This window comes from Hippopotamus amphibius, chromosome 3 (genome assembly GCF_030028045.1).
Source record: "Hippopotamus amphibius kiboko isolate mHipAmp2 chromosome 3, mHipAmp2.hap2, whole genome shotgun sequence".
In the NCBI taxonomy this organism is placed as follows: Eukaryota; Metazoa; Chordata; class Mammalia; order Artiodactyla; family Hippopotamidae; genus Hippopotamus; species Hippopotamus amphibius.
Genome location: NC_080188.1, coordinates 137,891,208 through 137,952,155, shown reverse-complemented (window position 1 = coordinate 137,952,155; position 60,948 = coordinate 137,891,208). Strand labels below are relative to the sequence as shown.

The window sequence follows — 60,948 nt, the reverse complement described above, 5'->3', positions numbered from 1 at the left end:
TTTACTTACTTATTCATTTATTTTTGATTGCGCTGTGAGGCTTTCAAGATCTCAGTTCCTGGACTGTGGATTGAACCTGGGCCACAGCAGTGAAAGCTGGGAATCCTAACCATTAGGCTGCCAAGGAAATCCCTCGTACTGCTTTTAAGATTCTTTAACTTCTGATATTTTTATTATAATGTGTCTTGGGGTGGGTCTCTTTGGGTTCAGCTTGTTTAGGATTCTGTGCTTCCTGGACCTGGATATCTGTTTCCTTCACCACGTTAGGGAAGTTTTCAGCCCTAACTTCTTCAACTAGGTTTTCTGTCTGTTTCCCTCTCTTCTTCTTCTGGGACCCCACAATGTGCATGTTAGTATGCTTGATGTTGTCCTAGAGGTCCCTCAAGCTATCATTTTTTAAAAATTCTTTTCTCTTTGTGTGGTTCTCACTGGGTGATTTCCACTGCCCAGTCTTCCAGATTACCTATCCATTCTTCTGCATCTTCTAATGTGCATGTTCTCTAGCATATTTTTCATTTCAGTTATTGTATTCTTCAGTTCTAACTGGTTCTTTTTACTATTTTCTATCTCCTTTTTGCAGTTCTCACTGAGTTCATCTGTTCTTCTCCCAAGTTCAGTGAGCATCTTTATGACTATGATTTTCAACTCCTTATCTGGTAAATTGCTTTTCTGTTTCATGTAGTTCTTTTTTTTTTTTTTCCTGAGGTTTTGTCTTGCTCTCTCTTTTGGAAAATATTCCTCTGTCTCCCCATTTTGCCTAACTCCCTGTGTTTGTTTCTGTTTATAACGTATGTTAGCTACATCTCCTGATCTTGAAAAAGTGGTCCTGTGTAGAAGGTGTCCTGTGGTGCTCAGTGGCACAACCTCCCAGTCATCAGAGTCAGGTGCTCCAGGGGTATCCCTGTGTGGGCTTCATGTGCCCTCTTGTTGTGGCTGGGCTGTGATTTCTGTGGGTGCACTGGTGGGCAGGTCTGGTCCCCTGGAGAAGGAGCCTCTTTGGAGGGGCACCTGTGCTGGCTGAGGCAGCGCAGCAGGTGGGGCAGGATGGGAGCTGCTTTGGTGGGTGTGAATTTTCTTAAAGCTCTAGGATAGCCAGAGGGAAATTTAAACCTGGTTATCAGATGAGTCTTGGCTTTTGGGGCCAAAGCCCAGGTTCAACCTCCTCCATGTGACAGAGGCCAGTTTGCCTCCCTTCTGGAATGCCCTCAGCATGTCCCTATTTCTTTTTATAAAGTGATCCTATAAAATCCATTTCTGACGTGAGCTTAACAAATATTTTGGAACTTGCCACCTTTACTTCTGTCAGGTCAACATTCAGGTTCACCAGGCATGTTTGGGGTTCCCAACTCACAGGCCTCTACCCTGGCTGGCGCTGTTGGTGCCCTGCACTGTGAATCAATTATTAAGATTCAGGGGAAAAACTACAAAGAATGGCTGCACACTGGAATCACCCACGGCTTTGAAAAATACTGGCACCTGGGTTCCATTCCCCAGACATTCTGATTTAATCAATCTGGAGTGTGCCTGGGCATGGAGTTGTTTTAAATTTTCCCAGGTGATTCTAACACCAAAGTTGAGAAACGGCTCTTATCAAAGTTATAATGGGGCGAATTAAACAGAAATCATTCTCTGTTAGAGCAAAGTGCAGTACTCTTTGTTTCTATCTGTTTCCAGAAATGGAGAGTAGACACCCCTCATGTCTTTCATAGGCTTCCCTGGAATCCCCATAGCTACCAGCTGGAACTGATTCCATTGTCCTGGTCTGACTGATCCCTAGGTATCCCCTAGGATACCACTGGAAACCAATGGAATAGACAAGACATTAGAATAATTGGTGTGCAATATTAAGTGCTTGGTCAATGCTTATTAACATTATCCTCTGATCCGGCGCTGGCTCTGCTGGGCATTCGAACAAACTCGGACAGTGTCCTCTTTCCACTGGCACACAGCAGAAAAGGCTGAGGCACTTGCTATTGGCGTTCGACAGAAACATGCCATCCCAGCCTCCCAGCAATACACTAGGTACTGTCAGATGTGAGGTGGCTTGGCAGTCCATCATAGGGAGTAAAAAACATGACCTCCAGTTACTGTCCATTTGGTATTAGACAGGCATTCCTCAGGCCATGGAAGCAGCCAAATTTCATGAATCTGGTTGACACAGGTCATAAAGGTCATAACCCTCTTCACACACAAATTTAAGGTCATAGGTTCCCAACAGAGCATAATGATAAAGAAGTAGCAAAAGGTACACTTCTGGTGTTTTTTTTTTAAATCTCTTTTTTCTTTTTTGTTCTTTTTTCCAAGTCCTAAGCCTTAAGAACCCTACTGGGAAACGGTAAGAGTAAAGCCAACTGGAACAGGCTCTATCATACAGATACAATCCCGCAAAATCCATTTCAAACAACACATCAAAATGGCAGTGGTCTTGCTTCCAAATGGAAGAAGCCTGGGTGGGACCTGCCTCACCTTCGTGAACTTGGGTCAACCATTCAGATATTATTTTCTAGGCTTGGATGCTTCAATACACTTGATAACTGGGGGAGGCAATAAACCCAGGCATCAGACATTTGTGCAAAAAAGAAAAGAAAAGAAAGAAAGAAAAAGATTATTCTGCCTAAATCTCTTAACCTAGCTGGTATGCACCTGATGAGGGGCCAGCATATTCTGTAGAGGGTCTCTCATAATGTGGATATAGGGCCTGCTTGAGCTCTACCCCGACAGTGCCTGGGAATCGTGAGGCTGTATTGGAGTCGTAGTATAACAGATAACACAGATGGTTGAAGGGATGGCATCAGCCACACTGGCTGGAGGGCATCAAGGAGTATTCACACTATTTCAAGTTATTTCTCAGCTTGTCTCAGATGAAATTCTTGAGAAAGGGTGGGATGGAGCACCTATAACAGTGTAAGCAGTAAAATACATGGCAGCTAGTGATGAGCTCTGGAGTGGGACTGCCTGGGCTCAAATCCAACTTTACCAGTTATTAGCTGTGTAACTGTGGGCAAGTTTCTTAGCCCTCTATGACTTAGTTTACCTCCCTGTAAAATGACAGTGATAATAACAGTACCTACTTCATGGGGTGGTGGTGAGGATTAACTACAGTACTACACTAATAATGAGGTACTATATAAACACAAGTTTCCCCCACTATCTGAAAGCAGAGCATTCCTTTGAAACTTCTTGTAAGCCAAAATGGTGTAAAGGGGAAAAGCAACTACCTTAGGACACATCTTGCTAACGGATGCATAAAACAAGTTGAGATAAAGCACAGATGCTCATAGACACAGTTCAAAGCTTGGAGGCTTGATGCTGAGATGCTGAGTGTAGTTCCCAGGGAAGGAGTTTGGTGGTGCTACTCTCCCTGATTGGGGAGTGCGCTGCCTCTACAAGGGCTCCTGCTGAACTTGATTGTTGCTTTTAGGGTAAAGGCGAAATTCCTCTTCTAATTTCTTTCAGTTAGTGAAAACAGGTACTAATGCAGGTCTTCCATAAAAGCCAGGTAGTATAAAGCAAAATTTCAAAAAGCAAGGGAGACCTGTAAAAGGTACTGTGATAATAATGGGGTTGCTGTAAGGATTAAGTAAGGCATTACAAAAACATTTCACACACTGTTTGGCAGATATTAAATGCTCAGTGGAGTTAACTTTGATTTGTATGGTTATTATGGCAAAGGGGAGAACACACGGATTTGGTGTCAGTCAGACCTGGGTTTCAATCTTAACACTGCCACTTATTGCGTAACCTAGGGCAACCTCTTTCCTGAGCCTCAGTTTCCTCATCCATGGCATGGGGACAGCAGCAGTTCAAGCCTCACTGGGTTATGGTTTGGACTAAAGGAGGTCATGTAGTAGCTTCAACTGGTGCCTAGTAGGCAGTCAATCAAGGACAGCTATCATTATTGACTAGGACCTGATGAGAAAGCCATCTCACAATGGACTTTCTTCTCTCTCTGTTCCTCTGGGCTCAAGCTCTCAGGGTTGGGTAACCTCTGCGGGCCTGGTATGCCCCTGCCTTCACCACTGCTGTAAGTCCCCTTTGGTCCTCATCTCTCAGATTGTTCCCAAATGTGGCAATTCAAACAATTTCTTCCTTGTCCGGAATCTGGCAGTGATTTTGAGCCCATCGCTGCCATGAACCTTATGGTGGCCTAATGCCACAGTCACTGTCCACCAGTTAAGCCTGAACACACCAGAGGGCATTGATCTCCAACATTCTTGGAGAGCCTGAGAACTCCCACCTTTGGACCACCAAGGTGTATGAGTCTGAAGGCCAGGACTTCCCAGGGCCTCTTCCTAATCTGTAGGAGGAAAGCGCATGGGTTAGGTGACCACCTGAGCCCCGCCGGTGGCCAACCGTAGCACCCCAAGCTGAGACTCTGGGTGGGATGCCTGAGACCCACTGTCCTTGCTGTCAGCTGCAGCATCCTGGAAGAAGGATGAGGGCGCATCACCCCCTGGTGGCGGCGAAGCAGACATCTGCCTGGCCAGGTGGTGTAGTGCACCCAGGGATGTTTCTTCTTCCTCTCGGGAAGCCGGGCTGCACTGATGCGGGGACAGCTGGGTCGCGGCAGGGACCAGCTCTGAAATCTTCTCTGTGTTTCTCAGAGACAGTTGCTGTGCTGCTGTGCCGACACCGACCTGCCCCGCGGAAAGGCTCCTCCACCCAAAGCCACCGAATCGCCCCACCCACATTTGTTTCCTGCCGGAGGCGGGATTTGAAATCCCAGGGCTGTGCGCTCGGCGCCGGAACCCCGACTCTCTCCAGCCGCCCTCAGGAGTGGGCGACAGCACGGAAGGTCCTTCCCGCTGTACAAGGGCCGCCTGCGCCGGTGGGTTCTTGAACTTGGGGGAGCCCAGGATGCATCTTGGTCAACACAGGCCAAGGCTGCCAGGACCGAAAGAGCAGGTGTGCTTGCCCGCGCGAGAGGCGGTACATCGCTCTGGGCTTCTGAAACCCGCTCGATGTCGCTTTCTGTCCTTGGGCCCGCGCCGCACTACTGCTAGGCCTCCTCGGGGAGAGGCAGGGCCGCGACCAGCCCCGGGATGGGGGATCCACTTTTCAGGCACCGAAATTATTTGGGGCTGCTCTAGAGCGGCCTTTGCAGGGTGCACTGTGGTGGGGCTGAACGTAGACTTCCCAGGTGGAAGCTAGCTCTGCCCAGAGGAGACCGGCACCCAAACTGGATTTGCAGATCCAAGAATCTATATTGCCTCTTTATCAAGAAGTGGTGGAAAAGCTGGGACACAATATTAGGAATCCAGCCTTTCCTTCATCAGGTGACCTTCCTGAGTCTTCTTTGGAATAAAGTCGCTGCAAATTAGGCCATTCTTTAACGTGTCAGGAAAATAGTAACAATGTACCTTGTGCCTACAGTTATGCAAAGAAGGGTGGTGGTGTTAATCATGGGGGTACCCATCCACTTACAGGAGCCCACCCTGACCCCAGCAAGAGAAGCAGGTTCAATGCTGAGTTGCTTTGGAAGAGTATACAGAAAAACACATCACTTAAAAATAGCTCAAGAAAAAATAACCATGGAAAAATCCCCAGTAACCATGGAATTAAATGTGAAATTTAAAACACCTGTCCCCTTCTCCACCAGAGTAGGCTCAGATAGTTTTAGGAGGAATTTTCTCAAACTTTCAAAGAACAGAGAAGCCTCCCTCACCTTTTTAAACATTGTTTCAGACAACAGAAAAAGTGAGAAGACTCCCAACTTATGTCCTGATGCAATGTTTATACACAAAGTCAGTACTCAGAAGTTTTAGATTAATGTTTCTTATGACCAAAGATGCAAAAATCCTAAACAAAGTATTATCAAATACAGCAGCATATTTTAAAAATGCATCACAATCAAGGAGGATTTATCCCAGAAATACAAGAGTGATTCAACATCAGATGAAAATCTATCAGTGTAATTTACCACACCATAAAAATAAAGGAGAAAAACCATAAAATCCTCTGAATAGATGCAGAAATGCATTTATGCATTCAATGATAACTCATGGTAAAAACTTCAGCAAAGCAGGAATAGAGGATGTCTTTCCAAGTGTACGGCAAATACCATACTTGCTGGTGAAATGTGAGAAGTGCCATGAAAACCAAGTGCAAGGCCAAGATGGCCACTATTAGCACCACTACTCTGCACTGTAACAGAGGATCTGGCCTTGAGCTGTTCCATGTGGTTGCCACTAGCTACAGGTGGTTTTTCAAATTTAACTAAAAATTCAGTTCCTGAGTCTCTCCAACCATATTTCAAGTGCTAAATAGCCATAAGTGGCTACTGCACTGGACAACCCAGCTATAGAACGTTTCCATTGTTTTGGAAATTTCTATTAGTTAGTGCTAGTCTAGCCAATATAACAAAACCAAGAAAATGAAATAAGGGGCCTAAGGACTGGAAAGAAAAAAATGTTTCTCCTATCTGCAGAAAATATGATTGTCCACACAGGACATCTAAGAAAACTATTAGAATCTGCAGATAAACTATTAGAATTAATAAGAGTTTAGCAATGTTGCTATACACAGGATCAACATAATACTAGCACATACTGACATTTACTATATGTCTGGCACTGTGCCAAGAGCTTCACATACTCTTACATGTTACAATTAATTATGTTTTTAAGAATTTTTATTGAGATATAACTGACATACAATAAACTGCCTATATTTAAAGTGTGCAATTTGATTTTTTTTCTTATTAGTAATGTGTATATGGCAATCCCAATCTCCTAATTCATCCCATCCCAATCGCCTCCACTTTCGCTGCTTGGTGTCCATATGTTTGTTCTCTACATCTGTGTCTCTATTTCTGCCTTGCAAACCGGTTGATCTGTATACAATTAATTCTTACAACAATCCTTAGGTAAGTACTACTACTGTTATCACCTTGCAGATGTGGAAACTGAGATAGAGTGACTAAGTAACTTGCTTAGAGTCATACACCTAAAATAGGAAAAGTCAAAATTTAAACCTCAGGTAGACTAGCTCTAGAGCTTGTAAACTTTAGCACTATGCTATTTTGCCTCCATGGCATTCCAATGCATGAAAAAAACAAAATACATAACGTAATAAAGTAAAAAAAAAATTACAGACATAAAAGATATCTTTACAAGAGCATCAAAAACTTTCAAAGAAATTAGGTATAAAACTAACAAAACATATGCAAGACAGAGCTCCTTACTGTGGAGGAAGCCCTAGCCCCCAGCCAGCTTGCTTCTCCTGACAGGGGTAAAGACTGGGCTCAAGACTCCAGCAAGTAGATAGGATGCTCTGTGTGATACAACTGCAGCTGTTACTTCAGTCAGTGAATCACCTCCTGGATTTCAAACAATGAACCCTGGTCAAATCTAAAATTCACGTAACAAGTTCCATCTCTGGGGTCTGGTTTTTCTGGGCAACAGCAGAGAGCAGTTCGTCTTTCTAATCAGCACTATGGCTTTCCCTCCTTCCAGAGGGTGATGTGTGGAGCTCAGTCTCCATCCAGCATAGTCTCCCTATGTTATTAGCAACTCTGGAGACATTGCGTCCGTTTGCAATCTCCACCTGCTCCCAGTGCCAAAGATGTCTCCAAAGCTTGACCTCCATCACTACACAAAAATATTTTTTAGCACCTTGGAGAAGCTCTTATCTACAAGAAACTTGGCCATAGGCTTCAGCCAAGTTTTCCAAATTACAGTTTGGCTAGCTGCTTACAGAGGTTTGAAGGAGTTCTTTTTTAATGTATGCAGCTTAATAATTCATGTTCTGAAAAATTTAAAGAATGATCCCATAAATACCTCTGATATTATGCCCGGGACTAACTTCATCCTTAATAGGAGCTCTATTTCATTACAGACTGTCTGCAGTGTTCTTACTACTAACACAGGACCAAGGGGATCTTTGCTGTCAGGCTCCCAGAATAAGAAGAGGCAACAAGATGAAGAGCACCTCTGAGATTCTCTTCAAGGCATAGAAATATCCTGGGGAGACCTATGGAACTGTGCTCAAGGTTGGCTGCCTCTTGTGTCCTCAGAAACTAATTAGTGGTCCAGCTTGGTTGCATATTCTGCCCTCTTAACTGAAAGGTAAACTCTATTGTATCTCTGTTCTCAGCTGATTGTCCTAATTCTAAACCTTCTTTTAATTGCAACAATACTTATACTCTTCTAACTGGAGAAAGAAAAATTGCTAGGATAATTTTTTAAATATATTTTAAAAACTAGATTTAAGATAATATTTGTAGAGTTATTTACATTTTTAAATGTACTGTACAGTTCACTGGCTTCTAATTATCTTCTATCTACATTAGAGATCATGCCTTTTCTATCTATTCCTTAAATGTTCCTCTATTGTAAGACTCACTAACTCCAGGGAAAATGCTTTAATCAAGTTAATTACAACCAATATAATGCCAAAACACATTATAATAACAGTGCTTACTTTTCAGTATTCTTGGAGATTGCTTATATGTCTTTTATCACTAGAATCCCGAGATGCCGTCCATCTCTGAGAGTCCTAGAACTTTAATCTCCAAGAGCTTCTGAAAAAAAAGAAAAGAGAAGCTATAATTAACTCCCTGTAGTACTGTTATGGACTGAATATTTGCCTCCCTGTATTTGGAGATGGGGTCTCTAAGGAAGCAATTAAGGTTAAATGAGGTCATAAGGGTGAAGCCCTGATCCAATAGATTAGTGTCCTTACAAGCAGAGACACCGGAGCACACACACACTCTCTCTCCCTCTCCCCTTTCTTTCTCAATCCCCCTCTCTTTCCACATATACACCAAGGACAAGCCACTGGGGGCATCAGAGAGATGGTGGCTGTCTGTGAGCCAGGTGAGAGCCCTCATCAGAAACCAAACTTGCAGGCACCTTAATCATGAACTTCCAGCCTCCAGAACTGTGAGAAAATAAATTTATGTTGTTTAAACCACCCAGTCTGTGATATTTTGTTATAGCAACCTGAGCAAACTAAGTACCTACAAAACTTCAGAGGATTTTTAAGCTGGGGCCCATGGATAGTACTGTGTTTCAATAAAACTGTTTTACATGTAATCCTATGTAGTTTATGCATTTAGAAATATTATTCTGAGAAGGGCTCACCAGACTCACCAGAGGTCCGTGGTGCAAAATAAAGATTCAGAACCTCTTTATCTTATTTGGGCAGACATAAAAAAAAATATGTGGTGTCAGCGTGACATGCCTCTCCAAGTGATTTCAACCATAAATTTTACTAGGACCTAGTACATCCTAGTCTATAACTTTTGACTGTATTAGAATCCGTAGATCAATGTAGATATAGATGAGAAAGAATATTATATAGAATTTTCTAAAATATTTAATTCTACTGGACAGATATGTTGAGTGTGAGCCACTACATTCTATAGTATAACAGTACATATAGGTACCATATGTGCATATCATATGTACCATAGTATATTACATAAGTATTACAAATTGCTGTGAACATTTTAAGGGTAATTTCAACAGGGCAACTAAAATATTATCAATAATATTTTAAAGCCAAACTGTAAGAGTCCTTCCAGCAAAGCAGAGCTGCTGATGTCTGAAATGGAAACAACTCATACATTTGCAGACAGTGCTTCGAGAAGAAATCTAAAATTTCTGAGTACTGTCTTTGTATATAAACATTGCATCAGGACATGAGTTCAGAGTCTTCCCATTTTTTCTGTTGTCTGAAACAATGTTTAAAAAGGTGAGGGAGGCTTCTCTGTTCTTTGAAAGTTTGAGAAAATTCCTCCTAAAACTATCTGAGCCTACTCTAGTGGAGAAGGGGACAGGTGTTTTAAATTTCACATTTAATTCCATGGTTACTGGGGATTTTTCCATGGTTATTTTTTCTTGAGCTATTTTTAAGTGATGTGTTTTTCTGTATACTTTTCCAAAGCAACTCAGCATTGAACCTGCTTCTCTTGCTGGGGTCAGGGTGGGCTCCTGTAAGTGGATGGGTACCTCCATGATTAACACCACCACCCTTCTTTGCATAACTGTAGGCACAAGGTACATTGTTACTATTTTCCTGACACGTTAAAGAATGGCCTAATTTGCAGCGACTTTATTCCAAAGAAGACTCAGGAAGGTCACCTGATGAAGGAAAGGCTGGATTCCTAATATTGTGTCCCAGCTTTTCCACCACTTCTTGATAAAGAGGCAATATAGATTCTTGGATCTGCAAATCCAGTTTGGGTGCCGGTCTCCTCTGGGCAGAGCTAGCTTCCACCTGGGAAGTCTACGTTCAGCCCCACCACAGTGCACCCGCTCTAGAGCAGCCCCAAGGTAGGCTGCATCCAGGTAGTAAGAAAATCTGAATGCCAGGTTAGGGAGTCTGGAATTTGTTCAGTAGTCAGTGGGGAGCCGTGGAAAGCATAAGTGGATAACTACTTTTTAAAAAGTCAAAATTTCTCTGAGGTTTTATAACACAGGTAGGAAGACTTTACCTGCCTTGTTCATCTGTTGTATCCCCAGCACCCAAAAGAGTGCCAGGCGCATAAAAGGAACTCCATATATTTGCTGAAGGAATGAAGAAGCTTGAAGGAGACTTTGTGGAAAAATTACGAAAGATTTAAAAGCCACTTAGGATTATTTCAAATTTGGGGGAGGCATTTTAACAATATGCACCAAGACTCTTAAAAACACTCCTATCATTTAACTCAGTAAGTCTATTTATGGGACTCTGTTCTAAAGTAATAATCCTAAATGAGGAAAAGTTTTATGCATAAAGTTTATTACAATATTGCTTTTAATAGAAAAAATTGAAATAATCAGTCTAAACGTGGAAACAAGTTACTGTGTACCTTCCTCCTGTGGGGTATTTAATATACTGTCACTAAAATTATAATAAAGACAATGTAATACAAGAGGGAAACAGGTTATTATATTAAACAAATATAACAAAAACCCTACCAAGATGCACAGTTGAAGATAGAGTATGATTATAAATTATGGGAAGGGAGAATCTCTCTCAGAGTTTGTCCGGGGGTGGTAATATTTCTTTCTTTCTTTTCCTTTTATCCTTCTGGGTATTTTCCCTATTTTTCATAATTACTTCATTCACTCAGCAAATATTTATTGAGAGACCACTATGTGCCAGGCACTGCTCTAGGAACTAGGGCAAACAGCAGTGAATAAAACACAAATCCTGTCTTCACGGAACTTACACATTTTAGTTGGAGAAGGCAGAAAGTGAACAAGATAAGTCAATTAAGTGGCATATTAGATGATGAGTGATCAGCAAAGAAAGAGAATAAAATCAAAACTGCATTTACTTTTCGACCTGGAGGGAGAAGATATTCACCCAGGTAAGAGGGCCGGATTCCAAACGTGCTCAGCAGCGAGACTGAGGGGCCGGGGCTGCGCCAGCCCTGCAGGTGACGCTGCAGCCCAGGCGGGGCGGGCGGGTTTAGGTGGGGCGCGGGAGGGCCAGGGGAGGCGGGTCACATGACGCGAGGGGGCGGGAGCAGGAGGACCGCGAAAACACCGAGTTTGGCTCAGCACTTTCTCTTCAAAAAGGCGGGCGGAGCCGAAAACCAAACAAACATCTTCTCGGCGCTCGCGGGCGGGGCAGACGAGAGCCGACCGAGCCTCCAGAGCCGAAGCCTTCGCGGAGTTGGCTTTTCGGTTGCTGGTCGTTGTGGCCGAGAGGTGTGAGGTCGGGCTGAGACGTGGGGAGCAATGGCGACCTTTGTGAGCGAGCTGGAGGCGGCCAAGAAGAACTTGAGCGAGGCCCTGGGGGACAACGTGAAACAGTAAGAACTCTCCGTACGCAGCCTCCGGGTCTCCGCGGGGGTGCTCCCCCGGCCTCGGGCTGCCGACCCACCGTGGAGTCGGCCCCCGCGGCCGCGAGGCCTCTGCAGCCCTCGCGTCGCGGGCGCCGGGGCCTCGGTTTCTCCGGCTCGGGCCGGGGCCGGGGGCAACCCCGACTCACCTGGCTGGAGGGGCCGGGCCTCCTCGGGACCCGGGCGGGCGTCTTCGCCCGCGGCTCTGCCCTGGGTCGGGCGGGAAATGTAATCCCACGCCTTCATGCCCAAGGGCCTGTTGGACGGGTGCGGCCCGGGCGCGAGGATGAGGGACGCGTGTGGCTGACCAGCGGCCTGGTCCAAGCCGGCACGGCGCAGCTCGGCCGGCTCCCGGAGGGCTTCCTGGAGGCGGAGGCTTATTCAGCTCGGGTGTCGTGCGAGCATTGTCGGTCAGAGCGTGGACAGCAATTTGGAAAGGCAGACAGCCCCTACGGTGAAATAGTCGCCGGACACTCCTGCAGTTCTAGTGATGATAGCCGTAGCGGACGTTTATTGAACACTTTTTAAGCGCTCTAAATGTGCTGTCACATCTAATCCTCACGATTGAGATGTGAGGTAAGAACAATTATCATTCCCATTTGATAGATGAGAGCTGGAGTCTTGAGAGTGAGAGGTTCAGTAGCTCTTCAAAAGTCATGTCAGGATTGAGGCCCTCGCGTCTGGGTTATGGCTCTGATACCTTACAGGGGGTTGCAAAGGACCCCAAAGGCTCTCAGACGGACTTTTACCCAGGTAATAGCAGGGAACCGAGTACCCAATCAGGTCAGATGCTGAAATGACCGAGTGTAAAATCAGTAACTCAAGATAAGGCCGAAGTCATAGAAGAAACTCTCTGAGGTACAAGGACGAGTTTGGAAATGTTCAAAACGTTGTTATTACAGTTTTATTTTTCTGAAATATAAGAAGCAAATTTGAAACGTTTAAAATTATAATGCCTGTGTCGTTGCTGCTAGCTGGTTTCTGTTATTTTCTGCACGGTTGCATTACTCATTAGACGCTCACGTTGAGGTGATGTTGCTAGAGGAGCAAGGTGTTTGGGGGATACTTTCTTTTTCTCCAACACTTTCTCCTTCTCATCTATTTTTTTTATTACGGCTGGATTGAAGTTACTTAACTTGGATGTCATACGTGATTTTTGGAGTTTCTTCTTGTGAAATTTTGGGGTGGCAGAGTCTACTTTTCATCCTAAAAATACACGGAATTCCCATGTTAGACTTCTTGGAACACTCATGGCCTAAATGGAATAACTAAAAACAAATAATTTTTAAAGATTTTTTTAAATATTAGGAATGTTAATAAATCAAACTACAAACACTAGAATTAAAATTTTATAATCTAATTTGTTATTTTGGCATAATTATTTAATTTTTTGTGAACATTAATTGACTCCCAAAGATAACGTTTTATCTAAAGTTATATTTTAATATTCATGTTGACATTCAGTCTCTTTCCTTGCTGAATTAAAAATTATTTTAATGAGTAAAATTGACAGCTTTTACCTTCATGAATTACTATAGCTTATTATTTTTGTAATACTGACAGCTAAAATTTACACCTTTTAAGCACAATAGACTTCTCACTCTGTTACATCTAGGATGCTTACAGATATTTGAAAGTGAGTGTTTCCAGGCTACAATAAACCTGGCTTGTGTGTATAATTGACTGATTAGATGCCATGGTGACCTCTGTGATCCCACACTCCTCACACAAGTTTGGGGTCACCAGAAATGTTGAAGTTAGTATTCCCTGTTTGGTCTTTACAGGTCAAAGCTGACTATCAGATGTTGGTCAAATAGAGATGCCAGACCTAAATTTGGTGCATCTGTAGCTGAATCTCCACTACAGTGCAATCAAAATATGCCTTTGTGCCAGGAACAGCTGTGTTGCAGTGTTGTTCTCTATTATTTTTTTCCAGTCTCTCATTGTCTTTTCCCCCTCCTGCTTCTTAAAAAGTGCTTCTTGGTTGAACAATTTGTGATAGTGTTATACAGTAATTTCTCACATTTCCTCCATGAGTAGTTTGCTTTGGTTTGTACAACCTGACTATTTAAATGTGGTCCTTGTTTATAGATAAAATATATAGTAAGGTATGTAAGGAACTCAGTTATGAGTTGTTTTCTGTTTATGCAATGGTCCTAATGTCGGGTTGTGTGCACATGTCAGCTTCTAGAAAGGACCTTTGCTAGCTAACTCACTTTGTATGGTACCCAGTAGAGTGTCGGGTTCAAATGGGTGCTTAGTTTTTCAGATGATTTAGCCATGTTACTTAATTTTCTCCAGGTATCTTGCAGTGCTTCCTAGTCTGATACACTTACATTCATCACCTAGCATCCTCCCCTACATAGAGGTTGACTAACTTTGGTTTTGGTATTTTTGAGGAAAACTGAGGAAAACAGGCATTTGTCTATAGCTATACAGCAAATTAATCCAGGGACCAGGACTGGGGAGCAAGTCTTCAACTTGATAGCCAGTGCTAGCCTTTTGGAATAGAAGTTTGCCACTGGAAAAGAGGGATCGCATCATGTTGGCAGAGGCTTGCCTTAGCTCTGGAACAAGTTCACACACTCCAAATATGAATATATTTGCATCTTTCTTGTAAAATAGGGCTTTTAAATAATGAAGTTTTTCTCATGTTACTATCCTCTTTTGTTATATAGAATGGGATGAGAAAAGACTTTTTTCTGTGGAGCTTTATTTATTTATTTATTGGCCATGCTGCATGGCTGTGGGATCTTAGTTCCCCTACCATGGATTGCACCGAAGCCCTTGGCAGTGAAAGCACATTCTGGACTGCCAGGAAGTTCCCTTTATTTCATTTTTTAATTGTTCTTGTCTTAAAAAAAAAATAGAGGGGGCATTTAAGTGTTTGCTGCTGGTGGGGAAGGGATAGTTAGGGAGTTTGGGATTGGCATGTACACACTGCTATATTTAAAATGGATAACCAACAAGGACCTACTGTACAGCACAGGGAACTCTGCTCTAAATTATGTGGTGGCCTGGGAGGGGACTTTGGGGAAGAATGAATACATGTATATGTATGGCTGAGTTGCTTTGCTATGCACCTGAAACTATCACAGCATTGTTAATTGGCTATACCCCAACATAAAATAAAAAGTTAAAAAAAAAAGTGTTCGCTGTTGGGAAGTTATTATTGACTGATGGTTGTGACTGTCAGGCAAAATGTGGTGCCAGGCTCTAGAAGTAAACATGTTTTGCCATTGAATGAAATGGGTCTTAGGAAGCTTTAAGACTCTGCCAAAGCTATGGGTTTTCTCCGGTCGGTGGGGCATTGTGGGGGGAAGCATATGAACCCCAGCAATTACATATATACTTAGCCAGACTTAAGCTAATTTACATGTAGAAGAACAGGAGAAACCCTGCCATGGGTATAATAGAGCAGTGAGAGCATTAAATCAGCTTGTTTAGGGATCTTTTGCTTTTTTTTCTGTTAGAAACTCAAATGAGCATTTGAAAGTAGCTCATCATGAATTGAAAGTTATTGTAAAACAGGTACTGAGTAATTTTTAGTCCTGTTTCATGAAGGAGGAGTAGCTTTCTTAAGCACAGAAATAGGGTGTGGATGTGAAAAATCAAGTATTTTACTCCTATTTCTAACAATGTTGTTAAGGTATAAAAGATTGGATCCTTTTTTCTACCAGTTAACTAGTAGTTTTTATGATTAGTGGTTGGTTTTCATTTTAAAAACCACTAAGTTTCTCACATGCACGGGTATTTTCTTTGTGGTGAGGTGTTTTAGAATCCCATTACTTCAGCCAAATAGATTAAAACTGGAGTTCATTTGAAAGGAAAGCAGTCATCCAGAATCAGTATTGATGTCCACCCCTCAACCCATAAAACACATACTCATTTTAAAATGTAAATCTTTTTTTTAAATTGAGGTATAATTAACATGTAACTTTATGTTAGTTTTAGGTGCACATGATGGTTCAGTATTTGTATGTACGGAATCACCACAATAAAGTAAATGATCACCACTATGTCTAGTTGACATCTCTCACCATACATGGTTAAAAAATTTTTTTTCTTGTGATGAGAACTTTTAAGATCTACGCTCTCAGCAGTTTTCAAATATGCAATGTCTGATAATTTTAATACTTTAAAATATAAATATTGAGTGTAGGTTTCTGGGTAGCTGGTCTTTTGAAAAGGCAGCAGTGAGGAAGGAAAGGTACAGCTGTGGTTTTTGGCTGGTCGACTCATAAGTCTGATTCCATGACTACCATCCAGTCCCTTTTAGGGAGGACTTTCTTCTTCCGATGGTGTACTGACTTCTAGGTGACTTAAACAACAGAAATGTATTTTCTCACAGTTCTGGAGTCTAGAAGTCTGATGTCAAGGTGTGAGCAGGGTCGTTGTCTTCTGAGGCCTCTCCCACTGGCCATTGCCTGCTGTCTCTCTCAGTCTGTGTCCTTATCTCTTCTTATAAGGACACTAGTCACATTGGGTTGGGGCCCACCTGGTGACTCCAATTTTTACTTAATTACCTCTTTAAAGGTCCTGTCTCCAAGTACTGTCACATTCTGAGGTACTAGGGGTAGGGCTTCAATATATGAATTTTGGGGGAACATGACTCACTCCATAACACTAGGGAATGCAGAATTTCATTCTATCCCTGGGAGTTGAGGCAGATAAGGTGAACTTGGAGAAAAAGCAAAACCTGTGGATCTTAATATTGTTTCTGCCTCTGCAGATACTGGGCTAACTTAAAGTTGTGGTTCAAGCAGAAGATCAGCAAAGAAGAGTTTGACCTTGAAGCTCATAGACTTCTCACACAGGATAATGGTAAAATAATTATCTGGGGAGTTATTTTACTGTTCTGAAGTTTTTCCCAGATTTGCAATAAATTAAAGTCTTTTCACTTAAAAAATATAAAATTTTGGTTTTAGTTGTATGTAAGGTCATTTAAATACTGTGGTTGTTTAAAATTAAATGTAAAGAATGGCAGAGTGGGGGATATCCAAAGTCCTTAAAAGCTAGACTAAAACAGTGGTTTCCTTATGTTGTAAATATTCTGTATTTGACTTGTGACACTCTTCCCTTTTTCAGTCCATTCTCATAACGATTTCCTCCTGGCTATTCTCACGCGTTGCCAGATTTTGGTGTCTACACCAGGTAAGGGAGTGGAAGTACTTCCAGGGATGTCAAGTCAGCAAAGCCACAAAACAATGGGCTTTACTAGGTTTTTGCTTCCTTTAACAGACTTGTTTGTAGAAATGTTCTTTGAACTGCTCAGAAGAAACATTTTATTATGTAGTACAGATTCTTTTATAGAACCTTTTTAAAGCAGGTGATTTCTCTGTCCTTAGTTGACTTTTGGTCTTTACTTCCCATTCAGCTGGGTTTAGATTACTTAAGTAAACAAGAGGTGAGGAGGAGGGTAGGTGGTCAGGAGGAAGAAGCTGAGGAGTTAGGAGAGGGCATTTGGTGGTTAGGAGAGGGTTTCCATAGACATGGGGAAGATAAAGTAGGTGGAGGGGAAACCATAACATATGTTGAGAACGTGGACTTTCCTATATTCTTAATTCAGTGAGATATTAGCACTTGGAAGGTTAGGGCTTCAGCGTGTGTTTGGCAAACTGTTGGTGAAGAACAAACACAGTGAATAGCAGCATGTTGCAGAGGTGCGGGGAAGCTAAGTCACTTCAATAAATAAATAGGTATAGATGGAATGATTTCTCTACCCCTAATTTTTTGGAGCTTAAGTGGTACAAGTCACCTCTTTCAATTTTATTTTATTCAATTAGTCAAAAACAAGTAATTAAATACGTTAAAACTTTGCCTCATGATAAAGTTTATCCTGGGCTCTTGTTAAAAACTTGGATTTACAGGTACCTCCTGCTGTAGATTAAATTGAAGTTTTTATTTTTAAAGGGCCTGTGGTGATTCTGATGATCATTTATTAAAAGCCCATGTTTATCTAGAAATGGCTAGTATTTTGTATCATCGCCTTTTGCTACGCTCTCTTGTAAGGTAGAGAATTCAGATAAGATCTCCTGAAGGCCTTCTCAAAGAAGTTGCCGTTGGTGTGAAGAGTAGTAAACAGTGAGCATCTGTTTACGGAGATTGGTGTTAGAGAGGGGAGGCTGCTTTCCAGCCCTCACCACACCCCTTGCCTGCACATTCTACACTGTGTCAGATTTCTGAGGTTTTATTTAATTTAAACAGACGTAGACTTTCGCCAGTGAGATCATATAGTCCACTTCATTGTATAAATTCAATTTGATTAGAAAAGCCAACATTGTGAGGATTAGAGCTTGCTTTTTAGGTAGGCATATTCTAAAGTGCCAGACGCCCAAAAGATTCAGTGGGATGATCGGAAATAAAAACCTTGGTTGGTAGGAGTCAAGAGGCTTGGGTTCAAGGTTAGCTTTTGCTACTAGCTTAGATAAAATAGTTTATTATTGAGTGTTCTTAGCTTCCACATTTATAAAATAGAGACAATAATGTCTACCCTACAGGGCTATAAAAAAGCAGATGAAAGAGCATATAAAAAGTCCTCTTAAAAATAAAAAATGCTAGACAGGTATGAAGTGGTATTAGTATAGGTGGCTGATTTTAATTAAATAAAACCTTTGATATTCTTGAATGTTTGTTGTTGGTTTTTTAAAAATAAATGAACATTGGAATTTATGAGATTATTTCTCCATCAAACACCCAAAATATCTTTCCTTAAAATGAAATTAATATTTGCTGGCAACAAAGAGATGATTTCTGTTAAAAGTAAAATATAGAAATATAGTTTTTGGTACTTTAATAATTGTGAGTCAGGTTGCTTACCATTTTTCTAAGCCAAGCAGGAAAGATGATTTTAATCATGTTATTTATTGAATACTGTAACTGTAATGCCTTAGACACTTTACATGCACTATCATTAATCCTCACAGCAGCTCTTCAGAGGTATTAGCCTCTTTTTATATACTAGGAAACAAACTTCAGAGAAGAGAAAACAAAATAAAAATTTACCCGAGGCCCTCTTCAACTAGCAGGTAGAAGTGTCGAATCCAAACCAAAATCTGACTGCTGCTGTAAAGCCCTCTTTCCTTGGGGTCAGAGTCAGTCCTTACCCTGCTTTGCTTCCTCACCAGCAGCGTAGCCTAACATCCACTTCCATTCACTAGGGGAATCATCTAAGATTGACTGGCCTTACCAGGTGTGATCTCAGTGTGCCAAAGACACTTAAAGTGATGGAGAAGAGGAATTTGACTTCCCAAACAGTTCTTTTTTAACTGAGGAACCGGGAATATTTTTTCAAAGCTTTACAAACTCATTCTTCCAAATGAGTGATGGGTGATGGGTGAATGGCTAGAATGATGGGTGATTTTTGTTTTCTTTTCCTAAAAAAATCCTTTGGGATATTTTTTTCCAGTGTACTGTAATGAGCTTGTAAAACTTTTTTTTTTTTAACACTAAACTATATATGTTCATGGTTAAAAAAAATAGTACAGAAGGTCTTATAATGAAAAGCTTCCCACTCCTAGACCTGTTTCTTCTCATAGACAACTTTCGTTTTTTGTTCTTCTGATGGGACCTCAGTAGCTCCTTATTAGTGTGCTGAAACCTCTTTCTGGATTGACCGGTTTGAAACATCTGTCTTGTCTTATTGCTCTGTTTTGTGAGATTTCCTCAGTTCTTTCTTTCAGCCTTTCTGTCCAGTTCATCCTTTAATTCAGCAACTTTTGTAGTGTCTTCTTTTTTGTTTTATGGATACCCCTCTTCTCAAACTTCTCTGAGGATGCGAGTTAGAAATTATTTAGAGCTTTGTGTTGCCTGAGTCCTTTATCTCTAGGATCTCAATTTTTTGTCTGTTTAGCTTGGTCTTTCTTACCATGTTGCAGATTATCATCAAATGTCTGATGATTCTCATTTAAGGATGAAGCATAAAACTGCTTTAGATGAGCTGACGGGAGGCTGGCCATTGTAGTGAGGTTCCTCAGATGCCAGCCTGCAGAGAGTTGTGCCCTAGGGTGCCAATATCTATACCAGCCACCTTAGTAAATCCCAGAAATGTTGTTCTCTTTAACTAGAGAAGAGTTCTCCATTCTGCCCCCACCTGTTGTATATACCGCACTATGTACAGAAGTGAGCAGGGCTGGTTTCATGGGGCCAGGAACTCTCCATGAACTTAGAAGGGCCTGCATTTGGTTTAGTGTACTGTACTGTGGTTGTCTTGAAATTCTTAACTTTTGAACAAGGGACCCTGCATTTTTGTTTCGTACTGAGTTCAATCCTGGGGGTGAGGGAAGGGGTTTGTATGGATGACTTTTCAATATAGATCATCCATTAAACTTGTTTTTAGCTATACTATCCCTCCTGGTTTCCACTGCACTCACCTTCTCCAAATCCAGATTCGGTTGACTTAACTTCCTTGACTTACAACCTTGCGTAGCTTAGGTCACAGCTTCCACATGTCTGTTTTGTAAGTTGGCTCCTTTTTAGCCTATCCTTGAAATCTGTTGAGATCTCATCTTGTCTGCCACTCATTTTCCTTTTTATCTCTGTACTGTCATTTTTAGTAGGGTCTTGGAAGAAAGAGGAGACAAATACATGTGCTCACCTCACCATCTTGAACTAGAAAATTCTGTCCTGCTTTTATAATACTACTGCTACTAATAAGCAAATAAACACCCAGTAAACAAATAAAAATGTGAAAAACAAATTTGTCTTCCTATAAGAACAATTTTGGTTACAGCTAGAAAAAATGTGATTTGAGAGAATTTGAAGTTTTGTTTAGAGAAGCAGAAAGAGATGTGAATTTAAGCATTTGGATTGTTTATTTTCATCATTTGAGCATTTCATACTTTTTTAGCCCAAAGTGAAAACAAACTTAGCAGTTACCAATTGTCATTCTTTTCTCTTATGATTGTTATTTTTCTGTCTCATAGAGGGTGCTGGATCTTTACCCTGGACAGGGGGTTCTGCAGTCAAACCTGGAAAACCAAAGGGAAAGAAAAAGCTTTCTTCTGTTCGTCAGAAATTTGATGTAGGTTGTTCTTCAGTAGATCTAAATAACGACTGATTTAAGCACTGGTGTGATGGAACTTGCTTTAGTTTTCTAATGAGTATTACAATTCTGGTAGTAAAGTTGAAAAAAAAAGGGGAGGCATGATTTGGGAGAAAAAGGTGTTGTTGTATTTGAATTTGATGAAGAGGGTTTCAAAGATTTTGAGTCCCAAAGGGTCTGAAGTTTTGTAATTCTAGTTTGTTACTGCATAATTATTAGTATCTTATCACTAGTACCTAATGATTTTTCAGTGATTCAGAAACTATGCCTGTGTTCTTTTTCCTCCTAAATATCTTTGTGGAGTGAATAATGTTTCTCAGATTGAAGACTTCTGTTCCAAGGGTCCAGGAGGCCTAGAGGCCTCTGGCAGGATCCTGGTGATGCCCCGCTAGGCCTTGAGCCTTCTGGGGATCCTCAGAAAAATCTTCAAGACATTGGGCTATAAAATTTCTAAGTTTCCCAAAAGTATCCTTTTTATAGATTTGACTGGGTATTGATAGCTTTATTGATTAACATCAACAAATGTTTATTTATTTCTACCTTTGCTCTGTGTTTTATATCAGAAATACTCAATCTGGAGGGCATCAGTATCTCCAGAGAGGCATACTTGGTTTAAAAAAGCATGTTTGATACAAAATACAGTTTTATACTTACTTGGAAAATGGAAAAACAAGGTGTTGCTTTTATAATACAAGCTTCAAACAGGACAAGCCATATTCACTACAAAATCTTATGAGTTGGGCTTAAGCAAAAGCCACTGGGGCGTATCTCCCACTGACTATGGAGAATATAAATAAGTTATCAGCATCTCCCAGAAAACAGCTGAGGTTTTATGAGTGGAAAAGGTTTGGAAAAACTATTTTTAAAAAAACCTAATGACTGTGTCTTAGATTCTGTGATGAGAATTGTTGGTAGAAGATAATAGTCACTAAAGAGTTACACTACCCTACGTTATCCTAGAATATTTGTTATTAGATCTGTTATATTGGTTAACTAGGTTTTTTAGGGATTTTTTTTAAGCATTAGTTATATAGTTTTACTTTCAGAATCTGCTTACTTACAAGTACATTTAAAATGCTCTGACCTGTTTAAAAATAGTTTTATATTTTCTCCTCCTCAATTGTTATTTTTTTAGCACATAGCCGTATATTCTGTGATTACAGTGTATTAACTGAATAGAATAAACTGCTATGCATAGTACTATTATTCCCCTTAACGCACGTCTTCATTATTACTCTGTCATGGGTGTGAATCTGTGATTATTTGTGCATGAGTTACTTTTTTTTTTTTTTTTTTTTAACTCCTGCAGTATAGTTTTGGTGGTGTTAATTTGTGGGCTCTCAGATCCAATTCATTGGTTACTTTTATGTGTGTCTTATTACTTGCCATGTAATGAATAACTTTGAAAAGTTTTCTTACCCACAGCATAGATTCCAGCCTCAAAATCCCCTCTCGGGAGCCCAGCAGTTTGTGGCAAAGGATCCCCAAGATGATGATGACTTGAAACTTTGTTCCCACACAATGATGCTTCCCACTCGGGGTCAGCTCGAGGGGAGAATGATAGTGACTGCTTACGAGCACGGGCTGGACAACGTCACCGAGGAGGCTGTCTCAGCTGTGGTCTACGCAGTGGAGGTTGGTTTGCTGGTGGCAGAAACACTTAGAGGTTGAACGTGACAAGCTTGTATGTGTTTCTCAAAGTTGGTACTGCAAGAAAAGAACTAAAATGTGACTCTGATCTCAGAATTGTCATCGTTGAAGTTATTTTCTTTTGAGGAGAGAAACATCCCAATCCAAACAATTGCCTTCCGTTAACAGCCTAAGCTTCTCAGAAAGGTTACTTGTGGCATTAACACTTCTGTTGTTTCATTTGTCAACAAGGGACAGTTTTTAAGCAAAAAAATGAGATTGAGAATCCTAAAGATTAAAATCACTTGATTTTGCTGTGGTACAGCATTTGAAGAGCATCATTAGACTTGGTGTCTGTACCGTGGGATTCTTGTCTCAGCACACTCTTTCATTCATTCATTTTATTCATTTAGTTACTTGACAAAACATACACCAAGGTCTGCAGTACACAGGTACAGACAGGTGATGTTGGGTCATTCCTTTCATTCTCCGGGCCTTCGTTTCCTTTTCTGTACCTCAGAGATTATAATAGCTGTCTCATGAAGTTATAAACATTAAATTACAAATTGTACCATGGAGTCCTGACATGAGATAGTCTTATCGGTGTAATTGAAATACCATGCTCGACACCAGCTCCCCTGTTAATAATGGTAGGCTGGGACTAGTTCTGTCTCTGTTTTCACAGACATTCTCTATAACCCTTTCTTAGGTACTTAGCTCTCATAAAGGCGAAGAGATATTAAATACCTAATTTTCTGCCTATTGCCTATACATCTGTTGTTTATGTGGCTTTTGAGAGAGGCAAGTTTCTTTGCATGCAAGGATTTTAGTAGATTGGGCACTATAAGCAGTATATTCCTGATCTTGAAACATTTTGTACCATTTTAAACCAAGTTTCAAGGTAGTTTGCTGCTTAAAAAAATTACTTGTTTTTGTACTTTTATTTGAAGTTATCTGAAAATCATTTTTGAGAGAGAGGAGCCAATTTAGAGATATAAAAACTTTAATTTCATGTAGAGCAAGCCCATCTTAAATAGTGCTAAATAAAAATAGCATGTCTCTCTTTGCTCTTTCCTATGCCCTCCTTCTCTGGTATGGCTCTGTGGCTCTTTAGTGAGCGTTCGTTTGGTTTTACCACTTGCTTGCCTGTCTCACGTCTCCATCCACTAAATGCCAATAAACATTTTTTTGGTCAGTGGACCTTATATGGTTTGTCTTTAAAGAGGAATTCATGCTATTATTTTTTTCTTTTTTTCTCTTGTTTTTACAGAATCACCTTAAAGATATATTGACATCAGTTGTGTCAAGAAGGAAAGCTTATCGATTACGTGATGGTCATTTTAAATATGCCTTTGGTAGTAATGTGACCCCACAGCCATACCTGAAGAATAGTGTAGTAGCTTACAACAACTTAATAGAAAGGTATATGAAGCTTCTTGTGATTTTTGCATTCATCCTTTCTAGTTGGTTACACTACCCTTATGTAATAGACCACCGTTAAATAATTGGTTATTGGGTTTCTATGCGTTTAAGGTACATCTGAGAGTAGTATGGTTTTATTTTCTTAAGTTGCATCCTTGCATGATAACTGGAGAATTCTTTTGGTACTCTACATCAGCGGCAAAGTTGTAGAGTTTGGCTGCTGCATGTGGTTCAGTGTGAGTGCCCCCTACTTTCTGAGGTGCCGTAGAGTAGTTCCCTGGGGCAGTGGGTCTTGATGGTTTCTGAGGGGCAGCACCTGCCTGGTGGTGGGAGTGGGCTGGCTTTCACTCAGTAACGTGGCCTGTGATGGGTCAAGGTTGGGTTTCTTGGTGGTGCTGGAGGAGCCGTAGGGGTTTCTTCAGGTCCTCATCTGGCTTTTGTACCTGTAGCTCAAGATAGTGGCCTGTGCTGGGTGTCGTCAGGATGCTGGGTGTTCTTGGCATCCTCTTGTGCACATCTGGTCGCTCAGCTCCGATTTTGGGACCTGTCTGCACTCCACTGTAGGCTCCCAGGACCTCTCTGATGTCCTGAGTCATCCCTCTAAGATGACCTAGGTTACCTTCATCCCTGTGTTGTCTCTTTTCAGGGAGAAGAGAGGTAAAGAGATGACAAGGAGTTAAAAGTTCAGAGAAAAAAAGTGTGATTGGGAAGGCTGGCAGGAGTGATGAGGGGGAAGAGGTAATGGCCGGGAAGGCAGGAGGAGCAGAGAGTGAGGGATGTGGAGCGCGAAAGCTGAGCAGGGAGTCAGACAGAGAGAGAGTGCTGACACCACAGAGAGGACGTGGTACTGGTGCCTGTTTCATGGCTCTGAAGACCTTGACACAGCTCGCAAGGCTCATTTTGAAGATCACTGGCTTAAATTGGGTTCACTACTCTGTTGCCATAGGTGAAGATTTACTTTCTCAATCTCATTCAGGCATATCTATTTGGGATTATTTGTTCTCATTTGTGAGTCATTCTTCTCAAGAGAAAAACAAACCAAAAAAGTGGACCCTTGTAGTGGGTGAATGCTTGGAGCGGTGTCTGACCCCGCCAGGCCTCCGGCCGCCCTCTCTCCCTGCCAGCCTGTCTCTGCGAGGCGCCTGCCACACCGTCGGCTGTTTGTTTCTCCAACAGGGCTGCCTTTGTCTGATGCTGAAACCCATGCTCATGCTCCACTTGTGCTTTCCTTCTAGTTCCCTCCTCACTGTTGTTTCACCTCATGTGTATTCTCCAGAATTGCATAGGTTATCTCCTACTGTATTATGATTCAAAAATTATGCCTGACTTCCCAGCTGATATTATATCTGGGTTCTATTTTGGGAAACTGGCAAGATCTGAATGAATTTTCTCCACCCTCCATTTTTGCCTGTTGCTTCTTTTGTGCTTTATCTTCTTTTCTTGCTTGAAATTGTTGATCCCATTTGTCTCCAGTACCATTTACCTTCCTCTCCAAGTCGGTTGTTTCCAATTTCATTTTCCTTTAATTAAGGTCTATTATTTTTTCCAACTAGGAGCTCTTTAAGGGCAGGAAACAATTTTGGCTCAGTATCCTGACTGAGTAAATATTTTAACATTGTGGAAGGAGGGGGTAAATGCAGTTGCACTACATTTTATTTCCAGCCCAACAGATGGGCTGCCTTTAAAAATTAAAATTATAGACTATTGATGTATACACTGGCTGAAAAATAATTGGATTTCTGATTCACTTTGAGATACATTTTATTAGAAGTATTCTAGCGGCCCACTCCTATTCTGGTTGTTCCGTTGTTTCCATCTTACTTACTGGGAATGTTTCTGAAATACTTCGTTTGCAGCCCTCAAGCCTTCTCTGTGCCTTGTGCTGGTCAGAATCCCGCCTCTCACCCGCCGCCCGATGACGCTGAGCAGCAGGCTGCGCTCCTGCTGGCGTGCTCTGGGGACACGCTGCCCGCATCTCTGCCTCCAGTGAACATGTATGACCTTTTTGAAGCTTTGCAGGTAACTCTTGACTCCTTAAGGTTTACCTAGATTTATGGATAGGTTCAAAGTGCCTTCAAGTCTACAAAGATATTTACTAGGTTTTCCATTTCCTGGCTTTTGTTTTTCAGTTTTTATTGTTTGTTATTAAAGCCATTAATACTAGCCTCATTTTTCAAATCCTGGACTCAGGAGTCCTTCCTAATTTAACCTCCTGCATCCCTCACCTCCCCAGTGAAAGAAAAAAAAATCTCCTGTTCCCTATTTCTATTTCAGAGCCTAGTTATTTCCTTGTTTTCTTGTTACCTGGTTTAGGATTCATTAGGTTCTGGCTTAAAACTTACAGGTTTGTGTATCTTTTATATGAGTGTTTTGTTGATATAAGCTTTACTTTCATTTTCTGTGTTAGAAAAATAAGTATGCTCAAGTATGATTGGAGACATGCTGATTTTTTTAATCCCAGGTACACAGGGAAGTCATTCCTACACACACTGTATATGCTCTCAACATTGAAAGGATCATTATGAAACTCTGGCATCCAAATCATGAAGAGCTACAGCAAGACAAAGTCCACCGCCAGCGCCTGGCGGCCAAGGGGGGGCTTTTGCTCTGCTGAGTTAGGATTTGAGGGTGTGGGACCCTCAGCAGATTCATTGTTTACTGGGAATTGAATGTTTTGGGGTTCACATTTCAAGACTGAAGTGTGCACTGTAAATATAACCTTTCCTATGGAAATGTGACAGTACATTTTGTGTTGCTACTGTGAAGCCATTAATACAAATCTGATTTTGATAATGGCGCATATCTCCGTATGTGTGTGTGTGTGTTCCCAGTTATGGGACTGGGCACTGAGAAAGTTCTCTGCCTGGAATGGCGATGTTTAGGCATCTGAGGCCTAGTATCCTATGGTCTGCATGTGAGGTAGGTGACATTCTAGAACAAAGAAGCTGTTATAACTTTGTCCCCACGATCAGCAGGATGCCTGTGTGTTCAGAGATATCACATATTCTTCATCTGGCAAGTCTGAAGCTTCTGCTTTTCTCCCGAAGAACTGTGCTTTTAACACAATGTTAAAAATTGGTTATCTTTTTTCATGACCAGTTTAATATATTTTTTTTGTGACCAGTTTAATTTTTAACAGATATAGGTAGTTGCCTAAAGATTCATTACAACTCCATAGAAAATAAGACTTAGAAATGCTGTGCCATTAGACAAAATCCTTTCTTTAAATTAAAAACCAAATCAAAACAATGTAATTAACCTTATAAAATGTCTTCTCATAACTCAGGTTTCTTTTATAGAGTTGTTATGCCCAGAGACTTTGATTGCCAGGTTCATCTATAATTATTCCTACAGAATGTTTTAAGAAGTCCATGTACACATATTGGATTTATACTTGGTAATTCTCCTATTCCTATGAAATATCTTTTTCTGGCCTTTCAAATGGCAGTGTTACTAATTACCAAGTTTATTTCTTTAGAGATATGTTACTTATTATTCAAGAGGTGTTATTGGTGGAGATGTTAGAATGTACAGATGGGTTTAAGTAGGTCTAAATAATATATGTACAGCTATGTATATATGGTTCAATATCTGGATCTGTGTATTTGGTTTTGTATTTTAAATGCAACAAATAAACCTTTTGGGAGAAAACTTTGTTTATTAAAGTAAACATATAAAGAATACTGCCTTCTACAGAAATATGAAGAACCTTGCTTTATGAGATCTTAGCAGAGACTTTTCAAAAGAGTGTGCTAGATGAGAAAGATAAAAAGCAGGTTCCATTTAAGGCATGCCATATCTTCCTTTTGTGATAGGTAGATTATGACCAAAAAAAAAAATAAGCAGCTTAGTTTCAGTTCTTGGAAAAGTCCTTTACAGTTTTAGATAACTCTTTAATTTTTAGGGTTTGTAACAATTTGAACTGATGTCTAACTGCATATAGTGGTTTTGGTTTGGACTATCCATATATCTGAGCCTTAATGTTAAGTATGTGTTAAATCTCATGTGTTGCATAGATGGTGAGGCAGCTAGGTACCTCAGACATGCCCATTGCAGTGGCAGGTTCCATAGAAATCCATATAGCAGAGGGACCTCCAAAACAGCAAAATTCATCAGTACTCTGTAGGACCTGGCCTAAATCCCTAGTCGCCTGCTCTGGTGGGACCACGGGACACCAGAGGACTCTTCACCTCCCAAGTTTTGGGCCTGCACTCTAAGATCTGCTTTCCATGCCAGTTTTCCTCAAGCATCATTTTGTACAGTGGAGAGATAGGGTTGAGGGCAGGGCAGGCAGGTAGAAAGAGTGATATTTAGGACTTTTCAAGAGAGCCCCTGAAATTCAAATACCTCGTTCCATCAAAGGTTGCCTCCAGCTCTAGCACCACTGTCAACTGTGGGACCCTGAGTGCAGTCTCTTCTATGATTAGGTTCTTAAGAAATCATGAGTGCTTATTATCAAGAATCATTTAGAAAAATAACTATATCAAAGAAGAAAAAAGCTGTTAGAAACCAGATAATTTCAGACCTAGGATGAAGCTTATGTTTCCTGTAGGGATTTCAGTAATTGTCTTTTAGCTATAAGTGTATCATCGTGCAAAACCAGGTTTGATAAGGCCCGCCTTTCTCAGGCACACGAGTGCTGGCTTAGCACATACTCTTATCCCCTTTGTCACCCGTTGCTGGGATTAACCAAGCACACAGTTCCTCTGACACTTCTCCCATTGCCTGAAGTGATCTGGATGTTCCTGATCGAATTTCACAAAGTATCTTCTAAATGATTGCCCACTTTGTCATAGATAAATACCTGTGTTTCATCATGTCTTTGACTCAAACTAAAATGCCTCCAGTTTGAATAATGGTAAGGAAGCTTGGTTTTAGGGGTCAGACTTAGATGCTGTGGACAACAGATTGGTTCAGCATTTAATTCCCATGGCTTAAAAAAGGAAAACTGTCTAGATTATTCTTAGAGAGTAGATTAATATTTACTTGAATCTATGGGCATGGTAAATTGTCAAGACTAAACGCATACCATGAAAAGGGCATATAGGTTCATCACACTTTGATTTTTAGAGAAATTTATGAAAATAGAACACAGGTTTTCTGTTCATCAACCTGCTAGCATGTTTCCATCCTTTTAAAATTAATATCCCTTTATGAATTTCCTTCATGTGATATTGGTAACCATTCCTGAGAGCATCTGAACATGACTGATGGAGGGAAAAAGCTATTTTTGCCTGGGCCCTTTCCCCCACCTTTAAAAGCCAGTTTAAAACCACACATAACATTTGTCTTTAAAGACACCAACATTACTTACACTGCCATCCAGTGAACAGATTTTTTTTTAAGGGTGTGATATACTGGTAGCAAACTGAATGGAGAATAAAGTGTAAATGAGACTTTGAGATGTGACTTTTCACAATGCTAGCAGATGGTAAATAAAACCACCAGAGCCTGTTGTCTTTATTATCAAAGTTTATTGTTGGAGTCAGTTCCTATCTACTGGGGAGTACAACTATGTCTCAATATGTGCTATGGTAACTCTAGGGTAATAGCCATTCTGCAAAATAGTTGTACTGGGGCTCTGTTAGGCATAGATCATAATTAAGTCAGTGGAAGAATGAGCCCAGAAAAACCCTGACAGTAGAGCCATTACTCTAGGGAAATTCCAGTGCTATGCAACCTGTAAGGCATCATCTATCAGCTGATGATGAGACTCAAGGAGGTGTTGGTGGAATGAAACAGGAGTTGAACCCATTTTCTACTCTTCTCTGCAAGATAACTATGGCTCCAATGCAGGAACCAAAAATTAGGTCTTATAAAATCCTTTAAGCTCCCAAAGCAAGTAAAATAGGACATAAAGAGAAAAGGGAAAAGGGCCAGGAACCAGGACAGTAGAGGATAAATTAAGTGGAAATGGAGGGAATGAAAACTTCTGGAATGAAAAGTAGCTGGATTCAGATGCCATTTGAGATGACAGTACAGTACAGGGAAAAGCAAATGGGAAAATAATTCAAACACTGAAAGGTATTCAGATATCAGAAGTTAAATGAAATTTTCCCTCTTGGAGGAAAGCTGGTTTTAAAAAATGAGGAAGGTGAATCACTAATAGGAAAATGAGTACCTGAGTAGAAATGAGTGTTCCAAGGACAGTATAATACACAAATGAGCTGGGCCTACAGGAAGGAAAAGTGGTTATGGTAGCCTGTTATCCAGATCTGACATTGGAATGACATTTCTAGCAATGGCTTTGTCTACGAGGTTCTGGCATATTTTTCGTAGCACAGATAGCTTTGAAGGAATGTTTTCATAACACTCAACTTATGTGGGAATGCAAATTACTATAGTGTAAAAATTCAAAGACCTCCCATTTCTGCAGGATAGAAGTCTTGAAATAGCTGTGGCTAAAGGCCCAAGCCCTCTCACCACCCTTGTGATAAAAACATTAAAGGAATTAACAAAAAACAAGTATCAGAGAAGTCAGTGAGCTTTGTACCATGTAGACAGCAGATAATTTATAGTGACTTCTTCTGCAGGCAGCCTGAGAAACAGAAGAGCTTGTGTACTAAATGCTACCCTATCATTAAATATAATAATAATGAAAAATAGGGCCATTAAATGAGACCCTGGAAAAGTCTAGCTGCCAACCAGATTGGGAAGATAAATAAAACAGCATAGTTTATTTTAATCTGTATCTTCCACACTAACCTAGTTTGTCTATAGAAAAGCCATCTGCTGGCACCAGGCCAGTATGTCTGAATTTTGTTGTTATAATTAGCATCTCATTTTCCCAAAAGAGGAAATGTGTAAGTAGCAGGTGTACATAAATGACCATTTCTACAAAGCCTTCTCTGCAGTCTTGACCTGTGTGGGGACAGGTTCTACTGATGGAAGCATTTTAAAGGCAGAAGAAAAAACAATGACTTGAGGTTTTCTCCACAGAAAGAATACCAGTGGAGCTGGGCCCGTATGATGAGTCTCTTATTGGTGCTGAACAAACGGTCTCTTCTCCAGGAAATACCTTTGTTCATTCCTATTTACAGGTTTCTTTTGATGGACACATGGAGTAATCTCTAAAACAAGAAACGAGGCAGAAGCAGTTTCTTTTCTAATTATGTCTCTGATGAAGTGAAGGGTCCTAGACTTTTCTGACACCTCACAGATGTGGGGCGAGGTTGGGCGGTGTCCCAGGACGGGATGCTCAGGCTGCTCTCTAGGCCTGGGCTGTTCTGAGCCCATGGCCTTTTCCTGCTGCTCCCTGTGCATCCACGCTGTGAGGAATCTTCTTGAGGGTTTTCCTCCCCAACTGTTCCAAATACAATTCCATCTGCTGGAAAATGGAGAGAACCTAAGTGTGAGTTAACCCTTGGATTTTAGACATTGTATAACTTTTCATGAACATAATTATTCCATTAGATTTCTGAACAGATGAGAAGAGGCTGTTTTATGCCCATGTGTCTCCTCCTAAATGTCTTGTTTGCTGAGAATCCTTGTCTGCTATCACTTCCTCAGCTCAAAAACAGGGCAGCAGTACAGAGAAGTGTGGCCGTCAAGATGAGCCAAAGCTCACGGCTGGGATCGGATGTAAATGCCTATGTACACAGATGTAGTCCAGCATTGTTTTCTGCCCTTTCCTCTTCTGGTGGTTTTTGGTCCAGTCCTTAGGGTAGCAAATAACTTACAAAATTAAAAATGCACAAAAATGTTATCTAACGGGGGGGGGGATAAAAACTCACTATAACTCAAAGTTTACTATCCAATGCAGACAGTATAAAGGTTAGCAGAAAAGGGAGACAATTCATGGAGTGAAAGTATAGGGGACATGAGGGAAAAAAAGCAATTTCGGTGATTTTGACTGTAATAATAAGAATTTCTCCTTGGCTCTGTAATCCTAGGGATCACTGGGGTTCAGTGTTGACAGTACAGTTTGATTTTGGGGCAGGGAAGGAGACATAAGTCACTCTTCAACTTACACAGCATGAAGGGCGGGAGGGTGGGTAAGTGACAGAAGATTTCTCTTAGCATTTCATTTGGAGAAAGAAGCAAGTAGGATGGAAACACCTAATTATACTTTAAAGGAAAGAAAAAAATGTCAGGAGACTTTAAGGTCCTCTGTAGAAGGAGTGCTCTCTTCATACTGAACACTGTGTCTGGAGGAACAAATGAGCTGACAGTTAGGGAAATGAGAACAAGAAGGTAAAATGCAATGGGTCTGTTCTCTCTGTAAGTTGCCCACTGTAGGTGGTCATTCTCCTCTCTCAAGGGGTGTGGGGGGGGTGGGAGGTGGGGGAGGCTCATTCCACTAGTGTCGTCTAGTAGGCCCCCACTCCTCGCTTCCTTTTAAAGCTGCTGCCCTTCTATACGCACCTGAAAATGCCAGGCCCTATTGTCCTCAGTCCTCAGACTTTACTCACTGTCCTCCTAGATAAGCTTTCTGGTTTGTTTTTTGTTTGTTTGTTGGTGCAGAGTTTCAGTTTAAAAATATCACCCTTCAGATGTCTGTGAAATTATTATAATTGTTCACTCCTTGTGAATGTCATTATGAGAATAAGATGATGCTTTAAAACACACTTTCGAACTCCCAGTGAAAACCAGGCATAAGCTATTTCTTTCATGTCCCCACTGGGCAGATCCACCCCAGGATGGAGACATGAGGCCCAGGGAACACAGTCTGAAGGCACACGTATCCTTACGTCCCGGCCCTATAGGCTAGCCAAGGTGAGCACAGCTGCTCTGAGGGAATCAGGTACACACACTGGCCCTCAGTGTTCAACGTAATTTGTAAGGGGAAGAAAAATTTTGGTTTTGCAGACAAAACAACTTCTTATCGGAGCCATGTCAGACTATGCTCCTTCAGACCCAAATCATTTCAGCATTACGGCGCTCAGATGAAATGGCTCTGGCAGCTCACTCCTTGTTCACTTCATGCGCTATAAAAATACCCAGGAAATAAGCCAAGCAACCAAAGTTTCACATAAAGGAGAAAATGCTGATGGCCTGTTACCTACAGCACCACACTGTGGGCTCCAGGAGTTCTCAGAATCAGAGGAAAATGATGGCAAGAGGAAAGGCGTCTGTGGAACCCAACACGTCCCTCAGGGAAGGCGCCGGGCGGTGCCTCCCGGCTGCTTACCTTGGCTTTCCCTCCCTCAGTTGCTCTCTGTCAGGCTCTCAGTGTCACACTCTTTGGGCTGCTCCCCTCCTCCTGGCAACTCGCTCTCGATTTCCCACAGGACGTCATCCTCGTCCTCCAAGCTGCTAGAGATGTGGCACTTCTTGAACCCTTGGACGATGGATTCGCTTGAGATGCTGTTCCACGCCACCATGACCCACTCCAGAAAGAGGCCGAGGGGCGGCTTCTTGGCGTTCCCAGTGGGGCTCAGTGCCAGGTTCCCTGCCAAGAGCCAGTTTGAGTACTGGGCCCGGACACTGTCATTCAGCGGTTTGTAGACCACCACATCTAACACCTGCAGCTGCGAGGTCAGGCCCCCCGGAATGATGACCATGTCGGTGTTCATGCTTTCCATGGAGCTCTTCACTGAATCGGTGGCGTGGCCCCGGAAGCCGTTCAAGATCAGCATCCCTCGCTGCTTGGGCACTGCGCCCGTCCTCCGCCTCCACACCACCTCCAACCAGTCCTGCATCAAGTCCTCCGTCATCCATCCGTACCGGTGGCAGCGAATTTCCATGCCACTGGGGAACTTCCCGGGGGGGATGTATGTGCCCCTCAGAATGATATACGGAGGTAACTTCCTCCCATCAGCCAAGACACCAAGCATGGCTGTGATTTTCAGTTTCTCCCTGCCTGGCGTCTTGACCAAGACGGGCTTTTCACCCTGGTTGTCCACAGTCACCCTCGAGGGCACCTCTAAGCAGATGGGCGTCTCATCTGCATTTCCCATCTGAGCCACCTGGTAGTCGTGTGCCCTGCGCAGAGCCAGGACGCTCCGCTGGTAGGTGACAAGCTTCTCCGTCAGGTCTTCCGGCAGCTGCTGGGGCACCGGCACCTTATGCCGCAGAGACAAGTCATACCTTCGCATCATTCTGCGACACCAACCCAAGCTGGCCTTGAACCCTTTCTCTGGAATGTTCATCTCTTGGGCGATCTCCAGAGCTTTCAGCTGCATGGCCTCCCTGGTGATGGGGTCCCCTTTGGCCTGCATGTATCGGACGTACTCGGCCACGCGCTGGTCCACCAGAGCGAAGCGCCCGTTCTTGGGGCCCCGGAAGGCGCGCCGCATGGCGTGGGCGTTCTGCAGCTGCGGCTTCACTTTGCGCCAGTCGCGGACGTTTTTCTCCAGCACCCCGAACTGCTTGGCCGCCTGGCAGTTGTTGGTGCTTTCAGCGTACTCCACCACCATTAACTTGAACCCTGCGTCGTAACTGCGGCGCATGCCCCGGCTGAACTGAAACTTCCCGGCCAGGTCGTCGGCCGAGAGGTCGTACCCGGGGAAGCCCATGGCCATGTAGAAGGGGTACCCCTCGACCCACTCGGGCAGCTCTGTGATGTCCCGAGGCAGACGGAGGCCAAAGCTGTCCAGGTGCTGAGGCTGGGGAAATTGCGAGGCCGTGTGCATCGGGCCCGCCCAATCTGGGGGCTTCACATCCGTTTCTTCATTTTCTGGCAGACAGAAAGGGAGGGGCAAAGGCAATGCCCGTAAGTAAAGTGATTTCTGGCTCATTCCCTGATTTTTTTTTTTTTTTGGTCGAAATACCAAGACCACTTTAATCTGAAGTCCACTAAAATTAGTAACTTTAATAACATAACACTTCTGAAGTCCTTACCCCAAGCCAATTCCCATGGACTACTACATCTGATTCTCACAATAACTGTTTCTTTACTCCTTCTGTGCAGATGAGTCTAGAGAAAGTAAGTAATGCGTCAAGGTGGCTGAGCCAGGAAGCGGCAGAGCTGGAAGCTGAACACAGGCACCAAGCTTGGATCACATACTGACTGTGTGGTCCATGCTTGGGTCAAAATAACCTTTACCTGGGTGAGAAGCCAAATATAACTCATACTACCACAGAATATTCCGGAATTTGGACCATCAATGATCTGAATCATATCCCTTAAACCAGGAAAATCTATAGCAATACCACACTTAGCAAAGTTAAGCTTATAAGGCAGAAGTATAGTTCTTGCATACCACTGTCAGAAGTGGGTTTCCCTGTATTTCTGTTTAGAAGGTGATCACAGAAATTGAATATGACTTAGGGAAATTACCATATCTCACCAAAATTAAGATGCCATCAATTGCAAGATGCACCATTATATGCCATAAAGAAAAAAAAATGCCACCAGTGAAACTATAACATGCCACCAATCTTAAGAGACATTCTCAACTGCAGAGATGTTAAAGTGATGAGGGAATAATGTGACTTAGAATCAATGTAATATGGCATTTCAAACTATTACTTTTAGAGAGAAGGCAAATAAAACCACTCTGGCTGTTGGGAAGCTGTATTTAACTCCTGCCCTCCTGTGTTTCTTGATAAAAGACCACGTGCTTCTTTAGACATATTTGCTGAAATGTGTACTACAGCTGAAATTGCTTTTTCTACCCAAGATGATGTGGACAGGAAGCCAACTAAAGAACCCTGGATGCATGCTTCTTCCTTAGTTTTCAGAGGTGTGTCATATGCTACTGAGGCACCCAGAATGTGGGCTGGACCAAAGCCATACAAACTTCAATTTGGTTCACCTGAATACAAAGGTGCATGTTGAGATTTATTACCCACAGTTGCCAGATGAAGAAATGGAGGCTCAGAGAGGTGGATGAGGTTGCCTAAGGTCACACAGCACAGGAAAGAAGGAGATTTTGAAACTCCAAAGCCCATAATCTTTCTGACTCACAACCTTGCCTTACTCTTAAATACCCCCCCCCACACACAGAATGTACCTGGAAACTTAAAATCCATCTTCATAATTCTCCCATTGGATAGATGCTGGATTCGGTTAATCATAGTACCTGCAAAGGTTCCTCCCTGGAGCTGCCATTCGTCAGAAATCTGAGACGACTCCTCCCTTTCCAACCGAGTGATCATGTCGGGCTTAGGGAATGGGAATTCTGTTTACAGGAAATAAAACAGGTAACAGCTGTGTGTTACTGTCTTGGCGCACTGCCAAAATAAGTACTTTATGATACTTAAGAAACCCTCCCCTCCACTCCCACCCCATCACAGTTTTCTCAGTGTGGAGATTTGTGAGAGGTAGGGGAAAGGACTCAGGGATACTTAAAGAAAAAAAACGATGCGAAGTAGGTCTGTCCGAGGGAATTCGTGGATCTCTGCTAATGAGGGCCAGTACTAACAACAACAACAAGGAACTGCATTTACCAGGTAAGTGGGTGGATGTGGCCACTGATTTAATGAGCGTTCTGGTACCTGTATGAGCAAATGGGGACATCCCTCCAAATGGTTACATTCTAATAATATGGATATCAACGCTGGGAGGGGAGCAAGCATTCTTTGGGGATATGTCCCCAAGCTTCTGAGGCTGGTAGGGTAACAATGAGGCCTGCCTTCCCTCCTAAGAAACATATGAAGCACAAGCCCAGACCCATGGTGACATTTCTTAGAGTATGTCTTATTTTCTCTTTTTTTTGGATGAGAATGCCTGGGTTGAATGAGGATGGTTCTGAGAGCTGGCATGAGCTGCTGAGTAGAAGGACACAATATTTATATCCTGCCTAAATCAAAAACAGGAAATTAAGTGGGCAAAGGCATTGAGGGGACAGAGTCCAAGTTCAGGAGAGAGGGATGTTGGATACACCAGAGAAGAGAGACATGGACACAATTCTCTGGGCTCAGAGCTTCTAGGAGACAAAGGAAAACAGCTTTACCCAGGGACAGGACAGTTTCATAATTCATCCTCATGACCTCCCGGTAGAGGGCCTTTTGTTGCTCCGTCAAAACTTCCCACTCCTCATCGGAAAAATATATGGCCACCTCATCGAATAGGGCCGGCACCTGGAACAGTGAACAGGCCTTTCTCAACGACTGGCAGGCACATGCATACACAGATCACACCCCCCCATCTCACAGGGGAGGGCTTGGGCCCGGGGAAACATCTGTCCTCAGCCACACGGCTCCGAGAAGCAAAACCAGGATGCGAACAAGGTACTCCATGCCCTGCTGAGTGCTTTCCACGCACGCATTCACAGATAAGGAAAGCAGCACCTTGAGAAGAAAACTCCCCCACCACCGATCACCAGGTTGGAACACACTGGATCCTCACATATCACAGGGACAGCTGATCACGGCTCAGCCCCAGTCCAGGGCCAGAACCAACCACGCTCAAGGAAACACCCTGAGACAGTTCCTCCACCAACACAACCCTGCTCTCTCGCTCTGTCACAGTCCAGGGGGTGTTGGGGGCCTCGTGGGCACTCGTCTCCATTTGCAGGGCACTAGGCCCAGTGTTTGACTCAGAACCCAAAGCTGCCCAGGGAGGAGCCGGTGAGAGAAGGGGCCTCATCCGGCCATTTCAATCCACAGGAGCATGAGTAGGAGGAGAGAAGGGCTAATTAGAGCTTCAATTTATGTAATGAGATACTACAGCAAACTGGTTTGCTTTGATGCCTAGACCCACAGCAGAAAGCCCTAAGGACAAAGAAGAGGGCTCTACTCCCCTCTCCCTGTCTCACCCACATCCCCATCCCCATGGGCCAGTGGAAAGGGGCGCCTGAGCAGCCAGACACTGCCAGGCCACCCAGATCAACCTCCTCCTGTTCAACTATTGCTTTTCTGTTTACTATGTGTTTACTTTCGGTCATTAAAAATCCTTCTCCAAAGCTCATTGTATTCAGTAGTAAGGGGTCGCTGGGCTGCGTTCACGGCTATTCCTCGTAGCTGAATCTAGGGCCTAGGGGATTGCAGTGATGTGTTTCATCAGCTTAGAAAAGTTCAGTGTCTGCACAGTCTGCAGCTTCTTCAGGTGTCTGGCCAACAATCATTTAGATCTCCCGGCCTTTCCTCCTTATTCACGAAGCCTACCTCGTCCCTCCCCACCCTCACAGCCCCTTACACACAGGGAGAACTTCCTAGGAAAAGCCCAGTAACTGGTTCACTTTTTCCCCGCACAACCCCATTTAATCAAGAAGGAAACTGGCTCAGAGCAGCCCCGTTTCTGGTCCAAAGTCACACAGCCAATAAACGGTAGGATTGAGAGTGGGACTGAGCGCTGACTTCAAGGCTCCAGCACCTAGAGTGGCCTCCCTGGTAACTAGCTCTCAGGCCCCCCGCCCCCTGCCCCGTGCTCAGCGGTACTCAGCTCCTATAGTTTCCTGAACACACCATCCTCAGATCCTTCATGTCTGCGCACATGGTTCTCCCCTGCCTCAGAGGTCCTCCCCGTTTTCGGCCTGGCTGACACACACCCACCTTCCAAGACTCAGCCCACATGTCCTGTTCCCTAGGAAGCCCGCCGCAACTCAGGCTGTGTGTCCCGTGATGCCCTGGGCTCAATGCTCTGGTAGCACTTATCACACTGCAGGATCCTCTTGGTTTACCTCTCTGCTGCTTCCACTAGAATATTGGCTCACTGAGGGCAGAACCTGGGCTTATTCTGTTTTGCTTCCCTAAGCCTAGGACACTTCCCGTAGATAGTAATCCCTTAAATATGTGTTTCTGAATCAACAATTTAAGCAAATAATCTCTGGACTTCCCTTCTTCTGTTCTACTTGGAATAGTTTCAAATAATCATTAAAATGTATCTGTCACAAAACTCTTTGGAGTAAGAACCGACAAAAATCCCAACTGTAAAATACCAGGAGGTACAAATGGATTGGTCTCTAGGCTCTGCTCAAACTTCATCAACCTGGAAAGCCAGGCAGCCAGGAATTTTCCATCCCACCCTATCCCACTTCCCAGGCTTTTAAACAACTCTCCCTTTGGCCTTTTCTCTCCCTAGGAAATTCCAGATCTAGGCCATACCTATTTATAGGCCCTTTCCCTTTGCTGATAAAACAGGACCCTGGACTGGCTGTGCCTGTCACTGCAGAGGGGCTACCGTATTGAGACTCGTAGAAGGTACAACATCCCGGGCCTGGTAAAAATACCCTCAGCCCTGGAGGGGTGAGAAGGCAGCTGGGGCCGGGGCCAGATTCATCTCCTCCCACTTAGGACTGAGCCACAGAGGAGCCTCACACAAGCCCACCTTATGCTCCAACAGTGCCCAGTGCAGTGGCTTAGAAATGCTCCTCACAGCAACCTTCTGTGAGAACTGAGCAAGCCTTCAGCCAGGCCCTGCTGTGCAGGCCTCCCCTCTCTCCACAGAGGCCTTTTATCTGGCCGAGCACAGCAGAAGGTAAACAGGGCCAGCCCTGGGCCAAACTCAGAAATCGGGCAGCCAGCGTCCAACCCCAGGACACCCGTGCTTGGCGTCACCGGTAGGGGCCCTCCATCCCCGCCCTCCTCCCTTCCCTCAGGTCAGGGACTCATCAGATAGGTGTTCTTCCTTCAGCTTGTGTGCAATGCCTCGCTCAGCCCTGCGAGCTGGCATTCCAACGCTTATCTCCAAGGGTAACCGTCCTAAAGTACTTACACGCTGCCCAGGCTCGCTGACAGAGCTGCATAACCACCAAGCGCAGACAGCGGGGCTCTTGGGGGCAGAGGGCTGGACTGGTGCATTGAGAGAGCCCCTGCTGTGTGCCAGACACCATGCAGGGCACTCCCTCTTGCGTGGTTAAATGTGTTATCTTATTGAAACCTTTAAATAATACAGGGGTATGGGGGTCACTACCCCGATTTTATGGGTGAGGAAACAGGGCTGATCAGGATCTTGCCTAAGGTCACAGAGTTACCAGGTCTGATTCCCAAGCCCGGGCTTTCTCAGCAGGCCACTTAGCCTCTGCCTGCTGGCGGTAGCAAACCTTAGGGTCCCTTAGAAAGGTGAACCAAGGACTTCTCCCTCAGAGCTACTAAGGAGAGAGCTCAGCCTCCTGGGCAGAGCACACACCCCCTCCCGGCTGGCTCGGGCCCCCGGCCCCCTCTCTTCCCTCGCCTGTCCCCTCCACTCCCTGACACGCACGGCAGGCTCCAGCTGCAGGAGCTACTCCTGACTGCACACGAGCTTTTCTCTCTGGTTCTTTTGGTCCTGGCTTCCTGGAGGGCAAGACCCTCCATTCCCTTGGCTGGTTCCACCTATGCCTAAGACTTGGTTCAAAGTACATCTTCCCTTTTCTCTACTGAAATTGTATTTCTACTCCAGTTCTCCCATGCAATATACCCTAATATACAGCATGATTCTTAGGTTTGAAAAGCTTTTATTGATCACCCTAACACAATCCTCTACAACCAAAATACATATTTAAGAGACAGATTTGATTCTTTTCTTCCCCTAGTTTTAATGCTTTAGAGCAGGGCTTTTTCCACCTCGGCACTGCTGACATTTCTGGCCAGATAATTCTTTGTTGTGGGGGCTGTCCTGCGCATTGTCGATGTGTAGCGTTATCCCTGGCCTCTACCCAGGAGATGCCAGTAGGATCTCCCACTCTCCAAGCCCCACCCCAAGTCATAACAACCCAGAATGTCTCCAGATGACCCCAGGAGGGGATGGGCTGGGAGCAAAACTGCCTACTGCTCAAGACCAGGTCCTTGCCTGCCTTCCCCAGGAGAGCCCGTCCTGAGCTGACTGCCACCACGGAATTCCCAATACTGTGCAATTAATTAGACTTACTTCCCTATCTTCCTCACAAGATTAGTAATGCCACGAGACTAGGGATCTTGTCTTAATAACACCCAGCACTGTACTCAGTAACTGCGGATGGATGGCAGACTGCCTGGATGCCACACATGCCAGTCCCCCTCCTCCAGCTCCTCTGGTTACCTCCTTCTTTTCCAGCCAAGCATGGGCTTCAGCTTGCTCCTCTCTGTGTTGTCCCAATACACTCAGATGTTCGCTTCTGCTGCACCTGTTTTGCACACGTCTCCATTCTGTTTAGATGGTCTCAGTTGGCCAATGTGGCCTCAAAGAATGAGTTCTTGCTCAGGGCTAGATGGGACTGACTCCTGCCCTCCAAAATTTCCCTGGCTGGAGGGATCAGAACTGGGGAGGAGGCCAGGGTGGGCCAAAGAGACCAAAGCAGTCCAGCCTCCACAGCTAGACCGGCAAACCCAGAGCCTGGTGTTGTACTGTTTATCTTTTTAATTGAAGTATAACATACATACAACAAAATGCACTACTTTTAAGGTTCCAGCTCAAGAGGTATTTTTAAGAACAAATGTCAGCATATCCTAGAGGCAAAGTAGGTAACCTTGCTGCAGCCCGTGCAGTGGGAGCGGAGCAGGACCAGATGGTTTGGAAGGACCATGATTGTATGAATACAGATCTCTCACTGGAAACAAAGGCTATTATGTATACCGATGACATTCATACCCAGTGGAAAACTAAGCAGAGGAGCTTATTTAAAATGTCTACCATTCCTACCCAATTATCATGAAGTCCAGTAAGTACTGTGAATAATGTACATAACTATGACTATAAATGTCTGCTGCATGTACACTTTTATAAGTTTATTCTATCACACTATGCTGTTTGGATGTGCTCCCTATTCACTGCTGCCTACTATCCCAATCCCTTCATCCAGGGCCAGCTGGAAATGCAGCTCTCTCCTGTGTCAACTACTGAAAGAGATGTTCACACAGAGCCAAATGGCCTCGTCTCGTAAAGCTCTCCTCATGTCAGGTCGGTGCCCCAAGACTTACTTAAATGGTTTAAATGGTTCCCTTCAACCAGCAGTAGGTGATAGAGACTCCCTCCTCACCCAAACTTTGGTCAGCCTCCTCTGAGCCCTCTCCTCCACTAGGCCTCTTTCTTGGACACATACACACCCCCTCTAGTACTCAGCCTGCCCAGCCCAGTTTTAGCAAGATTCCTGCTAAGTCCGTTTAGAAAGAATCTGCCACTGTTGATGTCTCCTCTTAGTAATTTTCCATCCACTGAGCCCTCCGCTTTGCTCCTTGGCTATAAATCCCCACTTGTTGAGCCAATCTCTCTCCCCTATTGTGACAGTCTTGAAACTTATCTTGATAGTCCTGAATAGCCTTCCTTATGATCTTAATAAGTGCTGGAATAATTTTTCTTTCACATAGGTCAGCAGACATTGAGTCGGTGGCTACAAGGTACCTGGCATTGAGCAGGATATAGGGAATCCATGGGTTCAGGAGAGAGGTACAGTCGTGGCCTCTTGGACTCCCCATCTCCATGGTGATAAGCTACATGGCTGAAGGGACTGTTCCTATAACCACTTTCTCCATTCTTCACTGTGCCTTTTTAAGCCACAGGACTGTTTTCTCAGGTATGCAAACACACAGGGCTGGGATAGGCTAGGCTATTTTTACTTCCTATGTCTGCTTGAGGAAGAGACTGAATACAAGCCTGGCTCTCAGGCCTGCCCCTCACAGCTGTACGTGGACCCCACACCTTCTTACTCACCCATCCTCCCTCTGAACAGATTCGGACTTTTTGCATGTCTGTGGGGCCATCCTCCAGTTCCCGGCTCTGAATCTCTTCTTCTTCTTCCTCTTCTTTCAAGGTCAAATTGAGAGGGTAGGCCATGGACTCCATCTCTGCAAGCAAGATTCAGTTCAGAAAAATCAGGTGCTAGTGTGAACTCTTCAAAGCCTGTGATGGGGGCAGCTCAGGCTACACAAACCGTTTTAGCCCCAAGCACAGTTCAGCTGGAACAACGGAAGGAAGGGGTTAGAGCCAGAGCTGAGGAGGAAGGGTTTCAGGGAAAGCATCAGGAAGCTGGAAGGCGACATATTTAATTATAAGAAGACGGGCTGCAGGCAGTTAGCATACCTGGCTGCCTTCAAATATTTAAAAAGCTATCTGTGCAAGAGAGACCAGACTGGTTCTGTAGAGACCTAAGGGCAGAACAAGCCGCTGGGTAAACATTCCAGGAAGAGGTTTTAAAGAGTACATCGAAAGGCAGAACTTTCTCACAGCCCGTGCCACCCAAACATGGAACCACCAGCAAGACAGGGGTGTTGGCTTCCTTTCAACGAAGGCATTTGAACACAGAGCATTCGCTCAGCTGGGTTGTTCTTACAGGGCCAGTTCAGCATCAGGAGGTTGGCTGGCCCAGAATACCTGGATTTTCCAGATTCAAAGGTTCTGTCCATGAGCCGGGTCAGAAACAGAGTTTTCTGCCTTAAGCGACTTTCCAAGCCCAGGAGGCAGTGACCCTGAGTGAGGGATAATGCCTGGATACCCAAGAAGGTGCGGAAATCAGCTGAGGCCAGGCTCTGGGGCCCAAGCCCATCGGGAAGACTCGTTGCCTCTGGGGGCCACAGATTCTCTCCCTTCTGCAAATTCTCTGCTGCGCGCAGCTCCTCGGCCAGTACAAAGGGCCGCGCTCCTGCCCTCTAGGGGCGCAGGCAATTCCTAGGTGTGGAGGGAGTGTCGTCTCGTGGGCCGCATCCTCCCGGGCTTCCAAAGAAAAATCCTTCCGGAGTTCAAAGTCCGCTTCTTCGATGTTTTCAAAAAGGACGGGCGAATGCGGCAGGATAGGTGTGGGGCGGGTGGAGCAGGCTTCAGAGCCCTGGAGCTGGGGCCCGAACTTGGCCGCGGCTTCCCGGGCCGGCTCTCGGGGTGGGGGGCGGCGGCGCCGCCCTGCGGCGGAGGTGCAGGCAAGGAGGTACCGGAGGCCGCCGCCCACCCGCCCGGCGCCCCGCGCCCCGCCCGCCGCCGCCGCTGCCGCGCCCCCGGGCGCGCTCGGGTTTCTCCAGCCATCTTGTCCCATTTCCCTTTCTCCGCGGCCCCGCGCCGGGAGCGCTCCCGCCGCCCCGCTGCCCGCGCCCGGCCCGGCCCGGCCCGCCTCCCCGCCCGGCCCGCTCGCGGCCCCAGCGCACCTGCCGAGCGGCCGGGGCCGGCGCCGCCTGCCTTCCCCGGCGGGCCCGCAACAAAGGCGGCGGCGGCGGCGGCGGCGGTTGCAGCTGCAGCCTCGGCGCCCCCGCCCCCGCCGCGGCCCAACCGCCCAGGGCCCGAGGGAGGGGCCGCGCCGCCCCCGGCCCCCGCCCCGCCCGCGCGCACTCACCGCCGGGCGCGGCGCCCGGGCGCGGCCCGGGGCCGCGGTGCAGACGCAGAGGGCTCCGACCCGGCTGTCACAGCGCCATCCTCTCCGTCTCTCCGGCTTCCCGTGCGCGCGGCCCCTCGGGAGGGAGCGGGGAGGACACGTGGTGGGAGGAGGGAGGGTCCGGCCGGGAGCTGAGGGTGTTGGGAGGCGAGGGGAGGAGCGCGGCTGATGTCAGCGGGCCTCGGCGGCGCCGGGGGACGGCGCCCGCGCCAGCTCCCGACCCTCCTCCCGCCGTGGCTTCCGGCCGGTCCGCGCGGCGCGCAGCTCCCGGCTGCAGCTCCCAACCCTCCGGCCGGCTCCGCCTCGCTGGCCTGGGCGGTCGTGCCCTCGGCCCTCTCTGCTCCCCCTGGTGCAGTTTCCAGTGCACCGTGTGCGACCTCGGCACAAGCGAGGCAGGAAGAGCCCGGATTTCTGTTTGAGCAGAATGTAGCCTGGGTGCACTTGTTCATGCCCTCATTTGCATGAACCATTGCTTTGCACTTGCTTGGACGAGCACTCGAGGCATGCCTCAAGGAATGTGTTATGAAGAGTAGATCCGCAATGGGGTGGGCCAGAGTGGGGAGAGGTCTAGGATCTTTCGAGAAGTATGCATATGCATATTCTGGCAGGCGAATGTTCAGAACTTCGTATGTAGTATACATGTTGAAGGAACTTCCTCATTTTTGTAGTTGTTGCCTGTTAAATCCCAAGTATGTAATGCCATGGAGGAAGTAAGTGTATATAGAAAGATCTCCAAAATGTTCTAAGAATTTGTTTGCGTGCAGCTCTGTGGACAATACAACAGAAGTGAGCGAAGAAGCCCTGAAGCCCTTCTCATTCCAGAAAAAGATCCCGGGTTTGGGTTTTTGTTGGGAAATCATTAAAGAAGAAATTATTCTAACATTTATTAAAGCGAAAAAGTAGGACTTTATTGGGGATTATTGAGATAGTTGACAAGACTATCGCAGTAGAGGTGAGCTCTCCGGCTTGACTCAACACAGCGGAGAGTAGTTGGGGAAGTATCGCCCACATCGGAGTGAGGGGATTAGTGGGTGGGATACTAAGAGGAGCCATTAATGGTAGAGGGATTCTTGCTAAAGCGATTTAATGGGATTCTTGCTGATGGGAAGCAAGGTTGATGGGGTATCCAGGGTGTCGGTTTCTCTCTGTACTGATTTAGCAGGATTCTTGCTGAAACTGGCCTGAGTGGGCTGCAGACCAGAGGGGGTGTGTACGTGGAAGGGGTGTGTATGTGTCCAAGGTAGAGGCCTGGTGGAGAAGAGGGTTTAGGGGAGCCTGACTCAAATTTGGTCAAGGAGAGAATTTTGTCAAACTTTTCAGACTGTCCCTGAGACCTGAGTGCCTGCAGGGAAAGATTTCTCCGATTTGTGTCACCATTCTTGTATTTATTTATGTGTGACTTTGACTTCCCTTTGTCATGGAGAGGCTACAGTGGAACTGTGGAGCTCTCAGTGTATAAAATATAGTATGACACTTGCGCCTTTGAAATGTAATTATGGTGGACAACCCAAGACCAAAGAGGTCTAATAGATGGAGAACATTCGATTCAAATATTGGGAGAGAGGAGGCTATTAAAATTTTTTGTTTGTTTTTATGAACAATTCTTTTTGTGTATAAAGTTAACATTTTTAGAGCAAGAGTGACATCTTAGGCCAAACTGATTGACATTCCCATCTTAAGTTTTTTGAGGAAATAGCTGGTTCAAATGGAAAGGTGAGGAGGGAGTCGGGAAGAAGAAGGGTACTAGGGGCACTGTTGGCAACTCACCTTCTTAAAAAAAAAGTTATGAGATAACCAAAGAGGAAAATTTTGCTAGGGTTTTAGCCTCTGAGAGCCCCACTGTTCTCATGCAGCTTTGATTAGATTTTCCTGGGAAGAGGCCAACCAACAGTGACCCGCCTGAATTCTTGACTTTGAACCCATGGCCCCATGATATCAATTATTGTCATGGGGCCCACCTTTGTAGAAGTCCACAATGGCTAACACAACTTACTAGTAGGAACGAAGTGCTGGGGTCAGCACAATACGCTGCAGACATTCATGTTAAAGTGGCTAAGTCACATCACTTGTCTCTGCCCGGGTTTCCTCATCTTCAGAAAGAGGGGGTTGAGCTAGTTATTGTCCGAGCTCCCCTTCAGCTTTGTCGTTCACAGTGATTCCTTTCTCCATAAGGCTTTGTCTTAGTTTGAATGGGGAGTGACTGAAACTGGTCTTTGAGACGGTGCGTGGCTTTGTACTTTGGTAGGATGGATTTCTGTTAGTAGGTGGTTAATAATATGAGTAGAACACGTGTGGAATCAACATGATATTTCTTTAATGATGTGGTTGATCTGACTTCATCGTTCCTTCTGTTGAATTTTTGCACTACACAAACCATAGGGATTCCAAAGAGCCCAAGTCCCATAAAATACTTGCTGAACTGTAGTGTCTGCTGGTGAACACACACTTCTGACAGACTCCGTGGCCCTTAGCATAGTTGCTGGCCCCCATTGCTCCATCCCTCGGGGACTGTGATGGATTGAATTAGTGTTCTTGATTCTTTGTGTGTCTGTGGTAGTACACCCTGCTGTTATATAGCACACCCTGCTGAGATCTCAGTTGTGCAGCATGTACTTCAAAGCCCCATCACTTGGCATGGCCATGTGACATGCTTTGGCTGATAGAATTTGGGTGGAAGTGACTACATGTGAGTTCTGAACATGGGTCATAGAAGTTCTCACATATTTTCACTTATACCTCTGGTAGCTTTTGTCCTCTGGCATGACAAAACGTGCCTCATTAATCACTGCTCCTCCAGCCTGGGCTCCAGAACGAGACCTGTTCTGCACAGCCATCCTGTGAACATGAGAAGGGATCACTGTTCTGTTTTAAGCTATTGAATCCTCAGATGGCTGGTTAGGTAGCATGTCTGTGGTGAAAGCTAATTGAGACAGTGACAGCAGGCAATCTTGGACTTAGAACTCCCATCATGGGCCCTCATGGGGATGCTCTGAGGAAGGGGAAAGGAGAAGTGCCATTTCGTGGTGGAAATCCTCAGATATGTGACAAGGCAATCCAAGATTGGGAGCGGAGGAAGAGAGAACCAAATAGGGGGAGGGCATGTCACTGTTGGCTGTATCTTGCTCTTCCCTGGGATTCTGGCACTTCAGAGGAAGATCAAGATATGACCTCTACTTTCATATTCCCAGTAAACTATTCCTGGGAGATCTTGATAAAATGGTAAGGGAAACCCTGCTCGGGACAGTTCTTGGAAGGGTCAGAAGGTTCCTGGAGAGGTACTGTGTTGTTAGAGCAATTCAGAGGGTTAAGGAACAGGTAGAGGTTTCTCCAGAAGAGAAGGGAGAAGGAATTGTGATACTGAGTGTAGCATAGTAGTCCCCCCTTGTTCACAGGCGACATGATCCAAGACCCCCAGTGGCTGCTTGAAACCGCAGAAATCGAACCATTTTCTGTTCATGTCTTCTACCCACCAATTTCATACCTTTTCCATCTTAACGAAGCACTTCATTAAACACTGTGCCTGTGATTTTTGCAGTTTGAGGTGCAACAGCAAAAGCAGCATGAGTTTATTTTTCCTTCTTCCCAATTCTCACAGATAGAAGGTTCATTCTTACCATATCTTAGCAACCTCAGCATGTGATTTTTTTTTTTTTTTTACTTTCCTTATTGAGTCAAGAACGTTCACCTTTTCACTTAAAGGGAGCACTTTATGGTTTCTCTTTGGCACATACAAATTACCAGCATTAGCTACTCTTGCACTTTGGAGCAAGAGTATTTATTATTAAGTAAATACTTTATTTATTAAGTAAATACTTATTTACTATTAAGTAAAATAGTATCTCTTGAACACAAGCACTGCCGTACTGAGATAATCAATCTGATAATTGAAATGGCTACTAAGTGACTAATGGGCAGGATATGCTGGGCAAAGGGATGATTCATGTCCCAGCAAGATGGAGGGGGATGATGTAAGAATTCATCATGCTACTCAGAACCTGCCCAATTTAAAACTTGAGTTATTTATTTCTGGAATTTTACACTTAATATTTTCAGACCATGGTAGACTATGGGTAACTAAAGCTATGGAAAGTGAAACCATAGATAAGGGCAGAATACCGTACAGACTACAGACAACCCCCCCCACCAAATGCATAAAGGCTCAAACAATAGAAATTCATCTTTCATTTATGTAACAGTCCTTTGTGGGTGTTCCTGGTCCACAGGTGAGTCTCCTCCACACTGTGATTTAGGGACCCAGGTTCTTTCCATCTTGTGTCTGCCACACCCTCAGGCCTCGTGATTTTCTTCATCCACCAGAGTGAAGAGGAAAGAGAAAATGGAAAATTTACACCTCCTTTTTTTTTTTTTAGCCCTAAAGTGACACACATCCTTTTGCTTACATTCCATTGGTTAGGATCAGTTACATAGTGACATTTATATGAGAAGGGGCTGGGAAATATAGAGTATATCTAGGTAGTCACTTTCCAGTGACAGCTCCACACATTGAAAAGGGGGACCTGGATCTCTTTCTTTGCCACAACGATGCTTTTTCTTTCAACACTTTAAATATTTCACTCCACTCTCTTCTTGCTTTTAAGGTTTCTAAAGAGAAGTCCAATGTAATTCTTATCCTCGTTTCTCTTTAGGAAAGATATTTTTTCCCCTTTGGCTTCTTTCAAGATTTTGTTTTTCTGTAGTTTGATTATGACATTTTTAGGTGTAGTTTTTTTTTTTTTTTCCTGCTTGATATTCTCTGAGCTTCCTGGATCTGTGGTTTGCTGTCAGTCATTAATTTTGGGAAATTCTCAACTATTATTACTTCAAATATTTCTTCAGTTCCTTTCTTTCTCTTCTCCTTCTGGTATTTATATTATGTGTATGTTATATCTATTGTAATCCTTTTGTAGTTCTTCCCCACCCCACCCCCACCCCCCCCTTTTGTATTTCTTTGTTTTTCAGTTTGGGAAGTTTCTACTGACATATCTTCATGTTCACTGATTCTTTCCTTGGCTGTGTCCAACTTACTGATGAGCCTATCAAAAGCATTCTTGACTTCTAATGCAGTGTTTTTTATTTTTAGAATTTCCTTTTGATACTTTCTTAGAGTTTCCATCTCTCTGCTGACATCACCCATCTTTTCTTGCATATTGTATACTTTTTCCATTAAATCCCTTAGCATGTTAATCATAGTTATTTTAAATTCCCAATTTGATATTTCCAAAATCTCTGCCATATCCGAGTCTAGTTCTGATGCTTGCTGTGTCTCTTCAAACTGTGTTTTTTGCTTTTTAGCATATCTTGTAGTTTTTTGTTAAAAGCCAAACATGAGCTATTGGGTAAAAGGAACCAAAGTAAATGGACCTTTAGTGTGAGGTTTAATGCTTATTGGGCTAGGAGTTAGGCTATGTTTACTATTTGCTCTAGCTGAGGTGTTAGAGGCTAAAATTTTCTCCACTCTCTTTGTTTTTGTTTCTCCTGTTGTCTCTGGATTTCCCCAGAGACTCTTTCTTAAATAGAATCAGAGGTTTGCAGTTCTTTTATCTGTAAGTCTGCATTATTATACAGGAGCCTCTTTGATATGTTGAAAACTATTGGGGGAGGATAAGCATCTCATAATCTGTGATTAGGTCTCATTGTTTTAGCCTGTATTCCTGAGCTATGACCTTCACAAGTACTTCTAAGCTTTCTCTTCCTTCCCTCTTAACTGAGACAGGAAGAGGGAGTTGGACTTGGGTTTTTCCCTTCCCCTGGGTCAGTTAGGCACTGGTAAAACCCAAGTTGGTTAAGCTCTGGGAAAGTAAGTTTTCCATAAAAGCAGGTTCTTGTTAAGGAGAACAGAGCACTCTGGGCTTATTTAAAAATGGTTAATTTCCCCCTTCCCCTTCTGGATGTATGAGGGGATTTTTCTCCCATATTCACCCTGAGAACCTGGTGAGGCTCCTGCACGTAAAACACAGGAAAAGTGTGGGGTCCCCCAGGCATGTTTATCTCTTAAGCTGATCCAGACGCAGTCTCCAATAATTAGTCAGTTGCCCTTTAGCATGTTCCTACAAGGCTCCAACTGCAGCTTCTGCTCCTCATAAACTATGATTCTCTGTATTTGCCTGTCTCTCCAGTTTTGGGGGGTGGCAGTTTGTTCTGTAACCTCAGTTCCATGATGTATCTAAGACTTGTTGATTTTCAGTTTGTTCAGTGCTTTTTTTTTTTTCTTTTTGTGAGGATAGAAGTGATGACTTCCAAGCTCTTCACATGTCAGACTGGCTAGGGATCCTTTAAATAGGGAAGCTACTTGTCTTTAAGTTGGAGATAAGGCTATGGCAAATCTCCTGCTTTAACTTTATCCTCAGAGATGACACAGTTCAAGAGCTAATTTCCTTTACACCAGTGGAGTTGAGCTCAGTACAGCACATTCGTGCCGGTTCTTCTTATCTCTCAGTTTATATGTCTACAACCCTCTCCCATTCTCTTCTATAATATTCATATATTGCTCCTAGCCTCAGTCTCTGAGGTGACACAAAATAAATCTAACATAACAGCTTTGTCAGCATTTAAAAACTTCTGTTCTTTCAAATCTCCCCTAAATGTTCCTGTTTTCTTCAATAGTTCCTTATAGGGAATGGTTTCAGGTTTCTTGTCCTTTGAGATTGCTTATGATCTATTGTAGTTCAGGATTTTTCTGAGATCTTAGTAATACCATAATCCTCAAAGTAATTTTCCCACATGTGTTTTTATGTGTATTTATTTTTCTCTTCTTTCTACAGACAGAAGAGTCCTTTTACTGGAAAGGAAAAAGCAAACTAGTTCTTCAGCAGAAAACAAAGTCTTCCCTAGCAGTGAATGCTAGGTCAGTTTCTCATGTGTCTTGTATGAGAGATATTGAATGATACAATACTGTTCTCAACAATATTGTTTGAGAAAATATAGTCTCACATTTCAAATAATGTAGTTGTCAGCTTTTGCTGCACAATGGGATTTTAGTGGATGTATGTGAGCAGAGAATTGACCTATGCTTGCACAGTGGGTCTTGCCTCTGATGCTCCAATGATTGGCTATGCAGAGTTTCCCCTGGATAGCTATTTTCCTTGAGCCTCATCTCTGGACCACATGTGGAGCTGACCTTAACTCAACCCACAGCCTGGAAAGAAGCCCAACCAATTCATTGCCTGAAGCAGAGCTTCCAGGGAAGCCCAGCCTAGATCATCTGATCCATAGTTGACTTAAAGACCATTGAACATGAAAATAAATACTTTTTATGTAAACCACTGGGCTTTGGGAGATGGGACCAGGCTAATCACTTGAGCATAAAAGGCAAGCTCCATTGTGTAAGTACATGTCAATACTCTGCTCGTATTATAACCCCTAACAGCATTGGTCAAAGCAAGTCACATGCCCAGGCCTGAAATCAAGAGCTGGAGAAATACTCTCTGTCCACCATGAGGCCATGGTAAGAATGTTGTCTCAGTTTGTTCAGGCTACCTTAACAAAATGCCATAGATTGGGTGGCTTAAACAATGGACATTCATTTCTCACAATTCTGGAATCTGGGAAGTCCAATATCCAGGTGCTGGTAAGGTAGGTTTCATTCTGAGGCCTCTTCTCTTGGCTTGTAGGTGACTGCCACCTCACTGTGTGTTCCCATGCACTTTCTTCGGTGCTGCATGTGTAAAGAAAGAGTGAGAATTCTTTCTCTCTTCCTCTTCCTATAAGGCCACCAGTCCTATTGGATTAGGGACCCACTCTTACAATCTCTTTTAAACTTAATTACCTCCCAAAGACCCCATGTCCAAATAAAGTCATGTTGAGGGGCAGGGCTTCAACACATGAATTCAGTCCATAGTAGGTGTTGCTGTGTAATACTACCACAAGGGATAAATAACTGGAACCAATAATTCAACCTGCAAAATTACTCATGACCCTCCCTCATGCAAAATGTACACCCATTCCAAGATCCCCCCCACCCCAGCCCCACAACCCCCCAAGTCTCATCTAATCACAGCATCAGCTCAAAGTCCAGATTTGCATGACTTACATCAGGTCTGCTTGATCAGGAGACCTATGAACTAAGAAGGCAAGTTCTCCTCCTCCCCAGCCCTGCACATCCTGTATAGAATGAGAGCACAGGGACAGGATAACCACAGTGAACACATTGATTTGAAAAGAGGGAGGAGTAGAGGCTGAGCAGTCATATTTATAGCAATTCTGAAAGCTCGCTAGGCAAGCGTTGTCAGGTCTCCCTGTCTTGGGGGTAGGGAATGTCCCTTGGTTAGGCCCTGGGTCTGCTCCTGGGAGTGACTCCAAAGTTCGTGTTCTTTACCACTATGGCTTCACACTCTGGGAGGTCCTTCTCTTTCCATCATTCTCCTTAGCCTCTTCTGAAGAGGCCATAGGGGAACATGCCCATCTTGGTGGCAGAGCAGCCTTGTCAGCCTGCTCCCTGCTTCTAAAATATAGAAGCTCACAGATCCTTATTCTCTGTGGACACCCTTGGGTTTTTTGTTTTTGTGTTTTTTTTTTTTTTAATATAGTCTGGGTTTGTGAGGTACCTTTTGCAAACACAGCTTTTCTAAATACTTTGAGAATTTTCTAAGTATTTAATTACAATCTGCATCATGTGTCCAGACACATCTACCACTCTTTAGGGGATATGGCTCTCTCTCTCTAGACACAGTTAAGGAAATTTGGGGCACTTCAGGCTTCTGGGCCAAACTTTTTAATATTTCTAGTGGTCCTTTTGTGTAGCTGGAAGGATCTGCTCTATGATACTTCAGTCCTTTCCAAGGTTTTAAAAAGAGCCATTCTTTTGATTTGGTCTTTTTCTCAAGGCTGTGTTTTAATAACCACTCCTGTGATTTGATGAGAAATAGTTTCATTTTCCCTACTCTGCAATTTCTGTGATCTCTGTATTCCCTCTAATCTCTGCTTGAAATCTAGCCAGTTTTTTCTCAGCTCATTTTGAAGCTGTCTTTGCTCCAGTACTTTATCAAATGTAATTAGTAGCAGCTAGTCCACAGCCAATAGTCTGCCTTAAAACTTTGTCCTCATTTCATTAGGTACATTATCTGCCTTTCAGGTAACTACAGGTGACAGTTTTATCAAATATTTTAGCACTATATAACACACATCATCATTTTCCGGTTTATAATAGTATCTCGGCCACCTGCTTCCCAGTCCCAAATTTTTTCCACTTTTGTTATAGCAGCAGCTCACCTCTAGTTGCCAACTTATGTATTAGTGAGATTTGCTGTATTACATATGCTCCGAAACTCAGTGTCTTACGAGAACAAGTATTCATTCTTATGCTCGTGGGCCTGCATGTCAACTATTGTTTAGCTGAGTTCAGCTGGGCTCATCTGAGTAGCTGTGCTTAGGCAGTAGGTTGGTTGCATGTGTTTCCAGCTTGTGGGCTGGGCTTAGGTGTGCCCATGTGCGTTTGTTTTGGGTTCCAGATCGAAGGGGCAGCAGCTACTAGAAGGAAACTCTTCTCATGGTGGATTACAGGAACACGGGAGGAGAAAACCCTCTGTACAGAGCACATTTCAAGTCTTCGCTTATTTAATAATGTCCCATTGGCCAAAGCAAGACACGTGGCCGAGTCCAAAATCAAGGGGCAGAGAAGCATACACCATGTCTACCTGGAGGCCATAGCAATTATGTCTGCTTATGTACAAAGACTGGAAGAAAGCACAGAGAAATGAAAATGATTCGTATGGTAGAACAGTGGAATTGTGTGTAATTTAAAAAATTTTCTAAGATTATTATAAAGATGTTTTCGTGATAATTTTAATTAGAATTCTATGGATCTTTTCTTATTCTGAAATAATTGTAGGATAATCATATAACAATATAAAATATGTCCAGAAAAAAAAAAGGGCATGGATGTAAAATACCCCAGGAGCATAAAGAATTGGGCCAAGAACTCATAAGAATTTAGCACAAATCGCTATTTTTATTTGCTTTTCTGCTGACTCCCTGTTATTAGGAGCCTGGATGAGGTGGTGTAAAGACGCAGGGGAGGAGAAGCATTCTATATCCTCTGATTAGGTCTCAGTCATTTAATGAGCTGTGCGTCTGGGCTCTGACCTTCTCAGGTGCTTCTTCGCTTCCCACCCCTCCACCCTTAAGGGAGACAGGAAGAGGGGCTGGAACTGGGTATTTCCCTCCCCCAGGCCAGCTGGGCTCTGGAAAAACCAGCGTTGGTTAGGCTCTGGTAAAACAGCTTCCCTTGAGGGCAGGATTTTGTTAAAAAGAACAGAATGCTGTGGACTTGTTTCAAAAAACCTCCTTGTCCTCTTGCCTTGCCAGAAACAGGAGGGGGGAATTTCTCCGATATTTACCCTGAGGACCAGATGGGGCTTCTGGCGGTAAAGCTTGTGGATGTTCACGGCTCCACTAAGACGGGGTCCCTGGAATTTCTAACTCATAGCTGGTCCACACTTGGCCTCTAGCAAGTGCTTCTACCCCTACTGGCCCCAGCGGTGGGCTCCTGCTCCCAGGAGGCTGTGATTCTCTGCATTCACCTGTCTCTCTACTTTTCAGTGTGGTGACTTGCCTTGTGACGTGTTTTCTCATGGATGTAAGAAGGGTTGTTGATTTTCAGTTTGTTCAGCTTTTTTTCTTGGGAGGACAGGAATGACCATTTCCAAGCCCATTACATGTCAGAGAGAAACTGTTTTTCTTATTAGGAAAAAAGAAAACTTTTTCTCAAAGAGAAGAACAAAAATCACCTGAAATTCTCATGACGCGCATGTAACTGCTTGTTAAGAAAAGCTGAGTGACTAGCAGAAATGTAACTTAGCAAAGATGAATCAGTAAGGTGATAAATGGATGACATTTACTATTTATCCCTTAGGTGTCTAAATCTTGATGTAAGGAGTGAATTTAGAGATTTTCGAGGAGTAGAGTGAAGCTAATTTGTTGGTCAGTCTTCTCTGAATATCTTTGCTACAGGCCTAGCTTTTGCTAGGAGCTTGAAAGGAGATAATTTGCAAATGAAAGACAGAAATGCTGGTGTTTTATATTACCCACAGGAAGGCTCCAAGTGCTTCGGAATCCACATCAGCTGGGAAGGGTGGTGGGGGGGGGGTGGGGCAGAGTTGACATTCAATGACAAAATTACAAAAATTAAGTGACCCGGGTAGAAGGGCACTTGTGTGCAAAGCCAGACTTTTCTTTATGAAAGTAATTTTAGATTAGTTTCAGCCCATGCTTGGTGGAATCCTTAAAGTTCTAAACCTCAAGCATGCTAAAGTGATTTTGGCCTTGAAAAACTTTAAAGCAGATGTTAGCAGTTGTCCTACAGAAGTTATAGAGAAATAGTAGTCCCATGAATCATCTATTGATCTTTTCTATCATCATAAAAACATGTTACAATACTTCTCATGAAGAGAAAAAACTGTCTCTGTACCTCATGTCTCCCTCCATAGACCTTTTGCTGCTCCCTTTTACCATAAACCCCTTTGAGTTGTCTATTATCACTGTCTCCTTTGTCTGTCACCCACCTTCCTCTTGAACACTCTCCAACCTTCTTTTCTCTCCTTCCCTAATACTCTTCTACAACAGAAATTGTCAAGGTCATCAGTAAAGTCCATGCTGCTGCGATTAAGTCTCAATCTTCCTATGAGCCTGTGTTCCTGGGCTCTGACTGTCACAAGTGCTTTTCAGCTTCCACCTCCTTCCCTCTTAAGTGAGACAGGAAGACAGGGCTGGAGTTGGTTATTTCCCTCCCCACTTCTCAATCTGCCTCTTACTTGACTATGGTACATTGTTATATTACTGTCCCCAAAGAGTCATGTGTCTCAGCACCCCCCCCCCCCATATGGTGTCCTTCCATATCAACTCTGGACTTGACCATGAGGCTTGTGTTGACTAATGAAACATTAGCAAGTTGGAAGTAAGCAGAGGCTGAATAAGTATTTGTGCATTAATACTGGCTCTCTTGGAGCCTAGTTACCAAGGAAACAAGTCTGTGCTATCCTGCTGGAGAGGTGATGTGGAGGAGAATCAAGGCATGGCAGCCCAAATTGACCACCAGATCTGTGAATGCGGCCATCGGGAAAGAGTCAGCTCCCAGCCAACCTTCTGTCTGACTGCAGCTGCTTGTGTCCCTAAGCAAGACCATCAGAAGTGCTGCCTAGGAGTGGTGTCAGCATCATGGTGGGGTAAGATAGTTCTCCTTTATTATCCCCCCTTTAAACAATGAAATAGATATCCATCCATGAATGTAAGGGACTCTGTGGGTGTTGTGGGATCTAGCGTCATATGCCAAGGAATCTGGGAAGAGTCTTGCCCCCTGTGTCTTCAGTAATAGGCAGACAGACCTTGGTATGGGCTGTGGAACCAGGGAGCCAGCAAACCTGCCCAGACCTCTCTCAGCACAGTCAGGAAACAACCTGGAGAGTGCTGCCCTGCGTAGACACCCATGCATGAAAGAGAATTTGCAGAAGTCCAGCTTTCCCAGGGAGAGATTCCAGCATACTATTCTAGGGGGAAAAATGAGTTTGGTTGCAGTGGAGGTGGGAGTAAGAGAAACTTTCCCAGTTTCCCCACCCCTCGCAAGGAAACACTGTGTGTGTGTGGGGGGGGGGGGGGGGGGGGGGTGAGAGTGTGTGGAAGCAGACCTATCCATCCAGGTGGTGAATTCTGCCTTGGGGAAAAAGGATAGCTGTGAATATGAGTGCCTGGCTACCCCAGCTGTGCCGGAAGTGACTGGAGAATCCCTTTACAAAGACAGATTAAACCCCAGATAATAACACTCAAATAAATAAAATCAGAGATGAAGGAGGAGATATTACAACTAATAATACAGATATAAAGCATCATAAAAAGCTCTTATGAACAATTACATGCCAACACATTGGAAAACCTAGAAGAAATGGATAAATTCCTAGAAACACACAACTTACCAGGACTGAGTCAGGAAGAAATATAAAATCTTAATAGATGAATAATGAATAAGGAGATTGAATAAGTAATCAAAACCCTTCCAACACAGAAAAATCCCAGGACAAGTTGGGTTCACTGGTGAATTCTACCAAAAATTTAAAGAAGAATTAATATCAATCCTTTTCAAACTCTTCCAAAAAATTGAAGAGAAGGGAACACTTCCAAATTCATTTTACGAGATCAGAATTATATTGATACCAAAGCCAGATAAGGACTCTATAAGCAAAATACAGATCAATACCCAGATGCAAAAATTCTCAACAAAATATTAGTGAACTGAACTCAATAACACATTAAAAGGATTATATACCATGATCAGGTAGGATTTATCCCTGGGATGCAAGGATGGTTCAACATAGGCAAATTAATAAATGTGCTACACCATGTTAATAGAATGAAAGGTAAAAATCTTGTGATTATCTCAGTAGATGAGGAAAAAGCATTTAACAAAATACATGATTAACATACATTTTTATACTTAACATACATGCTTAACATGATTAACCTACATACTTTGAAAAAGCATTTGACAAAATACAACATGATTTCATGATTAAGACTTTCAAAAAATTGGGTATAGAGGGAACATACCTCAACATAATAATGTCTATATATAACAAACTCACAGCTAATGTTATACTCAGTGGTGAAAAATTGAAAGCTTTTCCTCTAAGGTCAGGAACAAGATAAGGGTGCCCATTCTTACCACTCTTATTCAACACAGTACTGGAAGTCTTAGAGCAATTAGGCAAGACAAAGACATAAAAGGCATGCAAATAAGAAAGGAAGAAGTAAAACTGTCTTTGTTTACAGATGATATGATTTTATATGTAGAAAATCCTAAAGATGCAACCCAAAAACCATTGGAACTAATGAATGAATTCAGGAAAGTTGAAGGATATAAAATTAACATTCGGAAATAAGTAGCATTTCTATACACTAACAACAAAGCACCTGAAAAAGAAATGAAGTAAAGTATCTCCTTCAAAATTGCATCAAAAATAAAATACTTAGGAATAAATTTAACCAAGGAGCTGAAAGATCTGTACAATGAAAACTATATGGTCTTATGCAAGAAACTGAAGAAGACAAACAAATGTAAAGATATCCCACATTCATGGAGCAGAAGAATTAATATTGTTAAAATGTCCATACTACCTAAAGTCATCTATAGATTCAATGCAATTCTTATCAAAGTTCCAATGGCATTTTTCATAGAAATACAAAACACAATCCTAAAATTTGTATGGAACCACAAAGAACTAGACTAGCCAAAGCATTCATGAGAAAGAACAAAGCCAGAGACATCACACTTCCTCATTTTAAACTATATTATGAAGCTATAGTAATTTAAATAATATAGTACTGGCATAAAAATAGACACATAGATCAATGGAACACAATAGAGAGCCCAGAAATAAACCCTCGTATGTATGGTCAACTAATATTTGACAAAAGAGCCAAGAACATTTAATGGGGAAAGGACAGTCTCTTCAATAAACAATGCTGGAAAAACTGGATAACCACATGCAGAGCAATGAAACTGGATCCTGATCTTACACCACTCACAAAAAAAACTCAAAATCAATTAAAAACATAAGACCTGATACAATAAAATTCGAAGAAAACATAAAGAAGAAACTCCTTGATGTTGGATTGGGCTATAATTCTTTGGATGTGACACCAAAACCACATGTAATAAAAGAAAAAAATCAAATGGGATTACATCAAACTAAAAAAAGCTTCTGCACAGCAAAAGAAACAAAGAAAATGAAAATCAACCTACCGAACAGGAGAAAATATTTGCAAATCATATATTGAATAAGATGTTAATATCCATGATACATGGATATCTGACTCAAGATAAGCAGAAAAACTGATAGACATTTTTCTGAAGAATGCATACAAATGGCCAACAGATACCTGAAAAAGTGCTCAGTGTCACTAATCATCAAGGAAATGCAAATCAGAACTACAGTGAGATATCACCTCACACCTATTAGAATGGCTATCATCAAAAAGACAAAAAATAGAGACCTCGAAAAAGATGGCAGAGGAGTAGGATGTGGAGATCACCTTCCTCCCTACAAATACATCAAAAATACATCTACTTGGGGAGTGGCTCCTGGAGAACACCTTCTGAATGCTGGCAGGAGACCTCAGACCTCCAAAAGGGCAAGAGAATTTCCATGTAATTGGGTAGTGCAAAGGAAAGAAAGGAAAAAGAGAGACAAAGAATCCTGAGGAGACTGGCTCCTGTGGGAGGGAGCTGTGAGAGGGGGAAGGCTCCCACTCACAGGGGAGCCCTCACACTGGTGGGGAAGGACAGGGGGAGCCTTGGAGACCCCAGAGGAGAGAGCAATGGCAAAGAGCAGGGTGGAGAGATCCCCACACGCAGGAGTCAGGCAGCACTCCCCAGCCAGAGAAGCTAATCTGCTCACCCGTGGAGGTGGTGGGGCCTGAGTGCCAAGGCTTGGGCTTCAGAGAACAGACACCAGGGAGAGAACTGGGGCTGGCTGCATGAGAACAGCCTGGGGGGCAGGTGCATCAGCAAGCTAGGAGGGAGTTTGCGAAGACTGAGACTGTGATCAAAAATCTCCCAACAAACAAAAGCCCAGGGCGAGATACCTTCACAGGCGAATTCTATGAAACATTTAGAGAAGAGCTAACACCTATCCTTCTCAAACTCTTCCAAAATATAGCAGAAGGAGGAACACTTGCAAACTCATTCTATGAGGCTACCATCATCCTGATACCAAAACCAGAAAAAGAAGTCACAAAAAAAAGGAAAATTACAGACCAATATCACTGATGAATATAGATGCAAAAATCCTCACAAAATACTAGCTAACAGAATCCAACAGCACATTAAAAAGATCACACACCATGATCAAGTGGGGTTTATCCCTGGAATGCAAGAATTCTTAAATATGTGCAAATCAATCAATGTGATACATCATATTAACAAATTGAAGGATAAAAACCATATGATAACCTCAATAAATGCAGAAAAAGCTTTTGACAAAATTCAACACCCATTCATGATAAAAACTCTCCAGAAAATGGGCATAGAAGGAAGTTATCTCAGCATAATAAAAGCCATATATGACAAACCAACAGCCAACATCATTCTAAATGATGAAAAACTGAAAGCATTCCCTCTAAGAACAGGAACAAGACAAGTGTGCCCACTCTCACCACTGTTATTCAACATAGTTTTGGAAGTTTTAACCACAGCAATCAGAAGAAAATGAAATAAAAGGAATCCAAATTGGAAAAGAAGTAAAATTGTCACTCTTTGCAGATGACATGATATTATACATAGAAAACCCTAAAGACTACCAGAAAACTGCTAGCACTAATTGATGAATTTAGTAAAGTAGCAGGATACACAATTAATGCAAAGAAATCTCTTGCATTCCTATATACTAACAATGAAAGAGCAGAAAGAGAAATTAAGGAAACACTCCCATTTACCATTATAACGAAAAGAATAAAATACCTAGGAATAAACCTGCTTAAGGAGGCAAAAAACCTGTATGCAGAAAACTATAAGACACTGATGAAAGAAATCAAAGATGATACAAACAGATGGAGGGACATACCATGTTCTTGGAGTGGAAGAATCAACACTGTGTAAATGACTATCCTACCCAAAGCAATTTACAGATTCAACGCAATCCCTATCAAATTACCAATGGCATTTTTCACAGAACTAGAACAAGAAATTTTGTAATTTGTATGGAAACTCAAAAGACCCTTAATAGCCAAAGCAACCTTGAGAAGGAAAGATGGAGCTCATGGAATCAGGCTTCCTGACTTCAAACTATACTACAAGGCTACAGTGATCAAGACAGTATGGTACTGGCACAAAAACAGAAATATAGATGAATGGAACAGAACAGAGAGCCCAGAGATAAATCCATGCACATATGAGCACCTTATCTTTGACAAAGGAGGCAAGAATATACAATGGAAAAAAGACAGCCTCTTCAATAAGTGGTGCTGGGAAAATTGGACAACTTCATGTAAAAGAATGAAATTAAAACACTTCCTAA

At 43.3% G+C, this 60,948-nt stretch overlaps 2 protein-coding genes across 10 annotated transcripts; one reads left to right on the top strand and one right to left on the bottom strand.

Annotated features, from left to right (window-relative positions):
- Positions 1–11,473: 11,473 nt before the first annotated feature.
- TADA1 (transcriptional adaptor 1) lies at positions 11,474–27,657 on the top strand. 2 transcript variants are annotated; one of them, XM_057726340.1, is made up of 8 exons: positions 11,474–11,746; positions 16,509–16,600; positions 16,865–16,930; positions 20,701–20,798; positions 22,245–22,454; positions 23,719–23,870; positions 25,727–25,889; positions 26,332–27,657. In XM_057726340.1, the coding sequence occupies exons 1-8, from the start codon at positions 11,673–11,675 to the stop codon at positions 26,482–26,484; spliced, it is 1,008 nt and encodes a 335-aa protein (XP_057582323.1). In that variant the 5' UTR covers positions 11,474–11,672; the 3' UTR covers positions 26,485–27,657. The 2 variants fall into 2 exon arrangements, with proteins under 2 accessions (XP_057582323.1, XP_057582324.1); XM_057726341.1 differs by lacking the exon at positions 16,865–16,930.
- A 1,667-nt stretch (positions 27,658–29,324) lies between these two features.
- On the bottom strand, positions 29,325–44,344 carry POGK (pogo transposable element derived with KRAB domain). 8 transcript variants are annotated; one of them, XM_057726334.1, is made up of 6 exons: positions 43,910–44,344; positions 42,304–42,437; positions 36,710–36,836; positions 35,768–35,935; positions 33,001–34,488; positions 29,325–31,194 (listed from the first exon to the last, which is right to left on the bottom strand). In XM_057726334.1, the coding sequence occupies exons 2-5, from the start codon at positions 42,433–42,435 to the stop codon at positions 33,017–33,019; spliced, it is 1,899 nt and encodes a 632-aa protein (XP_057582317.1). In that variant the 5' UTR covers positions 42,436–42,437; positions 43,910–44,344; the 3' UTR covers positions 29,325–31,194; positions 33,001–33,016. The 8 variants fall into 8 exon arrangements, with proteins under 8 accessions (XP_057582317.1, XP_057582314.1, XP_057582318.1 ...); XM_057726331.1 differs by having other exon boundaries at positions 29,325–31,197; positions 43,910–44,343; XM_057726335.1 differs by having other exon boundaries at positions 29,325–31,197; positions 35,837–35,935; positions 43,910–44,342.
- Positions 44,345–60,948: the final 16,604 nt, after the last annotated feature.

Bases quoted from the DNA above. Each gene is read 5' to 3' on its own strand.
- TADA1 (XM_057726340.1), top strand. From the start codon at position 11,673: ATGGCGACCTTTGTGAGCGAGCTGGAGGCGGCCAAGAAGAACTTGAGC. The intron at 16,601-16,864 runs GTAAAATAATTA...TCCCTTTTTCAG, and splicing joins ACTTCTCACACAGGATAATG to TCCATTCTCATAACGATTTC. The intron at 23,871-25,726 runs GTATATGAAGCT...CTTCGTTTGCAG, and splicing joins TACAACAACTTAATAGAAAG to CCCTCAAGCCTTCTCTGTGC.
- POGK (XM_057726334.1), bottom strand. From the start codon at position 42,435: ATGGAGTCCATGGCCTACCCTCTCAATTTGACCTTGAAAGAAGAGGAA. The intron at 36,837-42,303 runs GTGAGTAAGAAG...TCACTGTTCCAG, and splicing joins TCTGTTCAGAGGGAGGATGG to GTGCCGGCCCTATTCGATGA. The intron at 34,489-35,767 runs GTACATTCTGTG...TCTGTCTGCCAG, and splicing joins GATGGATTTTAAGTTTCCAG to AAAATGAAGAAACGGATGTG.